This window comes from Cupressus sempervirens, chromosome 10 (assembly GCF_028749045.1).
Source record: "Cupressus sempervirens isolate cs-2001-9-10 chromosome 10, ASM2874904v1, whole genome shotgun sequence".
Taxonomy (NCBI): Eukaryota; Viridiplantae; Streptophyta; class Pinopsida; order Cupressales; family Cupressaceae; genus Cupressus; species Cupressus sempervirens.
This window is the reverse complement of record NC_143127.1, coordinates 260,039,875-260,111,963: the sequence shown is the minus strand read 5'-3', so window position 1 is coordinate 260,111,963 and position 72,089 is coordinate 260,039,875. Positions and strand designations below refer to the sequence as shown.

The window sequence follows — 72,089 nt, the reverse complement described above, 5'->3', positions numbered from 1 at the left end:
TTGGTGAGCCTCATTTTCTCTCTTCGTTGCCTTCTGTAGGGGGCATCACACAATCCATTCTCTCATCTTCTACTTGAGACTAGGGCAACCATCTAGCTTTAAAAATCTTCCTCGCATCATTTATATTCGAACTTCTTTGAAATAGTATTGTCCCAATACTATGTCAAAGCAGGGCAAAATATAGACACCTTAATCTGATTACATCACTAGATAATTCTATTTAGTCATCTCCTAGGATATTACTGATTAAATATTTATTATTTAATTAATTAATCATCATCCCCTAGTTAATTAATTAATTCAATTAGCTATAGTCTAATTGATAAAATCAAATGATAACCCAAAATCAATTTATCAATTAAATCCTCATTCCTCTATTAAATTAAATAAAAACAAAATTTTATTTAATTTAATCCCACACCCCCCTTTTATTAAATAAGTCATTTAGTAAATCATCCCAAACCCCTAAAAACATCCCCAAAACCCTATCATTACCCTAATCCAAATCATTCACCCATACTAACCTCACTTAGCCAACTAACTAACTCATCCCATCAAAGCTTAGCCACTTACCTCCTAACCCCCTCCTAAGTTGAGCTTAATCCCCATCCTAAACATGTGCACAACTTTAAGCAAGGTCTAATACTTTCTAACCCAAGCCAAGTCAGTAGTCTCCCCTGTCCTCTTCCATTCCTATCCAAGAGCATTAATGGCTCTTGCATGCCATAGATGCCCTTAAATACCTCTTATATTCCTCTTCCACACTTCTCCCACATAATTACCTTTGACCCTCCATTTTGACCACTCAATCCCCTTGTGACACTTGTCACAAGGCTAGAGCTTTGAAGAAGCACAATCCATGTGCTCCCCCTTCCTTGCATCCTAGCCCTTCCTCACCATTCTTCCATTTGTGCATCTTGACCCTCCATCTCTCCACCCCTTAGCCTATAAATGAAACCCTCTTCCTTCACAATCGATATCAACTTTCATGCAAACTTATAATGCCCCATTAACCACTACAACATAGTCATTTTACATCATCACCATGTCAAAATCCATAGACAACTCCATTGTTGGATTCTTCATCCACCTCCATGCTTGAATCCCAAACTCACGACTTGAAGCTTGAAACATGCTTGAGCACACATCCAGACACATCAAAGTCATCAAGTTTACACTTGAGGAGCTCACCATTCTTGATTTTCTTTCCTCCATAGTGTTCCCTTTTTCCTCTCATAAGCGTTAGTCTATTGGGTATTGTGAATGCTTTTTTAGTCCTAGTATTTTGTTTGCAATTTATAAAATAGGTGATACAATAGTTAGGTAAAAATTTGCACTCAATCATAGAATGGAAGGATTCCCAAAGAATCAAGAAAACACGTCTGGATTAATAGATCAACCAAATAAAATCTGACAAATAACAAAGAGAATAAAAATATCTTAATAATCAATTATATCTACAATGAAAGTAGATGGTTCAAATTTCAGGATTTGGGGGTATTTGCATATTGGAATGGATTGGAAGCAAAAAATCCAAACTTACCCATACAGTTGAAAAATCACTATGTTGAATAGGTAAGTATATCCTCCCTATCTAACAAATTAGTATAAATTCAATTTAAAGAAGACAATTTAGAGATTATCTCCTTTCAAGTTGTATTTGTTGTTATAAAATGTTATTTTGTGAAATTCATAAAATGGAGCCCAAACTTTAGTCATTACAATGCTAAAAAACTATGAATCCCCACTTGGATATCTATTAAAGCATACCGATAAAGCTTCTTCATATTCAAATTTTAAAATGCATTGGTTAAGCTTTAGGAGAATTGATAGGTTTTGAAGCAAATTATAATAATTCAAATGATATCAAAATCCTAATTAATATGGAAATAAACCTGAAATAATTCAAACCATTAAAAGTAATAACAAACAGATCAATGTATAATATCAACTATTCCAAATATGATGGCTACATTCATGACATTATTATTTTAGATCCTACCCAAAACCCCACAACAACTAATTTTAAGTTTTATGGAAGAAGTTCTAACTTAGAAGAAGTATTTCCCTTTTTTATCAAATGGAGTAAAAAAATTAAAGATCTAATCCTAGCAAATCATGAGAATCAATTGAAATAATCTATAGAGGAAGGAACTAAGAAGAGCTTAAATATATCAAGTGGTAAACTAGCCAGTAAGATATGCTAACACATAGAGGAAACAAAGGAAGGAGAAATAGAGGAGGAAGGAAAGAAATTAGGAAAAACTCTTAGTTTAACCAAAAAATAGTTAGATAAGGAGATAGGGGACCAAGAGAATGGAGAATAGTCTATGGATCTAGGAAGCTTATCTCCAAAGGACAATAAAGACATGATGGATTATGCAAATGAGGAAAATATTAGCAATTCATAACAATTTGAGATACATGTAAAGCAAAATATATTCATAGAAGATATTAGAGAGAACTTGATGGTGCATGAAAGATTGACCCAAGACTTGTTATGAATCCAAAGAGACTTAAGTGATCAACTAACCCTTTGGGAGGAAGTACATAGAGGTCATATATTTATCCAAGGTGGGGGTCAAGGTAAGAGTCACAAACAAAATAATGAAAAGAAAAGTGAGAGTCTAACACCCATACAAGTAGAACCTATTCAAGGAAATGAGAAAACATATAAAGAAAATAGATCATTAGTGGATTTACAGAACATACCAACCAAGGATTTAGAAAGAAGATGAGAAAGATTAGAAATTAAAAAATCCAACAAAGGATGTTAATAGAAACTCAAAAGAAGGAAAAGAGATTGAACAGACCAACAATTAGGAAGAGATAGTCACTGGAGACAAAGATGGGGAAAAAACAAAAATATCAATATAGATATTGATACAAAAAGTAATCTCGCAAAAGATACTGAACTTCAAGTAAACAAGACAAAAATAATAGAAGAAGAAAAAATAGACTATAATGATATAAGAAATAGAGCTATGTAATCCAAGCAAAAGTTATACGCATTTTGGCAAACACCTGTCAATGGCAAAAAATCTTTTGTAGATTTGGATAGGGTAACTCCAAATATGACCCTTAAATCTATCCTAGATAGAGTTGGCTTAGATAAAGAAGACAAACTTGAGGAAATTGAGTCTAATTTAGAAAATGAAGAAGCATTAAAGGAAAAAAGATGGTTAATTGAAAGAATTATGGAAATGGATAAGGAAGATTCTGGAAATGAAGATCTAGAGACTAATACAAAAACTCTCAATCCTATTAAGGGTATGAGTGAGTCAAAGTTAGATACAATTGTAAGGATAGGAGAAGATATTCATCTAATCCCCTTAAAAGAACAATATAAACTCAAGAAAAAGGATTCATACTCAATTTCAAATTATAGAGGAAATGCAAAAGTGGGAACTAATACTTGTAAATTTATTCCTATAGAGGTTGAGATGTTTTTAAGAGAATCTGAATTATTAAATCAAGAAGTAGACTTAGATAATGGGACTTTAGATAAATTACAAAAGGATAAATTTAGAAGTCAAAATTGGGAAGAGTTTGGGATTATGGAAGTATTTCAACAAGAGAAGGATAGTATAAACCAAGTAAATTGTCAAAGTTCAAAATCAATAACTAAAGAACTGGTAGAAAAAGAAAAAGAAATAAGTAACAAAATTATAAAAGAATTAGAAAAAGATTATTTAGATAAAGGTAAGGATGTTTTTATTGCTAACAGTGTGTAGAATGCAAGTAATAATCTAGATAAACTTGGTATTAAAGCTAACATACAAGGATTAGTTCAACCAAAATGTGGTAAGAAAAGTAGGAAAATAGGTCAAAAATCCTTAGTTGAACTTAGAATAGCTACAGGTGTGGCTGGCAACCAGAAAAAGATTAACAACCTGTTGAATGTAGAAAAGGGGAAGCTCTCTTCTACTTAATCATGAAGTTAACAACTTGGAACATAAGGGGTATTAATGCCCCTAATAAAAAGTGTTTACTAAAGTGTAACTTGTCATTATTTAAATTTGATATAATTTTAATTCAAGAAACAAAACTTAATAAATAATATGGAGTGAAACTTAGAAGAAATTCGGGGTTTTGGAAAACATAATTTGTTGAATCAGCTAGGGCCTCTAGGGGGGTAGGTATTTTATGAGATCCTAGGAGGGCAGATTTTAATCCACTCATTTCAAGGAGTAATTAGATGGGGAGGGAAATCAAAAGCTTTAAAACTGAAAATTTATTCTAATAAATGTATATGGACCAACTCCAACACCGAATAGGAAAGAACTATGAAATGAAATAAGTAATTATCTAGAAACTAATGCCTTAGAAAATATTTATATTGGGGGAGATTTTAATGCTATCCTAGACTTTGGAGAAAAAGAAGGTGGAGCTTGGATCATTTCCCAAGTTATATTAAACTTCGAAGATTGGTTTGCAAAAGAATTTCTTATAGATATCCCTACAACTAGTGGAACTTTCACTTGGAACAATAGATGAGCAGGTTTTTGTAATATAGTAGAAATATCAAATGGATTTATATTCAAAGGAAACTTAATTTATTTTAATCAACCTTTTGGTATTGTCATTCTTCCTAATGTAGGATCTTATCATTACCCAATTAGGCTACAAATAGGTGAACCACATAAATCATTAACAAATCATTTTAAATGTGAAAATTTATGGTTTTTAGACAAATATTTTCTCAGTAACACTAGGTAATGGTGGAATGAAGAGGATTTTGAAGGATCATGCATGTTCTAATTTATATCAAAACTAAAATCTTTAAAATAATTTTTTTTAGAAAATGGAATAAAGACCACTTTAATGACATTTTTAAAGATAAATTAGAGAATGAAGAGGAATTAAGAAATTTAAATGAAGAAGTTATCAAGGAAGGAATGAACAATGATAAATTTATCAAAGAAAAAGAACTTTTGGCTACAGAAGAAATTATTCTAACAAAAGAATAAATATTTTGAAAACAAAAATCAAGAGAAAATTGGTTGTTAGAAGGAGATAGGAATACAATTTTTGTTCATAATAGCACTATCAATAGAAGGAATATAAATAGAATAGTAAAAATCAAGGATCATTTAGGTAGAGTAACATAAACCCCTAATGAGATAAAAAAACACTTTTGTTAAATTTTTTACTAAGATTCTTAATAACTATGAATCCTCAAATTGAATAGCTCTGAATAAGATGTTAGGATCGAATCCTAAAATAATAACTTTAGAAGATAATAATACCTTGAATCATAAATTTATTAAAGAAGAAATTAAAGAGGCCCTTTTTCAACTTAAATCTTTGGGACCATATGGTTTTCAAGCATTTTTCTTTCAAATATGTTGGGATATCCTAAGAGATGATCTTTAGAAAGCAATTGAGGCAAGTAAGAATTTTGGATCTCCTTTGACATAAATTAACAATACCTTCTTAGCTTTAATTTTAAAGAAGTCAAAATATGAGAATCTACGAGATTTTAGGCCTGTACCTTTATGTAACACAATTTACAAGATTATCTCAAAAGTGTTAGCCAATAGGCTTAAAGAAGTTCTTCCAAAGCTCATTTCAAAGGAACAAATAGGTTTTGTTCCCAATAAGTCAATCTTTGATGGTATTGTTATTATTAAGGAATTAATTCACTCTCTACAATCAAATAAGGAATCTTGTATGCTAATGAAATTAGATATTCAAAAGGTTTATGATAAAGTAGATTGGAGATTTCTTTGTAAAACTTTTGAAGCTTTTGGATTCTCTCATCAATGGATCAATTTAATATATACTTATATTTCAACTCAAAAAATATCCCTTCTTATAAGTGGCACACTTGAAGGATATTTTAGTATTTCTAGAGGGATCAAATAAGGGGATCCTATTTCACCTTTCCTCTTCATTATTATGGCAAAAACTTTTGGCAGAGCAATAACAAAGGCTCGAGGTGAAAGAAAGATAAGAGGTATTACAATTAATAAAGATGTTCCTAAAATAACCTACCAATAATTTGCTGATGATACTATTTTACCAAGATAAAGTACTAAGGAAGAGGCTCAAAATTTTAAACAAATAATAGAAATTTACATGAAGGCTTTAGGACAAAAAGTAAATGAAAATAAGTCAGAAATTTTCTTTACTAATACAAGAGAGGAAGTGGAAAGAAACATCTGCAGAATTATGGGATAAAAAAGGAACATTCCCTTGTAAATATCTTGGGATTCAACTTGAAAAAGGTATTAGAGAAGGTAAAGCGTGGGACTCAATTATAGAAAAATTAAATTAAAAAATGAGATATTGGAAAGGTAAATGATTAACTAAAGTTGGAAGAATGATTATGATCAAAGTAACTCTTTGAGCTATTCCTATATATCGTATCATGTCTACCACTACCCAAAGGTGTTAAAAAGAAATTAGACTCTAAACTTAAAAAATTATTTTGGGAGGGAACTAAAGAAAAGAAACAACAAGCTTTGATAAAATGAGATAAAACATGTAGACCTAAAGAGTATGGAGGCTTGGGAATTAAAAACTTGAGTTGGCAAGATGAAGCATTAGGGGCTAAACTTGTCCGGAGAATGTTCAAAGAAGATAATAATAAATAGGCCAAAATTTTATATCATAAATATTTAGATAGTAGCAATCCTTTATCTCTATTTAGAACAATAAATCCACCAAAAGAATCTAGAATTTGGAACTTTATGTTAAGTTGTTATCCTTTAATAGCTAAAAATCTAACTTGTGATATTGTTTTAGGATGGGAAGATAGTGCAAATCTACCATTGAACATAAAACATATCTTGAAAAATTGATGGGGTTAGTATGTATGTGATTACAAAATTTATTAAAAAAAAAAGAAAAGAAAAAAAAGCCCTATACAGAGAATTGCAATGGAAATATTTAGATGAAACCCCTCTATCAAATCGAGATAAACATATATTTAGTCAATTTTTAAATAAAAGACACACAAATCTTAAAGGAAGGGAAACCAAACTAATTTGGGGAGCATCGAAAGGTGGAAATTACAAAGTTAAATAAGGGTATGAAAAGGTAATAAACTCGAAACAATGGAATAAGATTGATATTCCTCTAAATTCATGTTGGGATCTGATATGTTTTCCAAAAGTAGGCATCTTCCTTTGGGCAATTATTCAAAGGAGGATTCCAGTAGCAGATAGGTTTACTAAAATGGGTTTCAAAGGACCATTAAAATGTCCTCTCTATGAAAAACAATCTAAAACTGATGAATACTTTTTTTTGAATGTTCATTTTCTAAAGAATGTTGGTACTGGTTATGAAAAAAATTAATTTAGAATTCTGCATTTCCTAAAAATCTTTTAAACTTTTTAAGTAGTTGGCCAAAATATGGAAGTTCTTATGTATATAATAATCTGTGAAAAAGATACCCTTTTATTCTTCTATGGGAGATATGGAAAGAAAGAAACATAATAATTTTTTGCAATATGGAAATAGAGAAAAATTGGTTTAATCTGATAAATCTTCTAATGATTTTTACTAAAACAAATAAGAGTGCTAGGAAAGAATATAAATGGGAACCTCCTCCAACATGATTATCAAAATTAAATTTTGATGGGGCTTCTAGAGGTAATCTAGGATTAGTAGGCCTAGGATGAACAATTCATTTAGATAAGGGACATTGTCCAATTAAATGTGCTCAACCCTTAGGATTAATGTCTAACAATCTAGCATAATTAGAAGCCCTGATAGAAGACTTAAGACTCAGTCAAGATATTAGATTTAAGAAATTAATTATAAAAGGTGATTCATAAATTATTTTAAATGTGTTCAGAAAAAGGGAAACCCCTAATTCGATCCCAAATTCTATACTTGGGTATACCCTAGATATAGTCAATAATTTTGAAGAGAGAATCATCAACCATATTTATGGAGAAGGTAATAAAGAAGTAGATAACCTTGCTAACAAAGGAGTGGATGGAGAAGACATACTAATACGATAAAATTGATAAGTTAACCATTACAAAGATAATTATGCATGGACAGTAACAATAGTAGAGGGATAAAAATTCATTTGGGATACAATCTAATAAAGATTAAATATAGATGTTCTAAAACAATCAAAAGAAAAATAAAATATTAATATTAACATGTATAATCAAATTATTTTTCTAAAGCTTATTTTGATTGTATAATAGATTAGAAAATGTTGACTTGTATTAATCACGTTTCTAACAACTTGATCTTATTTTATTTTATTTTGACAGCTACTTCAATTAGGATATCAAAAAAGTTGAAATATAAATATGGAAGATGAAAAGTTGGCGTCAAATGATTAAATTAGTTAAGCTTTAATAAATAATAATAATTCATCCCTAATCTTGGAAATTTCACAAAAATGGATAACAAATTTATTTTTAACTATTGAGCCTTATGGCCTTTTAACCTATAAAAAAAATAAAACCTTGTAACATAATAGGTTTATTTCTCTTGAGTTCTCAAGCAGAGAGTTACACATACACTCCTTTATACAATTCCAATTCATTTTTCAGGTTTATTCCTAAACATGGCTTTATCTAAGGAAAACCCATTTTTATTCAACCTTTTCCCCACAATGTGTAGGAATAGGTGGTAAAATTGTCTAAAATCTTGCAAATAGATCAAGGTCCAATGGAGCAACTTGGAATTTTCAACTAAAAACATAGGGAACAAAGCCTAAATTGTTATGTTCTCACGAATATAATGTTTCAAATGTTTTGTTCCTATATTTCACAATTCATATTTATACCATAGATTATTTATGTTGTTTGGATACCATTTAAAGTCATTTTTATTTTGGACAATTGTTAATCACTATATAATTTTTTGATTCATCTATATTTGCATATTTAGCCTTCTACATTATATTATCATCCTCTCCCCCTTTTTTCACAATTTACATATTTAGTGAAGGATCATTGTGTCATTAAGAATATAGGACCTTCTTCAACATATTGGGAGATCTTCCTTTTGAATGTACAAGTTTGGAAATGAGTAATATACCTCTTTGTATTGCTTCCCTTCTTACCATGTCTATTTTTTAGGTGAACATGACACTTGACATTTCTATTATGATTTTGGTTCTCTTTGTGCTTTGGATCCTTATGTTTGATTCCAGTTTGATATGCTTTTAATCAGTTCCATGCAAGACTATGCTTAGTTTGTTTCATTTAACATAAAATTAATTAATGTGTGTATATTTCCTTTCAAAGTTATTATTTATATTTATTAGATCTATCTCCCTTTCATTTTATTATAAATGACTATTATCACATGGAGTCATACTTAGAATAATACAATTAGGAGAATTCATAAACTTATGGGTTCCTTCAATCCAAACTCCTCTTTGTTTCCTAAGAATCTTGATGAGAAAAAATATGCCTACTAATGAGATTCATATTATCATTGAGAGAAATTATTCTCACTCTTCTCATGATAAAAATAATACCTTAAGAGATCCTCATATGCTAGTGTCAAAGATTTCCCATGATTTTGATAAAAGTGGACAATAGTTAGGAAAATAAGCTTCTAATCTTGAGGCCATCCCTTAGTATAAGGTCTGAAAAAATTAATTCCCAATAATAAACATGGTGCTATTATCTAAAATCCTATATCTCATATTATTAATAATAATGCCAAACATATTAGAGATTGTTCCCAAGAACTTGGTTTCACTCCACCTTCCACTAGTTTTGAGACTTCATTTCTTATTCATACCTAAATACCTAGTGTGCCTACTTGTGTTCTACCTGTTATGACCACATTTTTTAAAATACCAATCCTACACATGTTAGCATTCCTAATCCTATTGTTCCTTCTCCTTTAAGTGTTATATGTGTTTAATAACCTTCATCCATACCTACCTGCTACAATTTTCCATTTACATATTCCTCCATTTGTTTCATTTCCCACAATGGTCCAAACCTTACATACCCATATCTCCTCCCACACTTTCCAATGAATCTACTATTAACAACTTAGCTCAAATTGTGTCATCATTGCAACAAACAATTGCATCCAGGACTCAATCCAAGTTTAACATTCCAACTAGTGACATTTCTAGTCCTTCGTCCTTAGACATCATCTGTGTCATTATCCTTTAATACATAATAATACCTTATTTGCTTACAATGGTAAAGGTGGTCACTTGACTCATGTTAAAACCTTTCAAACATTGCGTAGTGATTTTTTTCATGATCAAAGGTTCATGGGTAAATTGTTTACTAGAACCTTTTGAGATGAAACTCTACAATAGTATTTCTCTTTGCCTCCTTACTGCATCATTTCCTTTAAAAAATATTGCTAATGCTTTTATTTAATAGTTTCAAAACAATATTGATCTAAGATTCCCTTGACTAATTTGATGCATATATTGCAAACAAGGCATTAAAGAAAAAATGACCAATTGCATTGGTAGATTTAAGCATTTGCATGCTCAAATTTCTTATCTTATGCTTGATATTGATGTGCAACATATTTTCACTGTTAATTTACATAAATAAATTAGTGAAAAAATATTTATTTTTGAATTATCTTCCTTTACTCAAATGTGTATAGTGCTTCATAATTATCAACATTGAGTGAGTTAATTATAGAACATTCCTCTAATGGCTCTAGTTGATAGGAGTGATGTTTCATCCCAATCCTTTCAAAAGTTTTTAAAATATGCAAGCTTCGTTAAGATAAGTAATTCATCAAACAATATTGATGAGTAAGTGGAAGCAACATCTAAAGGTGTGACTTCTTTTTCATATGTTTTTAAACCTTCTTGTTGAAGATCCTCAATGTTGATGTTTAACACTGACTCTCGTCAAACCAATTGATAAATCCAAAACCTTTGCCTAAAACCTTTGATCATGAGGCTTTTCATCAACTTAGTCATCTACTTGGCCATGATTTTGAGAAGTGTTTCCATTTGATTTGTTATTGAAGATCTTGTTGATTCTAATGTTATATCTATTAAGAATGCCAACGATCAAGGAAACAAAATTGTTGCCCCTCCAACCAAAATTTGAAAATCTACATCAATCCTTTACCATCTCATTCAACCAATATTGTTGAGTCTACCCAACCTTTACCTTCTTCCTCCTCCCATGTTGTTGACTACAATGTTGAGTGTACTAAAACCAGCAATGTTATCAACTTTATTGAACAATATGAACCCTCTAAACTTTAGATTTGCATTACATCCAATCTTAAAGAGATGATTAAAGCACCTAATGTTGCTCTTTATGTTGTAGCCAAAGTTAATGGTATATATTTTTTGTGTTGTCCTTATAAATACTACTTGCACGGTGAATGTTATAATTAAAGAACATATTTACACTACAAAATTACAACAATATTTGTATGAAAAATTTGATGTGATGATTAAAAATTCCAATAATTTTAGTTAGCCTATCCATGATTCTCTCGCCTTTCCCATATAAGTTCAAGGTAAATCCTTAGATATCATGCTCATTATCATCCCAACTCCTTATAAATTTCAAGTTATCATTAACCTTCCTTCACTTACTTCTCTAAAATTCTAGTGTCTCATAACCACATGCGTTTGAAATTTCCCCTTGATTGCAAAATTGTCCACAATTAATCATAATATCTATCCTACTTTAATACATCAAGGAAATTTGACCTTGTCTTATTTTATCCTTCCATGCCTCAACTAATCAAACCTTGCAAAGATGCCTTATTTCTATCTTATCAAAAGTCAAAATTCCAAAAGATTTATGAGTTTAGCAATCCTAAGCTTGTTCCATCTCCCTTCCCTAGACCTGGACTTAGTCCACCTTCTGTAGAGGCCTATGTTCCACCTCCTATATCTTATAAATTTTTTTACGTGCTATCTCTCAACATAATGAGGTGTCTTTCATTATTCTCCCTAAAGAAGAAAATGAATCTACAATGATTCATTCTAAACCAAGCCAAATTTTAAACAAAACCAAAGGCAACCAATGTGCCCCTTATGGTCATTATGAATGTCATGCTAGAGCCCATGAGCATGCTTCCTAAATTCTTTCCTCCCATGAGATACCTATTGATTCTATGATTCCTTTGAACAACCCATGCATATCCCAAGGGAGCATGTTAACTTGAAAGAGATGAATTTGAGTAAAAAAAACATAGTTATGTTTACATCTTAGATTTTATTACAATTAATTTGGATAAAGTTGATACCATTTGTGATTATGTTCTGAATGAAAATGGTGTTCATGCTAGTGTTTCTAATGATATGTATGAGCTTATTGATGTTAATCATTATTTTCTATGTTTACAAAATAATTATCTCGTGCTTCTAGTGACAAACAAAGCAACCCATCCTTAGAGTAGAATCCTTGTTTGGATTAGACTATTGTTTCATTTTTCATGCTTGATGTTTCTCCTCTTGCATGTTTTCCACATTCCTTAAATAATACATTTCAATATGGTAAGGCAGGTGATATGCTTGATCAACTCCTCTTTGTTTATTATGTTGTGCTTCCTCCTGTTGGATAATGTTGTCCTTGATGTCACACAAATATCATATCAGTCATTAGTCTCAAATTCACCAAGCTCAGACAGTCTGCAATGCAATCTACAGTGTCAACCGAGCTCACTCGATCATCGAAAGAAATGTGGAAGACAGTGTCAATTGAGCTAACTCGGTCAAACAAAGGAAAGGTGAGAGACAATGATCACTGAGCTCACTCGGTCAACGAAGGAAATGAGGAAGTCAGTATTAACCGAGCTTCACTCAGTCTCCAAAGGGAAGTTTCCACCGAGCTCACTCGGTCATCAAAGGAATTATGGAGAAGTCAGTGTTAACCGAGCTTCACTCGGTCTCCAAAGGATAGTTTCCATCAAGCTCACTCGGTTATCTCAGGGAACTTAGTACTTACCGAGTTGTCCTGGTGATTGAAGGATTGTCACGAAATTCGCCGTATTCACCGAGCTCAGTCGGTCAAAATAGGAATTATTTTCTGACAAAGATTACTGTGCAGGGTCAGCCAGTATAGGGATTTGCAAATTAATTACTTCTAGCCGACTATTGTAATTGTTTGTTTAGTCAGTGATTCGAGCCGACTTAGATAATCTGAAAGGTATATATGGTCATTCCAGTTATGAATTAAGTGTGTGAGATTAAAAAAAAGGGGAAGTTATGAATGCGCATTATAGTATGAAATGATAAGGCAAATGTTGAGCAAAGTCTGATGAAGGATCAGATGTGTTGAAGGAGCTGTAAAGTTGTATTTGATCAAGTGAGGATCCAGCCAAGCATAACAGAGATCTGCAATCAGCAAAGATAAGTTGTACCTTATGTCAGGTCACTTCATTGTTGCTTTCTAAGCACTGTAACAGTGAATTCAAAATCTCTTAACAGAGTTGGTTTAACAGCCATTCAATAAATCCTCTAACCAGGTGACAGTTCAGTTGAATTGTTCTAAAGACCTTTAGCAAGGCCACTCCTAACAGGGTGATTAAATCCTTTAACAGGGTCACATCTAACAGTGTGTTTTTGTAACCTTTAACAGGATTGGCTCCTAACAGGGCTCACTTCAGAAGAGTGAAAAACAACATCTAGTTACATTGGTGGTTTTTCCCATATTGGGTTTCCACGTTAAATCTGGTGTCTCCTACATTCTTAATTGCTAAATTGCTTTGTGCATGATAACATATCAATTCTTAATATTTGTCATTTGCTGCATTATCAAGTTTTAGCACTTCATGTTAATCAGATCAAGGAGATATTCAGACATCTTAGGGACTATGAAAGTTTTTGGAGTAACTGATTCACCCCCTCCCCCTCTCAGTTACTCTATTCTCATTTCCAACAATTGGTATCAGAACATTTGGTGCTTGCAAGAAGAGATTTCAAGGATCTAAGCCAAAGATCAAGATGTCTTACAAAAGAGAAATTCCAAAACTCAATAGAGATAACTTCTCTGCATGGCAAGGATTGATGAGACTTCATCTGGCTACTGTTGGTGATACTGGACTAAAATACCTTGAAGAAAAATATGAAGAACCTCCTGGCACATTGTCTGTCAATGACATTGCTAAAAAGAAGACTCACAACAATATGATGATAGACATAGCATCCGCTCTCAGTTATGAATAATTTGATGACATTAAGGACTGCAAAATTGCCTTTGAGATGTGGAACAAGCTAAAAGAAATCTATGGAGGAGATGATAATGTGAGAAGAGCAAAAGCAGAAAGTCTATGAGGACAATTTGATCAAATTAGGATGAGAGAGAATGAAAACATTGCAAAGTATGTTGAAAGAGTTAAAGCATGTGTGAGTGCGATCAGAGCATCTGGAGGTGATATCAAAGGAGAAACAGTTATAATAAAAGTTCTCAGAACCTTGTTTCCCGTTTATGTAATCAGAGTTTCTGCAATTCAGGAAAGAAGGTGTCAAGCAAATCATCAGATAAATCTTGAGGCCATAGTTGGAAGACTAACTGCATTTGAACTAGATAACTTTGACAACTATGTTCCAGCTTCCAAGAACATTGAATCAGCATTTCAAGCCAAGCTCTCACTCAAAGAAAAAAACAAAAAGGAGAAGGAATCTCAGTCAGAAAGTGAAAATGAATCAAGCCAAAGTTCAGACAGTGACCTCGAAGTGATTGAAGCTCTACTAGCAAAGAAATATTCTAGAGGTAGAGGAAAATACAAAGGTAAAGTTCCCCTAATCTGTTTTTCTTGTGAAGAAATTGGTCATATTGCAGCAAGGTGTCCAAACAAGAAAAATCATGATGAAAAGAAATGGAATGGCAAGAAAGACTTCAAATCATCCAAGAACAAAGGTAAGAAGTCATGCTTCATGGCTGAAAATTCTAAAGATTCTGATAATAGTGAGGATGAAATTGTTTATATTGCCGTTAAAGATGATTCTGATAGTGATGAGGAAGATAAAATGGCACTTATTTCTCATATAAGTAAGAATGATACATGGATTATAGACAATGGTTGCTCACATCATATGACTGGTGATAAAACTAAGTTTGATCAGTTTGAAGACTATGATGGTGGCAGTGTAAGGTTTGGTAATAATGAACCTTGTTTCATAAAAGGAAGAGGAAGAATCTGTCTAACCAAAGGACTTGTATGTAATAATGCCTATTGGGTTGAAGGTCTTAAACATAATTTGCTAAGTGTGGCACAGTTACTCAATATTGGATTCAAGGTGGAATTCATGCATGGAAAGGCAAGACTGTTGAATGAGCAAGGAAAGCTGATAGGATCTGGCACCCAAACTAAAGGTAACTTGTTTTATCTAGAACTTGGTGAATGCTCATGTTTTATTGCTCAAATTGAAGAAAGTTGGTTATGGCATAAAAGGTTGTGTCATGTCAATTTTGATAATCTGGTAAAAATAAGCAAATTCAAGAAAGTGAGAGGCATTCCTAACATTAAGAAACCTGAGGTTGGTCTATGCAAGAATTGTCAGATTGGTAAAATGGAAAAGACTAGTTTTAAAAGTAAGAACTATCAGTCTGAAGATATATTAGAAATTGTGCATACTGATTTATGTGTACCCATTGGAATAGAAAGCTATACTGGAGAAAAGTTTTTCATTCTTTTTGTTGATGACTACTCAAGAATGATGACTGTCATGTATCTAAGGAATAAATCAGAAGCATTTAAGAAATTCAAATGGTATTTAGCAAGAGTTGAAAAAGAAATGGGAAAAAGACTAAAATGTTTAAGGTCAGGTAGAGGTGGTGAATTCATCTCACATGAATTCAACAACTTCTGCATTGAAAAAGGTATTAAAAGACAGGTTTCAGCACCAGGAACTCTTGAACAAAATGGAATAGCTGAAAGAAGAAACATATCCATCATGGATTGTGCAAGAACCCTGATGATAGAAAAGAACATTGCTATCAAATACTGGAAGGAAGCCATCAGCACTGCAGTTCATACCTTAAATCGAGTACAATTGAAAAAGGACTCATTCAAAACTCCCTATGAATTATGGTATGGCTACAAACCCAATGTAAGTTATCTGAAAGTATTTGGAAGCAAATGTTATATTTTGAAAGAATCTAGAAAAAGAAAATTTGATGTAAAAGGTGATGAAGGAATATTTTTAGGATATTCTTGCAAAAGCAAAGCATATAGATGTTTAAATCTATCCACTCACAAAGTCATAGAAAGTGCACATGTGAAAGTTGATGAGTTTGCAGACAAATTTGAGGAAGAAAGCAAAAAGGTACCTGAAGATTACAGAAGATTTGTTTACATTGAACCTGATACTATACCAAGTATACTGTTCACTCAAGAATCCTCAACTCCTGAGTCATCAGTAACCGAGTTATAAAAAGTTCAAACCGAGCCACAAAAACATTCAGACATTACCAAGCAAGTATCTACCGAGTCTGAAGCACTCAAGCCAATTCTTACCAAGCCAGAACAACCTGAACATGAAATTGAAGCACAAGGAGATAGCAATGAAACTCATTCAAGAGGCAAAGAACCTGTATTAGCTAAATATGTCAGAAGACATCATGCATTAGATCAAATCATTGGAGACAAGTATGAAGGAACCTTGACAAGAAGCAAGTTGAAAAATACTTGTTTACTTGCTGATTTTGAACCTAGAAGCATTAAAGATGAATTGGCAAATGATAGTTGGATTCAGGCAATGAACGAGGAAATAGAACAGATAGAGAAAAACAAGACATGGACTCTAGTACCCAGACCTAAAAATAAGAATGTAATTGGAACCAAGTGGGTATTCAGAAACAAGTTGACTAAAGATGGTAAAGTATCCAGAAACAAAGCTAGATTAGTATGCAAAGGATACTCTCAAGAAGAAGGCATAGATTATGGAGAAACCTTTGCTCCTGTTGCAAGATTGGAAGGAGTCAGAACCTTACTTGCATATGCTGCTCACAAAGGATTCAAAGTTTATCAGATGGATGTCAAGTCATCATTCCTCAATGGAATACTGGATGAAGAGGTTTACATTGAACAACCTGAAGGTTTTGTTGATCCAGATAAAAAGAACATGGTCTGCAAATTACACAAGGCACTGTATGGTCTGAAACAAGCCCCTAGAGCATGGTATGAAAGATTGCATAACTATCTTATTCAGATTGGTTTTCAAAGAACTAATGATAACAATAGCTTGTATATAAAGGAAGGATCAAATAATAAGATTGTCCTGGTAGAAATATTTGTAGATGATACTGTCTTCACAGGGCATGATGATCTTTGCAAAGAATTTTCAGAACAAATGAACAAGGAATTTGAAATGTCTATGTTTGGTGAAATAAAATTCTTTGTTGGTCTCCAAATTCAACAAAATAAGAATGGAATCTACATCACTCAATCAAAATACATTAGAGAGATATTGAAAAAGTTTGGTATGGAGGACTGTAAACCTATTGGAACTCCTATGTGTACTGGATTGAAACTTACCAAAGATGATGAATCCAAAGAGGTAGATCAAACATTGTATAGATCTATGATTGGAAAATTGCAATACGTAGTTCATACCAGGCCAGATATTGCCCTTGCAGTTGGTATTGTTGCAAGATTTTCAGCAAAACCAAGAGAAACTCATCTGATGACAATCAAAAGAATAATGTGATATTTAAAAGAAACTGAAGATTATGGTTTATGGTACAAATTTGGAGGTAATTTAGATTTGAAAGTGTTTACTGATGCTGATTGGGCAGGAAACCTTGATGACAGAAAAAGCACAAGTGGAGGAGCATTCTTTCTTGGAAAAAGATTGGTTTCTTGGACAAGCAAAAAGCAGAATTGTACATCCCAATCTACAGCAGAGGCAGAGTATGTTTCTATAGCAGTAAACTGTTCAAATATTGTTTGGTTTAAGCAGTTATTGCAAGGAATGAAGATGGACATCAAAGAACCAGTTGTCATGTTCTGTGACAATACTAGTGCAATCAACATATCTAAGAATCCAGTGATGCATTCAAAGACCAAGCATATTGCAATAAAATATCATTTTGTCAGAGAATTGGTGCAAGACAAGGAGATCAGATTGGAATATGTCCATACAAAGGAATAAATTGCTGACATATTCATAAAGCCTTTACCTAAGGATGCATTTTTGTATCTCCGAGGTAAGTTAAGGGTCATTCCCCTATCTGAAGTTCACTAAAAATGAGCTCTAGTGATGCATCAATGCATGAAAGATTGAAGATCTATCTGTTGATGCAGTTTAATAAAAAATCATTGCATATGAATCAGTACTAAAGGTACATTACAATTCACTTAACTTCTATCGTCTTTGGCATGTGTTGTCAAAGAGGGAGAGATTTACTGTCATATCCTTATGAAATTTGTGAAATTTGAAAAGTTTGTTAAGTCTGTCATGTAGTCCCTTAACAGAGGGAGATTATTGAAAGAGGGAGAAGTCTGTTATCTTGTTGGACTTGTTTTCAAAAATTTCATTCTGTTATGACATGTTGTGTTGCCATCAATGCCAAAGAGGGAGATTGTTGGATAATGTTGTCCTTGATGTCACACAAGTGTCATATCAATCATTAGTCTCAAATTCACCAAGCTCAGACAGTCTGCAATGCAATCTACAGTGTCAACCAAGCTCACTCAGTCATCGAAAAAAATGTGGAAGATAGTGTCAACCGAGCTAACTCGATCAAACAAAGGAAAGGTGAGAGACAGTGATCACTGAGCTCACTTGGTCAACAAAGGAAATGAGGAAGTCAGTATTAACCGAGCTTCACTCGGTCTCCAAAGGGAAGTTTCCACCGAGCTCACTCGGTCATCAAAGGAATTATGGAGAAGTCAGTGTTAATCGAGCTTCACTCGGTCTCCAAAGGATAGTTTCCACCGAGCTCACTCGATTATCTCAGGAAACTTAGTACTTACCGAGTTCTCCCGACGATTGAAGGATTGTCACGAAATTCGCCGTATTCACCGAGCTCAGTCGGTCAAAACAAGAATTATTTTCTGACAAAGATTACTGTGCAGGGTTAGCCAGTATAGGGATTTGCAAATTAATTACTTCTAGCCGACTATTGTAATTGTTTGTTTAGTCAGTGATTCGAGCTGACTTAGATAATCTGAAAGGTATATATGGTCATTCCAGTTATGAATTAAGTGTGTGAGATTAAAAAAAAGGGGAAGTTATGAATGCAAATTATAGTATGAAATGATAAGGCGAATGTTGAGCAAAGTTTGATGAAGGATCAGATGTGCCGAAGGAGCTGTAAAGTTGTATTTGATCAAGTGAGGATCCAACCAAGCATAACAGAGATCTACAATCAGCAAAGATAAGTTGTACCTTATGTCAGGTCACTTCATTGTTGCTTTCTAAGCACTGTAACAGTGAATTCAAAATCTCTTAACAGAGTTGGTTTAATAGCCATTCAATAAATCCTCTAACAAGGTGACAGTTCAATTGAATTGTTCTAAAGACCTTTAGCAAGGCCACTCCTAACAGGGTGATTAAATCCTTTAATAGGGTCACATCTAACAGTGTGTTTTTGTAACCTTTAACAGGGTTGGCTCCTAACAGGGCTCACTTCAGAAGAGTGAAAAACAGTATCTAGTTACATTGGTGGTTTTTCCCATATTGGGTTTCCTCGTTAAATCTGGTGTCTCCTGCATTCTTAATTGCTAAATTTCTTTGTGCACGATAACATATCAGTTCTTAACATTTGTCATTTGCTGCATTATCAAGTTTTAGCACTTCATGTTAATCAGATCAAGGAGATATTCAGACATCTTAGGGACTGTGAAAGTTTTTGGAGTAACTGATTCACCCCTTCCCCCTCTCAGTTACTCTATTCTCATTTCCAACACCTCCATGATCTACTACTTATTATATTTCATGTTTATATTTATGTAAAAGACACTTGTTTTTCTATTGGTGTAAGATGACAAAGGAATCAACCTGTCATGACATTCCTCCATTTGTATCTAATTTCTTATACATGTTGCATAGAACTAATGTTGTACGTGTTATATTTTTTGGAAATGTGCCTTTTTGTTGTTTGACTAGGGATGATGCAAAATAGCAGCTACCTATTCTTCTTGTTCTTTGTAACAACAACCCAAAAAACTCTTTTTTTTGTATCTCTTACTTGTCATTCTTCCATTGTGCTTGTAGTTCTACCACCTCTAGGAATGATGAATTTATTTTATATATAATTATGTTATACATGAGTTATCATATGATCCCTTTTGTGTCTCTTTGTTGTGTATTTCATCTCCCTTAGTTTGTCCTTGTTTGAAGGCATCTCATAGTGGAAACACCTCTCATGGTTGCATGTATGTTTTGGGAAAGCCATTGCTCACATTAAGGTGTTTGCAATCACTTTAATGTGGGGGCATTCACTCCACTCCTTGATTTATATTCACACACACACACACACACACACACACACACACACACACACACACACACACACACACACACACACACACACACACACACACACACACACACACACACACACACACACAACAATTAAGTGCAATCTCTTATTTGAATGGATACAAATATAATATTTTCCTTGTGTTCATATTTTACATTGCCATGCCTATGTACGTTATTCAATAAATTCTTTGAGTTATCCTCCATGTTTTAGATCCCTTTAGAGACAATTCTCTTCTCAAGACTTGGATTTACACCTCTTCCTATGGTGTTAAACATAAACCAAGTCAGGAATGAGATTGGATTATTGCAAAAACAATCTAATCATTAAGTTGTTTGAATTTGGTGCCAAACATTGAGGAGTGGGGTGCCCAAGTGAACTCACTTCTTGGAGTGGGGTTTCCAAGGCATCTTGCTTCCTCTAATGTATTGGGACCTAGGGTCCTAAATTGAAAGGAAAAGAAAAAATTAAATCAAAATTAAGAAGTAATGAACAAGGTTGGTCATAGGACATCTATAATAACGTAGGGCCTAGGTAAGCGAGAAATTTCATACGAATGCAATTTACAATGCTTTAATTTACATGCAATAACATCCAAGCACTAATGACAAGTAAAAAAGTGTGTGGGAGAAATTAAGGACAATCATGTGGATAAGATAATTTGGATAGAGAAAAGATGTCTTGATCAAAGAGTTTAAATCCACATGAGACTATACTCAAAATACATACTTGATGATCTAGTTAAGGACTAGCTGACATTAGCTTAGATACAAGATCAATATAGTGGACAATGCCTAAGAGGAGTGAAAAATGAGAACATGTTCCTTTGCTGTCTTGCACCCCAATGATGGATCATGTAGCATGATCTGAAACATTGGTGATAAAATTATCTACAAAATCTATGCCAAAAAGAATATATGCAACAATATGGATTATGGAAATTTGATAGACTTAATAAGAACATTACTATTTTGTAGCACGAGAACAATGCAAACAAAATGACACCTCACCATAAAATATGTTGTAGCCTATGATGATGTCCATATCTAGAATGAAGATAAGTTGACAAAAAATAAGTTAACTACCTTATTTAAGGAGGTGATATTAGCTAAAATAACACACTTCTTAAATATGATGCACAATAAAATATTTAACATTTGAAAAAAGTTGATCAATTTCATTAAATAATCTTATCTCAAATAAAAAATATCAAATGCATTTTTGTAATTTCTCTAATTCTCACAAACCACTTAATCTTTTGAACATTGTTAAAATCTCACATTTATTTATTCGTGATAAAACTCAATTTCTTAAAACCATTCCAAATAAGAGCTCTAGGAGAGCTTGAGTCCCTGCCTTGTGCTATTGGTAATTTATATCTAGAAATGAGACTGCGTTGTTGAATAGCCATGTACCAATCATTTTGACTACTATGAGATTTTAGTTGCAAAAAGGCAAAAAATTATATGATTATCTCAACTTTAAGTTTGTAGATTACAAGAACAACTTCTTTGTTTAACTTAAGATAAAAAGTAGGAAGAAAATTTACACAAAATCTATTATTTCTTGACAAAAAGACAATGTTGCTAGTTTGATTTTGTGTGTATTATTTGTGTCAATGTTTATGTCATCTATCGTCGAAATCTCAAAGAGTGCAAGGAGTAGAAACATTGGATCAAAACTTTCTGATCTAGCCTAACTAGTCTCTTCATTTTATTCCACTTAGAGGTGTCATTTGCTATGGATTTTATAGAGGAATAATTTTCTAAATTTGAAATATATATATTTAATCATTATATTACTAATAAATAATAAATAAACTTTTTCACTATATTTCTGTACTATATTTTTTCAAGAATCTTTATCACTTATTGTACCAGGATGTTTTATTTATTAGACAATGCAAAACTTATATCATTTCTTTGATGTGAGAATAATTAGATAATATAATAATTAATCTCATTTGTCAATTCTTAAATTGAAGTTAACATACTTATTGCATAAACATATATATTGGAAAACTTTCATCACTAAAAAAAATGTGACTTTATAAAAATGTGACTCTATAAGATATCCTTTGTCAATATAACATGCTTCTTGCACAGACATATTTTATTAATTTATTAGATAATAAAACAAATAATAATATATTTTAAAGAACTTCTTTCTTCTTTTAAAAAATATTACAATATATTAAAAAAAAAATCTTAAAGGATTTAATTACTTAAATTATTATTTTGTAACAAGTAATATCCCTTTTGTACATAAAGATTTTACCCAGACTTATTAACTAGGAAATGCAACTTTGTACTATCTTAAAATAACATAGGAAAAGGCCCTTATGCCTTTTGATATCTAGACCCCTTAGTTTCTTTGTTGCCCTAAGTATTAAATTTATAAAAAAGTGGACCTTATATTTATTTCTCCTTATGATGTACTGTTTTAAAATAATAATTAAATAAGTCTATAATATTTTTGCCCTGAGACAACACATTAATGTATTAGGACCAGGCGATTTTGATTACAAGGACTGTTAGTGCATAATCACAGTTCTTTATTTATTTTGTCATTTGTTTTCTATTTGATATTTCTACGAATGCAAAGCAACATTGTGTGTACAGGGATTTTCCTACTCCTTTGAGAATATTTGATCACCCAATTCTTGCTGCAGTAGCAGAGCGAGAAATAGAATAAGAAAGGTTTATGTTTTGTGTATTTTAAATTTAATGTTTTCAATAAACGTCCTACATGTGGTGGCATACCCAGAGTAGCAGTTCGATGAGCTCTCTAGATATAGCCACCTAGGACCGGGTGTAGATTCTTTAAATTAGAATAGTTTTAATGATTGTCAGATTCCAATAATAGGTAGTAGGCAGTTTTGGATTCTTATCCTTTTCTTGGATAGAAGACGGAAAAAAACATGTGGCCTACTGCATGATTGTCAGATTCCAATAATAGGTAGTAGGCAGTTTTCAAATTCTTATCCTTTTCTTGGGGTAGAAGACGAAAAAATGTTTCTCATCCTTTATTAGAAAAGGAGAGTTAGTTTTAAATAAGTCGGTTGGCTATGTAAGAGATTTTTCGAATTTGGGTAATAGAAAAAAAGTTTCAGTTTTTGCTTTAGAAAGGATATAGATAATCGACTATGGAGTTTGGCAATAATTCGATCTTGGTCTCTCTTGTAAAAGTGCAAATATATTTTCTTTGAGGACATTCTGGGTTAAAGATCTTGGTGTGCGGGTGAAGATAAACTATGGAGATTTATATATTCTGATTAATCCAATCTTGAGTTTGGTTCGAGTTCGATCCCGACTGATTGATGTTTTGCCCCTTGAAGTAACTCAGTTGAGTGAGTATTCCTCCTGAGCTTTCCAAGGTATGGCTCTGCATCATTTTTGGTATCAGAGCCTTTGTGAAGGTTTTCGGATTGATGAGTTTGAGCCTTTGAAGCAACCCTTCGAGTTGAGTATATCCACGACAGGTTTCCAAAGTGTAGCTCTGCATCATAGTGGAAGAAGAAGAAGCAAAAAGACAAAGCTATAGCCAAAGACATTCTATATTCTGAACAAAGTGCAAGTGCGAGAATAAGGTATGCAAAGTTATAGTTGACAGTGGTTCCTTTGAAAATATAATCTCAGTAGAAATGGTTGAGAAACTGAATCTTCCAAGAGTACCTCATGATTTACCTTACAAAGCTTATGGGTTAGGAGATGAACAGTGGATTGATGTCTTCGAAAAGTCATATGTTTCTTTTAACATTGGACCATATTTTGATACCATTGAATGTGATACTATGCCTTTAAAAGATTGTCACTTGATTTTGGGAAGAGCATGGCAATATGACAGGTCAACCATATATGATTGTAGAAAGAACACATATACCATCAACAAGAATGGGAAGAAGATGGTTTTGCTTCCATTGAAGGATGATACAACATGGAAGGAATCAAGAAGTATAGGTCTTATTGATAGGATAGCATTTCCAATGCATGATGAAGTGAAAGAAGTTTTGGTAGAGGCAAATGAAACTACAGAGAAGGCAGCCATAAAGAGTGTAGATGTATGTGAAGTTGGTACAAAAATCTCAACAATGATAGATGTAAGTTGTCCTTTGGAAGGGAAAGAACCTAAAGAGCAGAAAGAAGATAAATTGCAGCAAGTAAATGTTGATGAGAAGAATAAAGAGGAAAGTCCTATGGGATTTGAGTGTGAAAAATTTGTGGTTGGAACAATAACATGTCCTTTGAAAATAGAGAAGAGTACAATGTTGGAAGGTACTCCTATGGAAAAGATTTTGGAGGCAACTGATGAAGCCTTAAACATGTATAATGAAGAAAAATGTCAAGAGGAATGGCATGAAGATGAAGCTAAGGAATGTGTAACAGCAAGTTCTAAAGAAGAATCTGATTTATGGAAAAAATTTGCAGCCATTGTGGGAGAATGGAAAAGGCATGGCGGTAGTATGGAAACTCAGCTTGGAGAAGAAAGGAAAGAGTGCAATATTGTTATTGTTCTTGAGCAAAGTTGTAATAAGAAAGAGATATTTGAAAGTGAGATTACTATAGAAGATCAAGATGATGATAAATGTTTAATAAAGGAAGAAGAGATAAATACGATTCTTAAGATTCAAGATGTGAAACTGGTTGATAGTCAAGAAGCAGATAAGTTTATGGTTACTATTGATGAAGATAGATATGATGCACATTACATGGTGTATAAGGAAGCTCATATTCAAAAAGAGAACTCAAATAATCTTAATGATGATGATATGTTTTCTTCTAATAATTTTTATGTAGGGATGCAGATTTCATGTATAGTGAATCATGTTGAAGAATTTTCTGTGACATTTACAGCATTAAAGAATCAAAGCTACAATGTGGAGAAGTTGGATATTATCTTTGTTTTTCTTGTAGTTATGCTCATCCTAGTTCAAAGAAATTGGAAAGTTTGAAAGAAGAATGAGATTCATTTCTACAACACATCATCTCAAGAGGACTTGATATTCATTCTACAGGGGAGTATGCTGCAGTAGCAGAGCGGGAAATAGAATAAGAAAGGTTTATGTTTTGTGTATTTTAAATTTAATGTTTTCAATAAACGTCCTACATGTGGTGGCATACCCAGAATAGCAGTTCGATGAGCTCTCCAGATATAGCCACCTAGGACCGGGTGTAGATTCTTTAAATTAGAATAGTTTTAATGATTGTCAGATACCAATAATAGGTAGTAGGCAGTTTCGGATTCTTATCCTTTTCTTGGATAGAAGACGGAAAAAAAACATGTGGCCTACTGCATGATTGTCAGATTCCAATAATAGGTAGTAGGCGGTTTTCGGATTCTTATCCTTTTCTTGGGGTAGAAGACGAAAAAATGTTTCTCATCCTTTTATTAGAAAAGGAGAGTCAGTTTTAAATAAGCCAGTTGGCTATGTAAGAGATTTTTCGAATTTGGGTAATAGAAAAAAAATTTCAGTTTTTGCTTTAGAAAGGATATAGATAATCGACTATGGAGTTTGGCAATAATTCGATCTTGGTCTCTCTTGTAAACGTGCAAATATATTTTCTTTAAGGACATTCCGGGTTAAAGATCTTGGTGTGCAGGTGAAGATAAACTATGGAGATTTATATATTCTGATTAATCCAATCTTGAGTTTGGTTCGAGTTCGATCCCGGCTGATTGATGTCGTGCCCCTTGAAGTAACTCAGTTGAGTGAGTATTCCTCCTGAGCTTTCCAAGGTGTGGCTCTGCATCAATTCTAAGTTCAACTCTAGAAATTTTGAGCCATGGATCAATGGAAAAATTCCCCTCAATAAATACAACAAGTTTCACTTGGTGTTCAATTATATTTATTTAAAAATGATGGGGGCTCACTCTCCTAATGATTTCAAATATTAACTTTTTGAATAAACTTAATGTAATGTTCAACATAATTTTTTTTTATAAAATTAATGATATATGACATTAATTTTATGGAAATCCATGATAGGGGGCAATGCAATCTCATAAACATAATACTTGCAGCACTACAAAGAGAAGCCTTGAAGACAAGGGACATACACAGTAACTGATTTACATGGTGTTTTTTTATGCATTCTCCATTGTTGATGGATTTTTTAGTAGGAGCACCAAATATGGTCTTGCAAGGCAACAAAAGGTAGCTTGAGTGAATAGGTGACTAAAGGGGTGTCATTGTTGTCGATTATCCTAAGCAAAAGGGCAGTGTGACATAAAATGTGGCATCCGAGAAGTTGCAAGAGAGAAGAGAGGCAGATATTGATATAGGCATAACAGACTTGGGTATACTGCAGACAATAAAAATTGACAACTAAAATAAAAATTAAAAACCAAAACCCGAGCTTTCATCTACAGAAACGAATCAAGCATTTCAATGTGTTCAACTATAAATGCAAAAGATAAAGTTTATGTGATAAATCAATTATTTGTCTGATAAAGAAATCAATGTCCTAAAAAAGTCCAATCGCTGGGTCAAAAAAACCTACCATATATGTAAGGAAGAAAATGCCACTGTTGTGATTATTCATGTTTTCTCCAAGTTTTGAGCTTTCTTTGGGATTTCCAAGCGCGCGCGCGTGTGTGTGTGTATATTTGGGTTCAATGTTTTTTTACTATCAAATTGTTTAATTATCGTGTGAGCTATATTACAATTTCTCTCTCCAGTAATCCTCGCCTACCATTGAACATTTTTGAGAAAACCCTAGAAAATCAACTCCAACTTTAGAAGAATGAAACGATAAGGAAAAGGCAAGAAATTCCTCCTTTAAAAAACTACAACTTTTGCACAATGACAAAAGAGGAAAACAAAACCTGCACTCAGGCAATATCTTTCACCTTACTATTACAGATCTCTGCTGTGCCTCCTACCAAAGATTAATAAAATTTTCAATCTGTGTGAACATGCAAAACAATGTGTATGGCCTGCATTCCTCCTCGCAACCCTCGGCTAAGACCACCTCCAAATGGATAAGCTAGGACCTGGTAGAGAATTCTCTAGAATTTGTTTCCTCTAAAAATAATGTGGAAGAAGTTTATAGATTTTCAATTTTTTTTTTTTTTTTTTTTGTATTATAAAATCATTTTTACACCTAGAAAAATTGACACTAGCCAATCCAAAAATAGGAGTTATTGATCTAGAAGTAGTAATTTTTTTTTTCCAACTTTAGAAACTAACACATTTTGATTGTAAAAAATAATTATGACCACTAGAAACATTAATTCCCTATCTATGTATAAACATGCACTAAATATTATTCTTACAATTTTACATACTTGCAATTAAATAGGCAATAACTTAAAGTATACTTGCAACTAAAGTACTCCCAAATATGATTATCCCCTTATTAAAACCAAAACCTTTCTAAGAATTGCATACCTTAAGAATGTAGCAATAAAGGCAAATGCGGCTATTTTCTCTCTAAAGCATGGTGTAATAAAACCTAGAGCATCTTCTTATACCCCTCCTAAATTACTATGTGCCAAACCAGGGGCCCATTTTCCACAAGACCGACCTAACCATCCATTTCACCCCATGACAAAATTCACCGACCCCCAAACCCCAAAAACTAAGGAAAGAAGAAACCTAAGAATCCTAATCGGCTATTAGTATCTAAACGAAATTCCCAGGGAGGAAATGCTAAAATAATTCCCAAAAAGCGAAAAAAAGTTGAAGAGACAGGAGTTCACTTACAAATAAAATAATGATCATAATTGACCATGATTAATACTAATCAGAATTAACGCCTCTTGCTCGATTTCATAATCCTCGCATCCCATCTCATTTCTAGTTCCCCTCGAGAGATCCCTTTTCTCTCTTCTCGTCTTCTCTTTGGGTGGAGACATCTCCTTCCATTGCATTGAGAAAATATCATTCATTTGGTTTATTTGAAGGAGGCTGAAAGGAGGCCTCTGAAAACTGTTTTGCAGTTTACTAGTCTGCGTGCTATTATTTATCAGAGGAAGAGAGAAGTTATTATGCAGGCAGATCAGTCCATCAATTTACGGCCAGGAGGAGGAGTTAAAGGGCGTTCCTTTGGAACTCGTCTTGACTCCGGTGCTTTTTCTGCTTCAGCGGGCGCAGCTGCTGCTTCCGGGGATTCGAACTATGGATCTCAGGGTTTCCGACCTCAGGCCTTTAAGGTATGTTATAGTCTCCTTTGGGCTTTTTTTATGGATCTGGGTATTCAAAATGAAAATTTATCTTGATTGCCAATCTACCCATCAATAGTAGTGGGGATAAAAGGCCTATATTGGGAGCAAACAGGGTTTTAGGTGATCTGGGTTTTTATCCTATACGTTTTGTTTTTAGGTTTGTGTGGATCGCGATATTGGGTTCGTTTTCTCTGTTTTGTGCTATTGAATACTTGTTAGGTTTGGGTTGTGTAATCTATTTTATCCCATCAGAGCACTGTGGTCTATCGAACTTGACTCTCTGAAAACTTTAAAATTGTGTGTTTTTGGGATATCTGAAAACTTTGGTATCTTATGCATGGGATGTGAATCTTTTACGTCTGTGCCCGACTGAAGGGAGTTTGTTGGAATCGTGATTCCTTTCTGCGGCAATTTGTTTTTCTAGTTTTTGGTTTCTTATACGTTCTTTTGCTTATTTGTTATTCTTTTTGGCATTAGATCTAATTGCAATTGATTGAGTCCTGCTCTTGTATGTTTAGGTATTTTAAAAGGTTTTTGAATCACTCTCCGATAGATTGAACTGCTGGAGAGTCGCCCTTCGTTCTTAAAGCATTTTTTTAGCCTACGCCAATATGTGGCGTAGATTTCAACCCTCCGCTTGCTACGTGTATCTAATTGTTTTATAGTATGTTGTTTATGCGGCGAGTCAAAGTTCTGGTAACTATCGTTGAAGGGTTTTTAACTTTCTCAGAGTCTTTGCAAGCATTGCATGCCTTCATGTCAAGAATTCACTGAGAGCCAACTGCGCTGCTGTAAACATGGCCGGATTCCTTTAACAAGATCCATTGATTCCTTGAAGTTCTCAATTTTGAATCCAATTCCTTAACCAGTTTCAATCAATTTCCTAAAGTGCTTAATTTTGAACATCATTCCTTCAACAAACATCACTTTCAAGCAGCCATAATGTAGCACAGTGTTTGGGTTGTGTCTGCAAAGTATATATGTTGGATAGCATTGGATGGTGTATTGTTCATAGTCTGTTTATGCTTTATAGAGTAGCTAATTTAAGTGGCTTTGGTGCGTTGACAATCCCTTTTTGTGCCAATTTATTCAATAAGCATTGCAATGTTTCGTGGGAACTATTGCTCATATTTTAATATCCTCAAATAGGATATCTCAGGATGAATGTTTCGATAAGATTCTGCATTCAATATGATTGTGCCCTTGTCATGTCCAGTTTATTGATGGGTTGGTTGGGGTAAATGCAATTGAGTCACTTTTAATTGTTTGAACTGCTCAAGTCACATCTCACATTTGAAGCATTTTGTTCTGAGATCCTTGTTTATCATATAGACTGAATGGACTTCTTCCATGTATATTTAAGGTTTTTATTATTGTATCCTTTTTGGGATAGGATACTTCTGAAATACCACAAAATAAGGGACTAAAGAACCTTGAAAAAGATTTTAGAATTCTTATTTATTTGATATATTATGCACTAAGTCTTGTTTCTATAAAGTATAACTACAGTAAATATACTTCGCTCATTATGCGAGAGCACGCAGTGTCCCAATATTCAGTAGCCTTTGTTTCTGTATTAGTGGCACTTGAAAAGCAGAAAAACCATCATTTCCTCTGTTGATTTGCTTGATGTTCGTAACTACAGTAAATATATTTCGTTCATTATGCGAGAGCGTGCAGTGTCCCAATATTCAGTAGTCTTTGTTTCTGTATAAGTGGCACTTGAAAAGCAGAAAAAACATCATGTTCTCTTTTGATTTGCTTGATGTTCATAATAGAGATCAAATGCTTGTTAATAATTATTGAGGATTGATTCCTTTGTCACACGCCTTATAATTAGTTAAATATTATCTTTTCAATGGTCCATTGAAATGCAGAACTATTCCATTGAAATCATGTCTTCATTTCTATAAGCAGGAGTCATAGATGCATTGAAGTGCTCTAGTTTGAAACCTATTTTTTCAAAAGTGGCAAGGATGCATCAGAGTTCTCTATTTTGAACCCTATTTGTTCAACCTATGCCACATCATGCTACTATACATCAACTCAATATAATTTATTAAGCTGTATGAGATGTGTTACAAATTACAATGTGTAATATATATTTAAATTTGGTCTTATGCAAAAAATACAATGAATATTAGATTCTATTGTGTTTATCAACTTATTAAACTTGTTATTGTTGTTTGCAGTCTATATTGTAACGTGATTTAAGTGTCAAATGCTAAAAAATACTGCTGTAAACTGATTATTGTATTATCCTAGTGTAAATTATATGTTACTGGTTTTACCTAGGCTTGAATTGAAATATGAATGCCATTGCAGAAATTGCATTGCTAGAGCTTCAGTCTTTTATGACATTAATAATGAATTAATTAGAATGTATGATTAGCTTAACATTCTTAAATGCTAGGGTATTGCATCTTATTGAGGATTTACTCTTATGAATTGCCTTTGTTAGCATAGGTTACCAAAAGGTGTACATGGCAAGGTTTTGTTTGTTACTTTACAGGACTTACTAAGAAACCTGCTAGTATTATATCATTTTTTTATCCCTGAACTCGTTTAGTCCAATAATTTACTCTTAAAAAATCCACATATCAAGCTGTTAGACCTCATAGAGCATTATCATTTTCATTTTATGATCTGGTCAATGATAGAGCTGTAGGTCATTATCATTTTCATTATCTGATCTTGCCAATGATAGACCTGTAGGGCATTATCATTTTCATTGTCTGATCTGGCCAATGATAGACCTGTATTTACTTTTTGCATAAATATGCAAGGTTTAAACAGAAGTGAATGTCTATGGCAAGTTGTGTTTTGATTGTCCAATAATGACCACTTCTTCAGCCATAGATTTGGGGAACATCTCTATTCGCTTAGTGTGTTTGAAACCCTTTATTTGTGAATTGCAGCATTACACAAGTTCAGTATTTGTACTCTCTATCAATATAAAAATAGCAATTATGAAGTTCTGAGTTTCTAGCATAATTTTAATTATTGCCTTTGTTATTTTTTTCAAGACTGAAAGAAATATATATCAGGTGGATTTGTTACTAAGCATGGTTACTTGTGGATGTGTCCCCTGTGTAACCTTTGTTCCTGCCCTTCTTGACATCCCCATTACAATTGGATGGCAGGGGGTGTCTTGTTTCTCCCTGTCACAAGGAAAATTGGTGTCACAATGTGGGTGAAAAACATTTGTGGCCATCTGAGAAACTTGTGATGTTTAGTGTACAAAAATCAAATTTATAATTGCAGTCATAAAAAGTGTCAAATCTTTGAATAACTGTATTTGGCCATAGAAATCAGTGTTCAACTGTTAGTAATTATGTACAGATGTAAAATGAAAGTGTAATGACATCATATATTTCTTACTCATTTCATCAATGGGAGATTGTGTGAATGAATGCAACTATGGAAAGAAAATTAATTGTTGTTGAAATACTGCATATGATAGGGAACAAAAATGTACTCATTCAGAATGGTAACATATACATGCTATCATTTTAATAAATTTTCATTTGTATCATTGCATATGGTCAAAGTTACTGAATTGGTTAAAACCCTTGAAAATTCTGGGTTCAATATGTTCTAGAATAGGAATTGGAACAAATTTACATGTTGAATTTTATAGGGCATGCATATCTAAGTTTGATTGTGTTTGATGTCAATCTTCAAAAGGGTGATTCGGTGCTGTACAACTGATTTTTCACATTGTTGAACTGATTATGTTTGACTTTTTACTCGTAAAAGGGTGCCCTAACTGCTTGCAGTGGCGTGCATAATTGTTTGTGAGGTGGCCACTGCTGTGCCGTACTGATATGTGCACTTTTATCCCCATCAGTTCCGTGTTCATGAGTTAGTTGTTGCATGTATCAAACAAAACCCAGTGTGGGCTGTGGCAGTTGGCTTTCAGTGGGAGATTAATCTTTGGGCTGTAGGAGGACAGAAAATGTTTGAAGGCGAGAGGTTGTGATGTTTTAAAAAACTAAAAGACAACATGGTATTTTGATTGAGCAAATCCATCACATGTTATGTTTGATAATTTTCATAGATTGTAGAGGACAGCAGGCAAAGGTATCTGAAATGAAGACATGGCAGCTCCTCACCATTTAACATTTAATACTATTTCCTGTACCAAGCAATAATTTTACTTTATTATAAATTAAAAAATATATTGATACTGAGTGTTAAATTATTAGCTGATAGGCTATTTTATGTGGCAACTATCCTCTGGAATCCAAAGTTTGATCCTGTGAATAAAAAGGATGTTGGACTTTTTTTAGCTGCTGATTGGAAAACTGGTTGATAGGTAACAGAAAATGACTGCTTTCACTCGATTGTCTCTGAGATCTCTTTAAGAGAAAAATTGAAATATATCACATCCCAGCTATGCCAAAGTTTGGACAGATTGCTCCCTTGTGGTGGCAAGCACTTGGATTGGATAACAAAGGTGTTTCTATGATATGTTCCACACCGTTCTACAAATCCATTGCATTTGGCAATGCACAAATAGAATTAGGATTTTGTGTCCAATCTCCCCATTAACTGAGGAGTCCTTTGATATTCTCCACTACAAATTTTCCCACAGCCAAAGCCATGACTCTAAAGAACATAGCTAAAACCATTGCAGCTGTGCTGCAGGATTTCCTCTCAATCTTTATTTTACTACTGCTAATTAGGTTTTGGCTCAAAAATGAAAAGATATTTACCATACCATTGAAGAAGTAGAACTCTAATTCAGATCAGGGTTTCAGGGTCTCCTTATATTTTACAGATTTGTAATCATAGAATACAATGCCCTTTGTCATAACCAAATGGTTGTTAGTCACACATTACAGAGAGATTGTTTTCTCTGGTTTAGGTAACATAACAGTCACACAACTCTGGCCACACGGTGAGGTGGATTGACTCAACAACTGGAATTTTATCTTTTCTTTTTCTCACCATCAACCAATTTTTTTATAACTTCAGTGCCTGTAAAAATTTAACCAAAAAAAATCAGATCTGATGATAAATTCTGAATAAATATTTTGCTCTCCTCGATGTACTGATAATGTTAAGGTGGGGAAATATAGACCAAACGATTTTCTTTGGCTTTGTTATAAGCCAAAAATTTAGCGGCAAATCTCACATGTGGGTCAATCTAAGTTGCTGGTTCAGATTCTGCTACAGATGCAGGTTCAAGATTTGGGTTCAAAGTTCATCCTATTTTTTTTTGGTTAGGTTTGGATTCAGTTTGGTTCGTCCATACAAATATGTACTCTGCAGCAAATAAGTTCATACACTACTATGCTATTATCAAAGTAACTTAGCAAAATATATCACTATGCTAATATTAGAGCAACTTAGCAAAATATGCCACCACATATATTAACATTTTAGTCCAGCGGACATAACAAAATGCCAAAATACGCCTTCATCTCAATGTTTTGTTTCAAAAACAATAATGTTGACATTAATAATCCTTTAGTGATCAAATATCATCAAAAACCATCAAACAAATCATCATCATTCTGCTGTTGCAAATTAGAAGCACACATGCCACTAGCATCTGTACTAGCAGCCTTAGGATAGGCCTTGATATCGCTATGTAGCTCGTGATTACCATCATTATTTGCAAGTGCATCAAGGTGGGCTTCGAACTCCGCAGGCTTTGGTTCGACATCTGAATGCTTTGGCCCCCTTTTTTTGTGTTGTGAGCCTTAGGTTTGAATGTGCAAAGACCAAGTTAGCTGCCTTATTGGAATTTAGTTTATTACATCTTATTGAGTTGATGGAGTATGTGCTCTAGTTCCTCTTAGATGATGATGAATTACCAACCTACTAAGATTTACAATTTTGAAATTAGAGAGTTAAGAGCTTTAAATAATATTTAAAAAATATAAATTCAATATTCATCAACAAGAATTTAGGAAGTAGAATTTTAAGAGTTAAGAACTTATGATAAATTTTTTATGGCATTGGGTTGCATGTGTTGGTACATTTGTCCATGGAAGTACCATTATTTATGAGGATCAACATTGTTCTTGTCTTCAAGAGCATCAAGACCACAATCATCGGTACTTGCCTAGCTCATGAATTCAAACCTCATTGTAGGTCATATGTGCTTGGGAAAGAGTCTTTCTAGGGCTGCTTTATACCTTTGAGCGACTTCAAGATCTTTGTATGGGGAAACTCTAGCGGTACTCCCCCTGAGGATTGATTGACTACAAAACCTGGGGCTCAATGCAAAGGCAAGTTGATGCAAAGGGAGAGTGTGCATCTCTATACCATGATTGTTTTTAGTTCCTTGAAGAACGTTTCTTCAGGATATTGCTCCCTTTCATTAATGATATTACTAATATCCTTAATCATGGAGTCTATGTGCCATTACATACCTCACTCAAGGAAGGCCTATCAATGTCAGTGTATTGGATTATGCTCAATATAGGCTTAGTGAACCTTAAGATGTATTCAACACGATCCCTCGAGGAGTCTAGTATTTTGCCTTAATGGCAGCTGTCCTGGCACTATTAGATTGTATCCATATGCTCCAATTAACATTGATTACCATTCTAGACAATGCCTCTTTAACATTGGCAAGGCATCTCAAAACAATAGTGTTGGAGGTAAATCTGGTCTTGACAACCTATTTTTAAAATCAAAACAATAATAAATCAAAAGCAAGATTACACATAGAAAGTTTACTAAATCGAAGTGACTAAATTTCTAAAAAATATTTAAATTTATATATAGTTTTACTTGCCTTTAAGAGCTCCAATTTCAAGAAATGTCTAAATATGGCTTGCGTCGTATGGTGGTTTGTGATCAACATTTAGATCTCCTGAGCATCTTCATACTTTTTTTAATCCACTCAATCGTAGTGCAATATTATTGTAGCATTAGGTTGAGTGAGTGCACAACACAAGGTGTCAAAAATTGTGTTCAAAGCGCTCCTGGACCAATAGCTCGACAACCCTACGATTCTTGGCATTGTGAGTTATCAACTAAACAACTTTTTGAGGGCCAACTTGCTCAATGGCTTGGATGAGAATGTTTGCAATGAAAGGATGTCCTTCACCTCCCCTTCGCAATCCACAACTTTCAGAAACATTGTACCTCTTGTGGATACTGCAATAATTTGACCAAAGGAGGACTTCTTGTATCTTTCCATCCATCGTATACTATGGTCACACTTGTTTCGATCCATGAATCCTTGATGGGCTGCATGGCAGCCTCTACATTGATCACCTCTCTATCCAATAAAGTGGTGTGCACCTTCTCATAGCTTGTGCCCTTGAACTCCTTTGGAGCCTCATTAATTGATCTCGCCATTTTTTGTCAATACGATGATAAAACATCATTAAATTACAATCCATTTGCATAGATGCATTTTGCTATGTCTTTCTCGGCAATATTTCAGCATTATTCCAAAATGGTATTTCCAATGGCCCTATTGCCCTCTTATTTGCAACCTTTTCTTGAGGAACACACAAGAATAGATGGCCCTTTGCAGTTGGTTCGTTGGGAGTGAAAACTAAAGCCATAGATGATGTTTTGTTTTATTTCTAGCATTTTGCAAACGATGAGAATTAGCATGCTCAAGTGCTTTATCTTCTTGTTTTTGCTTTTGAATATATTTGTTCACAATGTGGTTTGGAAGAAGTGTTTTAGGTAGTACTTCATTAACTCTTGGCTTTTCTCTACAAAATTTAATGCCCAAAGCACAAATGTCCTCACTCTACCATAGGGGATTCTCTCTTTGCAATGGTTACAAATCCACACATAACCTCCTCAACTTGGCATTAGTTGAACCACTTCTACTTATTTCCATAGTGGAGAGCTTATCTATTTAGAAGTAGGATTTTCTGGTGCTAGAAACACTTGCAGCCATTGTTTGAATCTACAAACAACAAACGAAGCAAAAAAAAAAAAAAAAAAAAACTGAGGAAATCACTTCATTTTGTTAAAAAATGCAAAAATAAACAAATTTCTGAGTCACAGACAGAAGGTTAATATGCATCTTCATCATTTCATTTTATGAAAAAAAATGTAATTAAAAAACAAACAAACAAAAATTAGATAAGCAAGTTAGAAAACCTACTTGTAGCTATCCACTGGCTCTGCAAAACACCAGAAGACCACACAGTTGCTGCTAGATGACCACATAGTCGCTGGTACTAGACCTGTTGCTGCTATGATGAAACTTGTGCCATCTGAGGAGAGAAAACGACCTGTGCCATGTGAGGAGGGAAAACTTTAGCGTTTATTTGCTTTTGTGTTGTTAACTCATGTATTTGGCGTGATATATGTTTATTTTTTCCATGTATTTGGCCGAATGAAAATGCTTGTGTATTTGGCGTCACTTTTAGGTTTAACTTGCCAATAAATAATGTTAAAAAACTTCAACAGAGTCAAAAAATTATTGTCACCCCAAATTTGCCCAAATTCTTTCTAGGATAGTTTGGGCATTTACAAAGTCGATCAAATTTGTTTTAAAATTGACCAGGGTCCTGATGAGAAAATTTGCAGCGAATGTTTAAGTCAAAAGTCGACTTTGCAGCAAATGTGAAACGTTTACGAATCCCGAGTGAATTGAGTTTTGACTTTGGGGTGTTCCTGTGAATGTGATAATGTAGGGGTCGATGAAATCAGCAGCAACCCTGAATTATTTGCTCTAATTAAAAATTTGTTAAGGCACACGGTGAGTTTAATGTGATCATAATTTGTGGAGGGAAAGACATCTTTACCTGAATAGGGTAGATCTGTGTCTGGATCAAAGTAACAAGACTTAGACCTGGCCCAGACTCGGCAAGGGTAACTCGACTTGTGACTCGGCAAAGTGACAAAACTCTTGAAATTCAGAGATTTCTAAGGATTTAAATAAATTCCATACCCCCATTATTGAATAAAAAGCTTGAAGAAACAATAAAATCATGAAATAGAAGGTAATTTGATCGCATACATAACATACATCAATTACATAAATACAAAGGTAAATTTTAAATGTATCAAGAAAATTTTGAAAACAAAAATTAAAAATCAGACGAGTCAGCTGAGTCAGCCAGCCGAGTCAGGTGAGTCAGCCCAGCTGACCCACCGAGTCAGGGTCACAGGTCATTTTGACCCAGCTGAGGTAACTAGACTCGCCGACTCAATGTGAGTCAGCTGAGTCAACCGAGTCGGGTGAGTCAGCTCATCAGCTCGGTTGATCTGCCAAGTTAGGGTCACAGGTCATTTTTACCTCGCTGAGGTAACTCGACTCGCTGATTCAGACGACTCGCCTGACTCACGGCGAGTCTTGTTACTCTGGTCTGGATGATATCCTCCTGTGTAATCCGCAGAATTTTTCCAACAATCAATTGGTCATCCACAATGAAATCGATAAGCGCAGAGTAGATAGCAGTGTTGCTTCTGAAGGTGACAGTTCAAGAATGGAATAATACCTGCCCGTGGAAGTGGAGATTGTTGTGATGGGTTGAAATTATGGTGCCACATGGAGTAAAAAGCTGCTCTGCATTTATCTCATAGGCCTTTACATTTTGATTGCCTGATTCTGCCCTCCTGTATCTCACTCATGTTTCTGCAATTCTTTAGCTGCTAGACAATCGTTGTCAATGCGTCCATCACAAGCTTCATTAATATGTGCTGTGCAGAGTGCATGTGAGATGATGAGCTTGCGGCTTCCACATACCAACTATTACAGGACAAATGGACAGGAAGGGGACAGCAATGGAAGAGAAGGGGGCTTTGTGTGGTGGGGTTGAGGGAGAAAAGAGGCAGTGTGGAGGAGATTTGAGATCATGAGTCAACTTCCTTGTTGGTTGCTTCTGTCTTCTCTTTTATGTTTTTCATGGGTTTTTCTTCTTTTCCGTAAAACTTCAATTTATTATTCAATTTTGTGAATTGCATGATCTCAGCATTTAACTTTGATGTTCTTGTTTTTCTGAAGATTTTAGTTTATTATGCAATTTAATGAATCGCATGGTCTGAATGATGAACATTATTCCCTTGGTGTTCTTTCTGATTTGTTTACCCTGCAACATTTCTCTGAACTGCATTATGTGAATGATGTTTTTCTCCCTTCGTCTTCGTGTTCCTGTTAAATTTTTGGATTTTTGTATAATGTAAAATAGCATGATTCTGTATAAATAATATTCTTTCTTTTAAAATGAAGAATCCTATGTTATAAACCTCACAGATAGGCTAGAATATATTATGAATACCATTTTTTAAATTGTAGATCTATATTACACAAACCACAACAAATGAGCCAGAGAATGTTATGATTAACCGAAAGTTTGAATACATTTTAATTTCATAGATGATTTTTAGCATTTTCTACTTCAATTATCTTGTGATGAATTTGAACTCCCTCTAGTTATTAAGCAGCACTTTATTCAGTAATTATTACAAATTCTTTAAATAAGGTTTCAGTAAATCATTGTGCTACACTTTTTTCCAGCAAGTATTATGAATCCTTACATAGTTTTTAGTTTTTATCTTTTTGGGTTTTTTAAAGAATTTATGTAGGTTAAATGGCATGTTGTGGATATTAATATACTTGAAATATTGAGGGATACTTCAAAAAAAAATATTTTTTGGGGTTTTGATTGCAGGAATCCATTGTCATATAATGTTAGAATTGAACATTCAATATGGTCAAATTGGAATTTCCTATCTGTTAATTTAAATTAAGATTGTTGCCGTTACACGAATTAGAATTCTATTAATTTGAAAGACTGGACTTTTAAGGCTTTTTTTTCCTCAGGGGAAGCAGTGTAGCCATTTCCAATCATTCATAAATTTCACAACGAATAGAATAATTACTCCTATCTCATTGCAATGATTAAGCGTAGAGAAGAGCTGAAAGATCTATTAATTTGAAAGACTGGACTTTTAAGCCTTTTTTTCCTCGGTTAGTAGTGTAGCTATTTCCAATCATTCATAAATTTCACAACGAATAGAATAATTACTCCTATCTCATTGCAATAATTACATACTTAATCGTAGAGAGGAGCTGAAAGATCTATTACTAGAGATGCTACCATTGGCTTCACTTGATTACAGAAAGGTTTTAGTAGATTGTCAGGAAATGATGTCGTGGTTGCTTGGATCATTTCTGGACTTGAAATTGTTTGCATTGTGTTTGTGGATTTGTTATTTGTTTAATTCAAGGTGTTTGCTTGGATTTTTTTTCTATATTTTCTTGCCTGATTAGTAAGTGGTTGCAACTATATATTAGTAATTACATGGAGTAGTATTTGCATAATTGATGTACTGAGGTAAATAGTTTTTGCCTAGGTAAATAGACTTGTCTACTGAAAGAGGAAAGTGCTATAGCTTTTGCTGGTAAATCGGATAAATGGGATGGCCCCTTCTATTTTTTAATTCCAACTTCTCGTTAGATTCATAAATTATATGAAGGGATGACAAAGTTTATATAGTTTATGTATTTGACTTGAGAAAATACAACTTTATGCAATTGCTCGAAATTTGTGCCAGATTCATAAATTATATAAAGGGATGCCTAAAAGTTAAGGGCCATTTAGCCTAAATTAAGATTTATTTTACCCAAGTTATTTTAATTAGACTTTTCTTAAATTGTTGAGCAACACTTTTTTTTCCTAATTTTTTTGGGGTTTTTATTGCGGGTATGCGCCAACTTATACTGAAGGAATGAACATTCAATGTGTTTATATTGAGAGTCCCTATCTGTAAATTCAAGCTTAGATTGCTGTAGATATTACGTAAATTAGAGTTCTATTAATTCTGAAAGCTGGACTTTAGGCCTTCGTTTTCCCACAGGCAAACAGTGCTTTCATTTATGAAATTTACACAATGAATACAATCAATCGGTTACTGAATGTTCCCATTTTTTACAGCAAATTAAATGAATTAGTTTTAACTCATTGCTATAATTGTCTCAAACTGCCAGTAACTTGACATAGCCCTCAAGAAGGTTAAGTTGTTCTTGGAATCAGGTTAACATTTGATTTACTCAATACCTAAGTTCAAATTGCTTTAGAATTCGATGCTGGGAATCTATCTGCGAGGCTTGGAATCTGCTGATTTCATACCTCTATGTTACATTTACCCTTGATATTTTTACTTCAAAATGGACATATTAAAGATTCCCTACTGAAATTTAGGTTTAACATTCCTTATCTTTCTTGTACAACATATAATAATATGTATATTGCTATCGCCATAACCATTGTACCTCCTTTTGGTTCAAGTGCTAGTTACTCTGATAGGTTAATATGGCCTAGGGTCTGCTCCCATGCAGTAGCATATTAATAAAAAGCTAGCTAACTCCATATTGGTGTATGGTGAAATAGCTGTTTGATATAGTTGCAGGTATGAATAGCAAATACCCTTGAATATATTAGCTGCCATCACATACAGTTAGGCTTTTACTGTCTATCTAGAAGATATATAGGCTTACAGATTATTATGATCAGACAACTTATGGGCAGAGTTTTCAGAATAGTAGGCTATATAGTCTGCCACAGGGTTGGCCTTTCTATAGACATGATTTATAATGTAGGTGTTTTATGAGTCAAAGAACAGCCAAGCTTGTAGTAGTATATTATATATTAATAAAAAGCTAGCTAACTCCATATTGGTGTATGGTGAAATAGCTGTTTGATATAGTTGCAGGTATGAATAGCAAATACCCTTGAATATATTAGCTGCCATCACATACAGTTAGGCTTTTACTGTCTATCTAGAAGATATATAGGCTTACAGATTATTATGATCAGACAACTTATGGGCAGAGTTTTCAGAAGAGTAGGCTATATAGTCTGCCACAGGGTTGGCCTTTCTATAGACATGATTTATAATGTAGGTGTTTTATGAGTCAAAGAACAGCCAAGCTTGTAGTAGTATATTATTTAATTTCCAGCTTATTGCGCTTCATTTGCAAACTGAATCGATAATTTTCATTGAGTCTCCTTCTGTCTCAGTGTATTTAACCGGTTCTAGAAAACACATTTGCAATCCGAATACCTAAGCTTGTTTTTCATATCATCCTTTTTTTGACATGTTAACGACCCTTTGAATCCCTTATTGTACACTAGTGGTCGATTATCAGGCGTTTCCTCGTGCAGCCCCGTCAAAGTTCAATTTTTCTTATCCACTTGATGGTGGTAACATTTTGCCTCATTTCTCTGATTCAAGGTGGCATTTGCACTACAGTCACCGGTAACAGGGAATAATAGTAATTATTGATAACCTAATTAAGTTTATTAAATTAAATAGAACCTATAAACTATAAATACTATTTAACATTTATTTAATACAGGTTTAAAATAAAATAATAAAGATTTTGAATTTTATGACTTCTTTGTAAAATTCTTTTTCCTTGCCAAAATTGAATGTGAACATAAACAATGTAACATAGCTGCTGAAATATACACCTTGGATGTACATCTACTTTGAAATAGACTTGCTGCTTCTGTACTTTGATCTTCCTGCTTGATGGTATATTTCATTCTTGCTGTTTCTATGACATTGTAAGCCTATATTTTCAATTAGATTTCAAAATAAACAATTCATGTACATAGCCTGCTAACTGCATTTGACAAATTTTTTTATCTTAGTGGTATCCTTTATTTTAATATTTCTGGTACTTTTCTGGCATATTCATGGCATTTTATTCTGCATTCAAGTCCTGTTTATTAGTTAACAAATATTAATATAATAATTTTTTTATGATGTTTATATATGTTTTTTGCATGGACACACCTGGTTTGTGTCCATATGTAGCCCCCCCACACCCACACCCATCTGGCCCAGCCCACACACACACACCCTAAAAAATTTGGCAACATGGCATACAGCCATGGGAGAGCAGGTAGATGAAAAATGAGAGATCACAGGTGCAGAATGAGCAAAACTGTTTCATACAGTTGTCAGTGAGCTGATGCCCACATCAAATGTGGGCTTACTGTTGTAAAAAATGCATTTTATAATGCCCTCCTTGATTGTTGTCCTTATCCTTGAAATACTCCTTATCCTTGAAATGCTGTGGTACATGGTTTTTAAAATATTACAATGCTTGTCTGAGTTGGTATGAATTGGTATATTTGTTTGTGTAAAATATATAAATATGTTAAGTTCTGTGTCTATTGCAGATGTCAGATTCAAGGTTTGAGAGTCGCGAGCGAATACAATATACACGAGAGCAGCTACTGCAGTTACAAGAGGTATGGTGTATATGTTGTCTATTTTGAATAATCCTTTAGTTTTGTCTTAACCACTGTTTACCATACAAAGTTTCTGGTAAAATTGAGTTATTTATGATATCTATCCAATTTTGTTTTTGAATTGCGAAAGTATTTGTTTATTGGAGCATTGACACTTCTTAAGTTTGTTTTATAATGATAAAAGGGGTGAATATTGATTTTGGTTGTTGCTTTCTTTCTGATATAATGTAAAGATTCCACAGCAATTTGGGTTGTTACATGCTTTTGCTTCAATCTTTATATACTTTTATGGTTTGATGATCTCTTTGGTGGGTAACAGGTAATCGCAAGCATACCTGATGATATTCTCAAAGCCAGACAGGACATAGAATCAGAGTTACTTGTCACTGATGAGCCTCTCTGGGGCCGCAGCGATGTTAATGTAAGCCTTGTGTATGATGGTTAATGCTTACCCTAGTAATTGTGGCTATTTTTTGTTAAGGGTTTGTTTGAATTCTGTTTTCACGTGATTAAATTTAAAGCATAATAATTATACATTGGTTTCCTTCTGCATATCTCTGATGTTATGTTGCTATCCATTGCAGAAATGGTCAAAATTAGTTATCTAAGTTGAGGTAGACATAATTTTGTACATTGTTTTAGGATTGAGTGTTCTTCCTGTGTGTTTCTTAATATGGCTTTTGAAGGGCCATGTTTAATTGTTTTGATATCTGTGTAAAAGCATTTCAGTACTCTACATTGCTGATTGCCTCTTTAGGTACCGGCGCAATCCAACATACGATATGCAGAGCCTGATAACCGTGATTGGCGAGGTCGGGCGCCACCACTAACTCCTGGTCCAGAGGAAAGGCCATGGGAAACCCTTCGTGAAAGCAAAGAATATTCTGCTCGTAGATCTGAGGATTCTTATGGATTAAGTTCAAGGCAACAGGAGTCTGGTTACCAGCCTAGTCGACAGGAGCAAATGAACACTCAGTTTTCGAAAGTCACATCAACTACAGGGGTATTCATTCATTTGATTCCGTCAACATTCAAAATATATTTTGCTTTTACTTGTATTAAATAAAACTGAGTTACTGTATTGTTCTATATTTTCTGTCATCTTACATTGTTTCAAATTAGCTAGCTTAGGTGCACTTTGGAATTAGTTCTGATAAATTAGGATGCTATGTTATTTTGGAAAGAAGTATTGAGAGGCTATTTTTCATCCCTAGATGTTCAATTCCTCCTTAGACAGTTGAGATAGTCATTGCAATGCTGTCTCTTTTGGTTGCAGAATTGTAATTTTTAATTTTAGAAATTATGATGATTTGGTAGCATGTCAAAACTTAAGATACACAAGACATTTTGGTAGCTTGTGCCTTAAGATGTAGATACTAGATTATTTTAGTGTTAAATTTTGCATTGTCTGATATAGTTGTAGGTGCAGTATGCATTGCAAATGAGTGCGATATGAGAAATTGACGACTATTCAAGTTGAGTGAGTTATGTTAGCATTCTGTATATGGAAGGCATTGCTAACGAGGCAGGTTTCAGGGTGAAATTTAGGTTGTCATGTTAGCAAATCCCTTTCACTTGTAAAGATATTGTTTAGCATTGCTGTTGTGCTGGGTTACCTTCTCTTGGTTGTTATCACCTTTGCTTCTTGGTTTCAACTTTTGAGCTGTTGATCAATATGTGATCCCTGTGGTTAAATCTTTCTTTGACATGCATCCTCACCTCTTAATTATGTGCGTAAGGCTTAATTGTGTTTATAGACCTAGAAGTATAGGAAATTGCATTAGGGTTATTCTAAGTGATGCAAACTTACATGTGTAGCCTGAGGCTCTAAATTGATATTCCATTTTTGATGCTTATTTAAAAATCCCATCTTTACAGGGGACACCAGATCCTCCCCTAATTAAGGCTGCTGTTCCATGGTCTGCTAGGAGGGCGACTGTATCAGAGAAAGAGAAAGTTCTGAAAAATGTGAAGGGGTAAGCCTGTAATCATATATTTTTAAGTTTAAACATCTTATATAACTCTTTTTGCCCTAGGCCTTTTCTTGAAATGATGTTTTTTGGCATGAGTGTTGGGTACTCTTGTAAGTGAATTTCTAATGAAATTTAAAGGATTATCCTTCTAATTGTATTTCAAAAATATCTTACATTTGGCTCTATGATTTGTAAATTTGAAATCACTGATCTATAATTTTAGCTTCTAGGCTCCCTTTGAAGTGAATGTCTAATGAGTATTTGATACACAGGATACTCAATAAGTTGACTCCAGAAAAGTTTGAACGTCTTAAAGACCAACTCATAAATGCAGGGATTACCTCAGCAGATATTCTGCAGGTTTTTTGTCTTTTTATTCTGATATTTTTTATATGTACTCTAGGTTCCAAATTAATTACCTTAAATTCCAAAAAGATTGTACCATTTCAAGCTATTAGTTGAACAGGTTTTGACCAACGATGGTAGGCTCCAAAGTAATTACCTTAAATACCTTAAATTCCAAAAAGATGGTATGATTTCACACTATTAGTTGAACAGGTTTTGACTAAAAATAGTATACTGCATTGACAGGGTGTCATATCACTTATATTTGACAAGGCAGTGCTGGAACCAACCTTCTGCTCCATGTATTCCATGCTGTGTCAGGATCTGAGTACTGCCTTACCTCAATTCCCTTCTGATGATCCAGATGGGAAACCTATAGCTTTCAGGCGGATTTTGCTTAATATTTGTCAAGAGGCATTTGAAGGTGCAGATGCTCTTCGGGATGAAATCAAACAGATGACAGCTCCGGAGCAAGAGGCAGAACGCCGAGACAAGGAGAAAAATGTTAAGCTTCGCACTCTGGGAAACATAAGGTTTATTGGAGAGCTTTTCAAACAAAAGATGATTCCCGAAAAAATTGTTCATCACTGTGTTCAGGTTTGTAGAGGATCCTCAATATCCTAGAACGGCTTTTTAGAATTATATATGCTTATTCATTTGAGCTAACATGATAAATCCCATGATTTACCCTAATTTTTTGTTCATTTCACAAGAAAAGCAAATTTATCCAAGCAGTAGTTTACAGGTTTATTTTAAACATTTTCTCATTTTTAACCATGGTGAGCAGATGATGTCTGTGCAACAAATTCCTTTCTAAGTAACATGTTTAGCTTTCATCAGGGATGTGTCTCTAAAGAGTATTACTCAAACAGCCATGGTAAATTAGAAAAAAATAAGAGCAAAAATGACATTGTTGCATTATGAAACAGGAATTATTGGGTCAGGATTCAAAAGCTCCTCCAGCCGAGGAGAATGTGGAGGCCCTTTGCCATCTGTTCAACACAGTTGGAAAACAGCTTGAGGAAAACCCTAAGTCACGGATTATTAATGATTCTTATTTTGCTCGGATGAAGGAGCTGAGCCATAATCCTCACTTAGCAGCTAGAATGAAGTTTATGGTTCGTGATGTTTTAGAGTTACGTGCCAACAAATGGATACCTCGTCGAGAAGAGGTTGTTAACAATAGTCTTTTATGTTTGCATTCTTGTTGCTTTAGTATATTAAAGACAGCAATCATTATGATTATTTGTTGGATCTACCATACCAATTTAGTTTCGACTTTCTATCATTGATAATTTCAGGTTAAAGCAAAAACTATCAATGAGATCCATTCTGAAGCTGAGCAAAAACTAGGTTTAAGACCCGGAACGATGAATATGCGTAATGGTCGTGGTGCACCTGGTATGGGTTTGAATTCAGGGAGCAGTTTTGGAGTTGGGCGGCCTGGGGGAATGATGCCTGGAATGCCTGGAATGCCTGGAATGCCTGGAACTCGAAAGATGCCTGGTATGCCTGTAACAGACCCTGAGGGATGGGAGTATTTTTCCCGCAGTCGAGTGGGCAGCAAAAATGAAGCTTTGATGTCATCCCCTGTGGGAAATCCTGGTCAAGGGCGTACGCAAGCACCAGTTTTAAAGCCTTCAGTAGGTAATGCTAAATTGTTGCCACAAGGTACTGGAGGGCTTTTTACTGGTAAATCAAGTGCATTACTGCAGAATTCGACTGCTAGGCCGCCCTTAATGTCCAATGTAGGAACACCTGAGCCACTTGTTCAAGGACCATTTGGAGGAGCCAAACCTCCAGGAATTTCTAGAGTTGAAGTAGAGAAAGATACATTTTCAGCACCCCTACCTGTTCCTGAAAGACCCATATCAGCTGGAAAACCGTCAAATGAGTTTCTTCAGAAAAAGACAAAATCTTTATTGGAGGAGTATTTTAATATTCGTGATACTAGAGAAGCAAAGCTTTGTCTTGAGGAGCTGAAGTGGCCTAGTTATTATCCTGAATTTGTCCGACAGGCAGTTTTGTTGGCAATAGAAATGGGCGAACGTCATGTGGAATCAATTATAATTCTTCTAGAGTATCTGTATGCTCAAAAGCCACTTTCAGAGAGAGACATAAAAGAAGGAATAATTCATATCGCCGAGGAGTGTGATGATATAACCATTGACATACCATTAGCACCAAGGCATCTTGGGGAGATAGTCGGAAAACTCAGCTTCACAGGAGCCACAGATCTGAGGGTGCTAGAAGAGGCCATGTTAAAGGTGGAGGATGTACAGATCAGGAGAACAATTTTTGATGCAACCCTGCGAACTATTAGATCAAATCCATCTGCAGAAAAAGTATTGGGGCCTCAGAGTGATGTGCTTGCAGAGTGTGAGAAGCTTATTGAATAAAAGAAACCCTCCTTGTTAACTGTTCGGTTGTGTAGGGGTTCTTATGGAAATGTGTCATAACTTTATTTGGCCTATGTTTTCCTGGTACATTCAGGTAATAGTTTACTGGAATTTTATCTATTAAAATCTAAGGAAGGGATGGCAAATCTGGCTAGTTAGGGTGCAGAATACTGTTAAGGTGCTCTGGAAAACTCTTTATGAACATGTTATTATGAGTTGTATATTTTTCGAGGTCATCTGAGTTATTTTTCTGAAAGAAAGCATGTCATTTGTTTGCTAGATATTTGCAGTTGGAGGAACTTATTTAATCATGAAATGTATTATTTTTGAACTAAAAGAGCTTTTTACTGTGCTGATAGGGTTTTTCTTCTTGGTGAATTCTCCCAATATGGAGAAACAACAAACAATGATTTTGAATTAGTAACAATCTATTCAATATCGTGTTAAAAGTTTATTTTATGTAGTTTGCATTTATTTATGATGCAATAGAGTTTTATAGTGAGACATACATGAGTGTCTTACAACTGGACAATTCTTCCTGTTCCGGCTTCAATTCATGATGAATGTTTGGTGGTCAAAAACATCTCTTATCCATGTTTGAATTTTGTATCCTTTTAGCGTGGAAAACTTGTAATCAGAAACGTTCATGACTGCATAGAGATGTCTTTCGATATAAAAATCTACTTTTGATATTGTTTTCTCTTATTCTGTGAGAAAGGGTTCATTAGTAGAAATTACTCCTAGATATTTATATCAGTGACATTTAATGAAATTCTTCTCCCTGTATGGCAGTGATGTTCTGTACAATTTGGCACGAGCATTGGAGTTCCACATTTTTAAATCATTTTACTATTTTGTTGTTTCTGTAATTACAACTCCTTGATATGGTATACTTCCATGTTGTTTGTATGATATATAATACTGCATTTATAAAATATTAATAGTACAGTCCAAAACTGGCCTTAGTATGACCGTTTTATGCATTTGTGGCAATTGAGATTGCTGGTTCATAATTTGCCTGGAGATGAACTTTCTCTTCTTGAAAGAACTAAGAATGTGAGGCTAAAATTTACCAAAATGTGCCAAGTTATTTCAGCTTTGATCTCTAGCATATTAGGAATGTTGCGCTAGGTACAGGTGGTTGGAAGACAACTGCAATCTGAGATTTAATAATGATTTAGCAGAAATAAGAGTTGAAAGACAACTGCAATCAAATGTCCAAGGAATGCCTAAGAAATTACTATTGGTCGGATTCACAAATTTAGTTCCGTTGAAAAGTAAACCACTTTGAAAGTATGGCCTAAGTCCTTATAAACAACAGCTCTGTTGGAGCTACAGTCCCTTGCGAAAAGTGGAGGATAGATTTTATTCTATTGTTGGAACATAGTCCTTAAATAAGGAAAAAGGTGAGGGCAGCAATACAATTCTAAGCATCCTAGGCTTGAGTTTTTGCTAATGTTGTCAAACCAAAGGTTTTGGTACTCAACTGAAAATGACGGGAAAGTAAATTAGTTCAGGTAAAGCTTGTTCTATCCAACTTCATTGCTTAAGAGTGGTTAAATGTTTCTCGGAGGAGAAGATAGATTGAAGAATAGTGTTATGGTCATGTTTTGTTTGGCGTAGCTCTTTGAATAACCAGCATTATTTATTTGTTTATGATTAATTATTAGTGTGAGGGTTGAGATTGAGTTAGTGGTGGATGGTCTATTGAAAGCAAAAAAGCATGTTACAATTAGTAGCTAGTTTTATATTTTCTAATCATATTAATATACTTATTTTTGTTGGTATATATCTTGTGCAGATGAACATCATTTGTTTCTCTATCTGTATTAGTATTATTTAAATAAGATCTCTAGTTAACGCTTGCACTAGTATTATTTAAATAAGATCTTTAGTTAACCCTTGAGGTAGTTTCAATTTAAAGTCTCCATAATTCTGGGAGGTCTATTGATTGGATAATTGTTTAGTTGCATATTTTAGATTTTGAAGACATCATTAAGGGCATTCATTTCCTTTCTGCGATAGTGGAATAAATTTTGCATGCATTAAAACACCAATTCAATGACAATTTAGTGATAGTGGAATAAGTTGCATGCATTAAAACACCAATTCATCTCAAGTTAGAATCACTAAGTTCAAATCAAAATGATGTACAATCTTACAATCTTAGCTATAAAAAAGTAGGATAAAAATTGTAGGTGCAATCACAATGTTGTGTATTTGTTTAGAAAATAATTTTATAGTTCATCAATATACATTTAATCAACCTAATTTAAATAAATCTAATTTAAATATATTTTAAGATGTCTAAATTATGATCAACACATTTTTGTAGCTATTTATTTATCAATAATTAAAATCAACAATTTCAGTCATAATTTTCTAATTAAAAAAAAAATATACACATACAACTCAACTCTTTTACTTCAATTATATCATATATTAATTGTTTTCATTAAACTTCATTTTTAAAGATCATTTGTCTTTATTATTCATTTAAAGTGTACCATAAATAATAATATATTCTCTATTCATCCCAATACTGTCCTCCCAACCAAAAAATTATTGAAAACATAAAAAAACAGAAAACATTAGACTGAAAAAACAGGCCTTTGTTTTATAATACCCAAATCACAAAAATACCTATAACCACTACTGAACTCTTCTCCATTGTACCAAGCTTGTGTTGTATGGTGGCTAAGCGGAGAATTACTAATTAAGGAAAGAATAACCTTTATCTACACGCACTTTTCATAGCAAGTGTTCATCAAGCATAACAACATTGAAGATCTAGAAGTGTTGTTCATAGATCCATGTATTTGTAGGACATCCTTGATTCCTTTCAACACTCCAAGGTTAACAAATTCAATTCAAGTAAAATTCAATTTTCTTCATGAATACAAGTGATTACTACATTTTTTTATGAAGGCATATTCATTTACAAGGTAGATCCAACATTTACCTTTACATTTATGTATGCTCCATACAATTCCAATTCATCTTCAAGGTTTATTCCTAAACATGGCTTTATCTAAGGAAAACCCCTTTTTATCCAACCTTTTCCCCACTGTGTAGGAATAGGTGGCATAAGTGTCTAAAATCTTGCAAATGGATCAAGGTTCTAGAGTAACCCTGAAATTTTCAACTAAAAACATCCAGTAGTAAATTTTGACCCATTTTTTGACGAAACTTGGTTGAAATTTCAACCCATGTTGGTTGAAGTTGCAACCAAGTGGTACGTTGCAAATTTTCTTGTTGAAGATTAGAGGAAATCTTGAATTGGTCAAAATCTTGACCAAATACTTGGTCGAAATGGACCACGTTTGGTATGCAAGATATTGGCGGCCATTGGTCACATTTCAACCAATCATTGGTTGACATGGACACCACAACGACAAGGACGCCATACTCAATACCAATATTGGTCGAAATGCCAGTCGAGTGGATGAAATTTTCACAAATATTTGGTTTAAATGGACACCAAAATGACAAGGATGCCATACTCACGACCAAAGAATTGGTCAAAATTTTGACCTACCTTGGTCGAAATGCCAGCCAAGATGGGTTGAAATTTCGATCGATCTTTGGTTGAAATGGACACCACAATGACAAGGATGCCCTACTCATGACCAAAGAATTGGTCGAAATGCTAGCCAAAGAATGGTTGAAATTTCGTTCAATCTGATTTTTTTTTTTTCTAAATACATCAAACAATGCATGCAGATGGATGGAAATAAATTGGTCCACCTTTATTTAGAATAGTAGGGGCCCCTGTCCTACCATTTTATAGGCGGACGCACCACCCGCCTATGGAGTGGTAGGCCCCCCCACCCTATCATGGATCTGTCCTCTACATGCATGCACCATTCCATCGAATGACTATCCACCCACATGAACTGCAGGGGGGCAATAGGAGGGGTTCACCCCTACAATTCTATGGTGACCAAGGCTAGACCCCCTATAGAGTTATGGATAGAACCTCAACGAATCATAGGGCCCAACCGAACCCCTACTATTCTAAAGGGGGTGGGATCCAATGGAACCTCCCATTGATGATTCAAAATGAGTGATGATTGGTTATCTGTTTAAAAAAAAATATAACAAAGGTCCCAGGATAGAAACAAATTGAGGTATGAGAGAACAAAATCCTGACAAATAAAGCACGTGTGAAAACCTCCAAAAATAGCACAGAATAATTTAAAACATACCATTGCTTTCATCTTCAAAGTGAATGTCCTGGCATAATATGGATTCGCCTTGATATCAGTAATAAGATCGAAGAACAATTCGGGGATTGTTAATCCTTCTAGAAGTGCTTCATTGTTTGCCTACAAGAGAAGTTGGTATATGTCTCTTCTCGTTCTCTGCAAAATGCCACATGCTCCACGTTTAGATTCCACTAAGTGTAGAAGTCCCACGGTAGAAACAAATTGATCATTCCTCATTACAATTATGCAAATAGGGTTGGTATTTTAATTTTTATCTTGATTTTCTATATCAATGGAGCTTCTTAGCACATCTTAAGCAACAAGGGAACTCAGAAAAGAATTACCTATTCCAATGAACAAGAAGATTGTCAAAAGCTAGTTAAGTATCAGTGGAGCTTCTTAGCACGTCTTAAGCTGCAACAAGGGAGCACAAATAGTCAAATGACCTATTGACTAAAATATTTAATATCATGAGCATTTGCATCTTAATCTATTATTACTAAACCTAATGAAAAGAAGCCATAAAGCACCTAGATCATGCAAATATACATTTTATTAGTAATCTATTTAAAGACCACACATTATAATTGTTTTTTGTTGATTTGCAAAGTGTATAATAAAACAATGTTAAGGTTGTTATCGTTGCACTTTATGTTTATCATTTAAGTGATAAACTTAATTGTTGTGTACCTCGTACAAAAGGAGCTTTGCTTCTGACGAGACTCCCACTATTAAAAATCTCTTCAGAGAATCGCCTTTGAATTGATTGGAGACATGTTCTCTTAGTTTAACTTCTCATAACTTGTAGAAAGAATTTGGCCATTTGTGCAAAGTTCAGATTGTTATAGAGTCTATGTGCAACATTTGAAGTTCAATCTTTTAATGCTTGAAAAACATACTATTAATCATTAATATTGAATGAATATGGGTTGATCATAAATGAGACTCAAAATTTAGATCAAAGTTTTAAAAAACATTAGGTTCATCAAAGATGACTCTACAATAGGGATTTGCTTCTTTGGAGCCTATTTTTCACAAAGAAGAATGGAGATGTTTTGTAAATTTTGTAGCAGGATTGGGTATGATGGTTGTGTTAGTTCATTTTACTTTAGTTTTTACCAAATCTGTATATGTAATTTAATGAAGTATAGCGGTTGTACATAGAATTTAGGAAGAGTTGTCTTGTGATAAAGGGGGTTTCGTTTCATATTTCATAACAGAGTTCAATATTTTATCACATCCTTTCACACTCCTTCCCAAGGTCTCCAACTGGGGTTTGGGTAATTTATGCCTATGTTTATAGGGTTATTATTACATATAGGGGTTTACAGGATCCCATCAGTTGCCCCTAGTTTCATGTTTCTATGTTTCACATGCATGCAGGAGAACCCTGTGTTTAGAATAGAGAATATTTTGATTGTATTCTTTGACGGGGCTGAAGCTCAGAAGCGTAATGGAGTTGGACTAGTTTTTGGTAGTCCCACTCTGCATGCAAAGGAACAACTACTTTTGCATCTAGCAACAACTCACTTAAATCTCATGTTGATCTCCCCTTGACATTTCACCATTTACAACCCACATCTATGACTCATTTAGCTTAGCAACAAGAAGTTATCAGGGGAGATACCTGTTAGTTTGGAGGGATGTCAGAAGTTGGAGCTCCTTGACTTCAACCCTAATGAAAAACAAATGCATTTTGAGTTAGCAATGTTGTGGATATGGATATAAATGTAATATTGAAAGAAAAATATTTATAAAGAGTGACTAGAATTTTGTAATGTTGTGTGTGTTTCATGATCATGTTTGGTCATTTCTTCTAATGCCAAACATTTCATTTTTTTCCATATTAGGGAACTACCAAACCATCATATTGACTATTTGGGGTAATTTTTACATCAAGTAAACTTACCCACAAGTTATTCTGATTACAATGTCCACCATCTGATCATGGAAGTAGGATTTTAGACCATATTCATATTGCATCAATCATAACAAATAAATGTAAGTTAGTTGATCAGATAAGAAAAAAATACAAATCAAAGCTTTAAAATCAACCGAAAGTAGATATACGAGGATATTTAGATAATGAATTTTATTTCTTACGCATGCCCAAAAGAAGAAAGCTAACTAAAATGCACTTGCAAAATGAATATTCAATGATTGCAATTTGTAAAGAGTGAAAGATAAACCAAACGAATCTTAAGAAGAAAAACAAAGCTTGTTTAACCTGAAATAGGGTAAAATGAATGAGATAGAGAATCAACTTGGGTCAACCAAACCAATATAATCCATCATTGGGCTTCACCACTAGAGCTCCTTGCACAACAAGATTTCTATCTTGAATATCTAATGCCATTCTAATTATTATAACTTGTAGCATTGTTCTCACTATCAAAAGAATCTACCAAAAAAAGTATTTTTAGTCTTTCTGAATTACTATTTAGAAATTAAACAACTAATACTTTCACATTGCGTGGCATTAAAAAAGAATGTGATATCTTTTATAATGAGGCATGCTAAACAGTTTGAATGTTCTTATGAGATAACAAGATAATGCTATGGATATCTTGACTTATTTCCATCAAGCCGATTATTTTGTATAGCTAAAGATCTCACAACTCTTTTGTGACATTGGCTATATGGTCTATAAATGGATATTTCTAGTGGCATTCCTCTTGCTAATGAAAAAAACAACACTTTACTCCCCAATGCACACATTCATAAAGTACTATTTATCATGGCCCCTAGCATGACACCTAGACCAACTTCTAGATTTGTGATTTTTCAAATAACCCACACTTGATATGCACAAAGTCCCACAATGCTCCAAGCATGGAGACACAGACGAAAGGCCAAGTTTGAATGCAACACCGAGAACAAATTGGCATTGAATTTGTCTCCAAGGAGTGGAATTACAGTATCCCTCATATCACTAGCTTTTTATAAATGTGTTGGTAATTAGATTGTTCTTTTTGATTTAACTCTTAGGTGCCCAAATTGATGAACAATATCTGGTTATAACAGTTAGAAAGTTGCTTCTAAAAAGGGCTAACCTTCCTCTGAATTCTTAGGTACAACTCCCTATTGCAGTATGATTTGCAATGAATTATGTTTTATTTCTAAATCTAAAATGGGGTATGTTCTTAACCTGAGAACATGAGAGGTAAATTGAGCTAGGCCTAAACAGGAACTAACTCAAGCAAGAGATGATATTTGAAGATTGATTAAGTTTATGAATTCACACATCTTATGAATCCTCAAAGCTTAACGATTCAAAAGTGCATACTAACTAACTAAACTGATTCAATAGGAAACTAACTACAGAAGAAGAAAGACTAACTTAAAGGAAAGCACAAAAGGAATTTCTCTTGAACCTAAGATGACAATACTATCATATTTAGTTCACTGCCTCAAAACAAGGGAATGAAGCTCTGTTCGTTCCTTGTTTTAATCCAAATGAAAGAGAAAACATACAATAATCATAAAACCGAATGGAACATAAAATAATTGACACAAAATAGCATTCAATTGGCTCTGCAACATCAAGTATTTCAATTGGTTGGTCTTGCTACGTACGTGGATGTTGTTGCTTTTGAGGCGGATCTTCATAGGTCTGTCCCTTCTGTTGGTTATTCTTCAAGATCTTCAAAGCAATGTGAGGCTACTCCTGCGAGTGTGACTAAACCCATTCTGGTTTTGTTAGATTTTGATACAGTAGATGAGATTTTCAAAATTGCAGAGGTTTTCTCCTCCCATGCTACTATTTTCCAATTTAGGGGTTTTTGGCCCTCCCTTCCTGCCCTTCATGATTGGATTGCGAAGTTTTGGAGGCCGATTTTATCTGCAGATCTTCATATTTACCTTGTTACTAATGGTTTTTTTATTGTCAAGTTTGAAAATGCTAAAGATAGGAGGACTATCTTGTGTGATTACAACTTCTCTTGGGAGGAACGTTTCCCCTTGATGGCCAAACCTTGGCATAAGGATTTTGACCCACTTACAGAATCTTTCAATAAGATCCATGTTTGGGTTAGGCTTCTAAATTTTCCCATGCAACTTTGGTTGGATTCTATTTTGGAATCTATTGGGGAGGCTCTTGGGGAGTTTTAGATTGTGGATACGGTGACCTCTAATGTTCTTCATTCAATATTTGTGCGCATCCTAGTTGAGATGGATGTCTTTAAGGGTCTTCTTGAGAAGATTTTCCTAGGTTCTTTGTGGGATATATGGACTTAGATCCTGGATTATGAAGGTCTTCCCTTTTGATGCAAGAAATGTCACATGACTGGCCATGTGGTGGCTCGATTTTCTTCTGACAAGGCAAGATCAAAGTGAATACCTTCCTAGTGGGCGGGTGTTTCTGATAAGCATTATATTGTTACTAAATCTTCATCTGTTCGAGAGCAAGTTGGTGAAGGGTCTCTCGCTTCTGATGGTTTAGGGTATACTACTCCTGAATGCTGACCCTTTTCAGTCTGCTGTCTCTGGACTTCCTGTTGTCTCTGGACTTGTAGTACAAAATGTTTTAGATTTGGGTTCACCCAAACTGGCCTCTCCTAGGGAGAGTGTTTTGTTGGATGATACTTCTTCTCTGGTCTGCCATGTGGACTCCTTTGTTTCTTTAGGGGATTGGCAGAATGATATGGCTAAGCTAGAGGATGGATGGACAACGACAAAAGGAAAGAAATCTAAGTACTCCATCCCTCCTCTATATAAGAATTTTCAATCCTACAAGGGATGTTCTAAATCTAAATCTAAATCTTAAGCTCCCTTGTTTAGGATTGATGTCCGTTGTGGTGGGAATTTGTTGGTTATTCCATATCTTTGTTTGGTGACTCACACTACTGTATTTGGGCCTTATATTGTTATATCTTTTGATTTGATGTACAAGATTTTGGGTCCTTTCAAAACTTGTTTTTACCTAATCAGAACATCAAGTATTTCACACCAAAAATTAGTTGACCTTTTATTAATATTTCATTCCAATACATATAGTATTCCGAGATGACCGTTATAAAGGAAGTTTAATTAGTTCATCTCTTCAAAAATGAAAAATGGAAAGAAGCCAATTTGTCCATTACAATCATTACATCAAAATAAAAAAGAAGTGAAATATGAATCACTTCACTTTCTTTCCCTTTTCTGATTTTGTCTTATAGGCCTTAGCGACGACAATGATTGGAATCAATTCTTCATGCCTATGAATGCATACATTGGTATATCTTAAGAGCCATTTAGAATGCTCTCTGACCAAATCTTTGACAACACTCAACTCGTCTTGTATTTCCTCCATCACCACGTCTACACACTTGCCAAGTCTCTGGAGCTCAAAAACTTTGTTCTGGTGACCAGAGGATATTCTCGTCAAACTATCTATGAAGTTGGAGAAGTTTTTCTACATGAAAATTATTCCAATGATTCCTTTCCCTTGCACACTATTTTTCAAATCTGTATGTAGGCCTCTTAGGAGTTCATAGTCTCTATCCTGATCCTTCTTCACTTTAGCTTCTATTTCCTTAAGCCCTTCCTCTATTGCCATGATCATCTCAGATTTGATTTGCATGCTTTGAAGCCACTCAAATAAAGGCTCATCTCCTTTAGGTAAGATCTTCTCTTCAATAGCCTCCTTAGCCTTCATTTGGATGATCATCTTCAGTAAAGAGACACAATCTTCACTTTTAACTTTGTTTGTTGCTAGGGTAGCTCTATTAGTTGAAATGTTGTCCTTTTATGTCTCCAACCTTAGTACAAAATTTCCAATCTGCTCTATAATTACGAGTCCCTTTGACTTGAGTTTCTTTCACTCCACTCTTTACCGATTTGTCCGAAGTGTTTATCTTCTTGGAGCTGGGAGATGAGTGCTTAGACATCGACAACAATGGGATCAATAGTAACAGGCATTCCAAAAATGCTTGCCAATGGGGTGACCAATTTTTTGATGAAGCCATTTAGTTCTTGAATTTCTGCCTTCATTCTGACCTTTGATAATTTGAGGCTTTCAAGCTATCCCTCTATTACCTCATTTGTTGACTTCCACAAGCCAACCTTAGTGTCATGTCTGGCCTCCCCAAGATCTACAGAGTGTAAGGAAAAGTCATCTACAGAAAAATCTTTGATTCTTCCTTCTTTGGTAGGGTTTACAATCTCCATGGTTAGATGCTCTGTTTCAGGATCTTGTCTGAGGATGGACAAGGTCTTCTGCTTCTTGACCTTGCTCAATGCTGATCTAGAGCATATAGTAAGAGATCAGGTATCTTTATTGGGGGCTCCTTCATCTTTACTCTTTCTCTTTCTATCTAGAGTGTCCTTTAGCCATGAATCTGTGCCTATCACTTTGGAGGCAGTCTCGAGATAGTCTATGCTGAACATCTTTCTCTTGATTGGGGTGATTGCTGTCAAGGCTGAAGAGAAAGGATTCTTTGGGGCTTGCAAAATGAGCTTTGAAGAATCTTGGCCCTTATCTGCCTCTGAAGTCTTCTTCATTGCCTCATCAGATTTAGTAGACTCACTATTACTATTTCCTCCATCTCCTAAATCCACTACTTGCACTTGGGGACTATTCAGTAGGAGAAGTGCAACACTTACATATGGGACTTGGCTACTATGAGACAAGAGGGCAAGAGTAACTGCACCATCTTTTGGTTCCTCTGCCTTCTACTTCTTAGCTTCTAGTTGGGTTCTGATCACCAGGAGGGAGCCATCCTGGCAAGTCGTAGCCAAAGGAACACTCTTGTCGGGAAGTTGATCACCTCCACCTGATGGTTGAGTAGGACCTTGGGTAATGGCCAATGTTGCTCCTGATGTGCCACCTTGGGAGGAGGAAGCTGCTGCAACTGTTGGAGAAGCTTGAGTGGATGTACTTTTACTTTGACTCCTTCTGGCTATGGTCCATTTGACCCATTTCTCGGTCCTTTTGATAATCTGAGCCATCATTATATCTAGCTCCTCTCTTGCATCTTCATAAGGTTTTGAGCTTATCGGACTACCTCTTAGCTTGGTCAAATAAGTATTACTTTACATATTCTGACCAACATCTTCTATTCCTTCTACATTAATATTAATTTTATACATTTTTACTTGATCAACTACTAGCCTGGTAAAAGCACAATCACGACTCTTGAACTCGTCCTTGCAATCAACCCAATAATTTTCAATGGTGGCGATGTGTTTGATCATACTTTTGATCTACAAAACCTCCTTTGCATACCCATTTGGATCAAACATGGGCCTCAATAATTCATACATCTCCAACTTATACTTCATTTCAAACACCTTTAGCATGTTCTTGGCATCATAATGGGTTTCACAATTGAAAGCTCCCACCTTCATAGGGAATTTGTACCCTTTCTTCTTTAGACTCCCACTCAGCACATTCACTTTAGTAGCTTGTCACACAATCTTGATCAACACTATCATATCACTGGGATATCTTGACAGCTTCAAGGGGAAACCATCAAAAGCTGCAAGATGCAAATATGAAAAGGATAAGAACTGGATGAAATAACTCCCAAATTGGCTAATGGCTGCCGTGGCTTCAAGACTGAATCTCCTCTGTAGAAATTGCTAAAGCTCCTTGCAAATTATCATGGTGAAAGCATCATTAACTCTTACATACTCTGCATAACTATTTTCCAAATGTAAGCATGGGTAGAACTCATAAGACTTCACATCATCAGGAAAATTTTCCAGCCTTGGGAGGCCTGGCCATAATTGTAAAGAAGCTAACATATAGATGAGGAAAGAGGACATATAGAATGTGTTGTAGAACTTTGCAGCAGAAAGAGCATTGGACAGAATCTCGCTTACCTCATGAACCCAATCAATATATTGGGTGTCAGAGCAGATGACTTGCACCAAAAAGAAATATTGCTCAACAAAATTTAAAGCTTCTACCCCACCTTTCAATCTGTGTAAGAGGACCAAGGTATCAGCAATATCAAGTTTGAGATTAGTTCCAAATAGAGTCTTAAGAACCTTACTCTTGGCACTTTGTGGTTTTTGGAATCATGACTACATGAGTTCCTTCCTCCAGACCATCTTCTTGGTGGAGAACTCGAAAATGGCTCCTTCCAATGTCAAATATGAGAATTCCTCTCATTCCAAAACTTGAAGGCTATTCACCACAATTTTCCTATTGATGGAAATCAACACTGTGTCATCTGGTAGCACGATTTTTCTGGTGTTCAAATTGTAATGATTTATACAGTCATGGATTAACTTCGCGTCCTAGACTGGAACTAAAAAACTAGTTGCCTCGACCAACCCACATCCTTGGAGCTTCTCAGTAATGGGATGGATTGGCTTCAACTTCACCCTCCTTTGGAAATCCTTCATTTCATAAAATGAAGGGATGTATCTGTGAAGTTCTACAATGAAGACTTAATTTTGTTCAACTTGTTGAAACCCAGAAATTTGGTTGCCATTCTTTTTGAAAATGAATTTTGAATCAAGAGAATGAGGGGAATAGATAATGCATAGATACTAACTTTTTGAAAAAGTTATGCACATTAACAGAATACCAAATCAAGAAAGAGCGGTAGTTTTTTCAACTGCTCATGTTTTCATATATATGGGAGTCTCAATTCATCTGTTGATCTTCAAAATTTGCGCCACACGAATGAATTGAAGGAGAGATACAGTGAAACAGTAAATGTGTGGTTTTAATGGATATCTCAGGGTCTTTTCACTATTCCATTGGCCCAACGATAACTTTCTATCTTCCTATACTTTCTCATTTTCCTTTAAGTTTCGAGAAGTTACCAATAGGGTACTCCATGGGAAAATATTTGCTAAGTTGAATTCTGCTCATTAACTCTTTCATGCAATGGCTAGATTATTTCTATTATCATCTTGAGAAGTATTATGCACAAATTTTGGTTCCACTCTACTTATTAGATTGATTTTCTTTAAAATCTAGGAAATTATCTTCATGGGTTAAAAACCCGTTGAGGAGAAGACAATTTGTGTTTTTTTGCCAATGCTTCCCTTTTAATTAACCCTTAGACCATTGTCCTTTTTGGATTTGGAAATGTATAAGGGAGGTGAAATTTTTTATAGGGCCCACTTATTGTTTCTTTTCCTTTAGAATCACCTTTTGTGGAAAACCAACTTCATGGGTTGAAACCCCACCGAGCAGAAGTTGGTTTTGAGTTTTCCACCTGGAATGATTATGAGAGCTGTGACGAATCTTGAACATTTTATGAGGAAAATAATCATAAAGGGAGCATGGATTCACCTTAGGGAACCTTGCTATTTTCTTGTTTTGATCCATATGCATCATTTGGTGACCTTCATGGAAAATCATTTTCATGGGTTAGAAACTCGTCAAGGAGAAGATGAATTTCAGATTTCCACAAGCTTCTGTCTCCATTGAGAAAGTGATAGGCCGAAAGTGGATATAACTTGTATATGATCATTGTATGAGCAACATGAATCTCCATCAAACTAGGCACTAACCTACCTGAATGATCACTTTGAGAAAAAAGGGGAACACCCGACTATGAAATGTGGAGAAGGGGAAAATGAGAAATCCGATGGAGACTCGTTCCACCTAAGAAAGCATAGACCTAAACTCAAACACAAATAGGAACTCACTATAGCACAAGTTTTCACTTTTACTAATCGGTTAGAGGATGAAAAGTGGGGCAAAAAAATGCTGCCTAAACATGGAGTTCAAATCAAGTGATTAGTTTGCACTTTTTCTATTGACAATCCTTAGGAATGTGTAGGCTAATTGTTACCAATAATAGTCATCCGCTATGTCCATTTCATATTGATTTTGTTGACTGTGCCACTTAAAAGGTCCAATCCTTAAAGAAAAACTTTCTTAAATACAATGATATATAGGGAGAAAAGGAAAATGCATAACCAATTGTTCATGGCAAGAGCTTCCAATATGTTATATGTGGCATAGGTCAGTTGGGACGTCTATAATATTATCCTGGGCCATACTATCTACATCTAGTCCAACAAAAGTGGTTGAAGCGAAGAAATCCATCCTTCTTAGCTTAGTGATATACATTGCATGTTTCATTATCAAATATCTTATGCTTTGAGTTACTGCTTGACATGTGTATTCAATGGTTAGAGTGCTTTAACTTTAATGTGATCTTCTATTTCTGAGCATTTCTACTAATAAACCCTTTGGTAACTTTTTGAAATCAGGGTTTATCTTTATATAGTCATTGAGAATCTTCACGATATTTTTATTCCTTGTATTTTATTTTAGAATGAGAACAAATTAAATTAAATGGTAATATGATTCGCTTAAAGAGATGAGCACATTCTTAAATTTCAAAACTGCAAGAAAATTCAAAATTGGGAGAAGAAGAAAATTTTGTTTCATTGTTATTGTTGCAATTTAGATCTAATGCAAGTTGCAGGAACTTCAGTTGCTTTAGATAAACATACAAGAGATACTTTACTCAATCCTTTTTGGGACCAAAAAATTGAACTCTACCAGATGTAGAAAATGAGACCTTCACAAATCACTTATTCTCATTAGGTACAAAGGAATACAACATCATGCATTATGATTACTGTCTGATGATTGTGCTCAACAGATTAATGGTGATAATTTTAGATGCTTATTTTTTAGTGCTATATTTGATAAATTAAATACATGACGTAATAATAAAGATGATAGCACACACTAGATACAAGAGTAAACTATGTCTTTACTCTATTAGGAAATTATTATAGAGAAGAACATAGATGGTTGCTCAAGGAGTATAATTCATCCCACTACACCATGCTACCTTCCTTGGTGATACACAATATATTAAAAGACTTGGCAATTGACAAGAGGAACCCAATCTCCAACTAGCTGACACTTATAACTACCTGGTAATGAAAAACAACTTAACACAAACAATTAATATGTTGTTGGATAACCAATATTACCAATATTTTTGAATATGACAATAAACAATGTGTGCTGACTAGACTTATCTTTTGAATCTTAGTAGTGTATTTATGGTGTTTTCTGATGTACCTGAGATGAAACCTGCTGTTGTAATAGTTTTAGGCTACGTTATGAGTGCTATCACTCTAATTTAGTCTGAGCCTACAACTGCAATAATTTAAGCCTATCTTATGGTTGATATAACTCCCCTAATTTAACTCTATCTTAATGGCTCCTCACACTATCCTTGTTGTTGACTAATATTGTTAGCCAATGAAATCCATCTCTTGAAACCAAGGAGATTTAACAAATCTGTAAAGCTATGTGGTTGTTGTTGATTTTATCTAGTCAATTCCTATTTTTTCTTGGCCAAAATCTTCGACTACAATTAAGAAAGAAAATATATGTCAATGATGGTTCTATTATACAATATTTTTAACAATAATTTCATTTTTCATTGCAGATTTGTCAGAGGAAATATTGGTTAACATTAACAAGTTTAGGCAAGACATGGAGCTTCCTGTTATGACCGAAAATGAAAATGCCACTTGTTTGGCAAAGCAGTTAGTAGATCAATTCAAAGGCCAAGTATTTAGTAATTCTACAAGAGAAGATATTATGCTTGGCACAAAACCTCAAATTTCAAACCATCCACAAATTTTGGAAAATTGCCACCTGAATATATCTACTACTAAAGATGGAGTAGTTATTCTAGATTATGTTCTTGGTTTAGATCCAAAGATAGCATTTCAAAATTATACACATTCACAATATCTTCAGTATGTGAATGACACAAAATTTGTGTTAGCTAGGGTTACTTCTAAGGATAATTGGTTTGTGCTGGTTCTGGCTGCTAATACAACTGGTGGCAATTTCCAAACTTATAGTAGAGGCATGATACATTATGTTAATAAGTTGCTATCCTTATTGCCAATCTTGGGGGCTTTACTTCTAGTAGTTTGAAACTCCAATTGGTTGATTTCAATTATTTAAAATCCATTTAGTTTGGTATGGTCTAAACATCACATTCCATGTCTTAAGAACAATCTCAATGCCCAAATCCAATGAGCCCAAAACCCACATTTTAGTTACTTTTGGCATTGTGGTCTGTTGCACTTGTCCCAAATTTTATTGGGATGACATCGTTCACATAAAACTAACTCATGTTCAGTTTCCAAAAAGATTTTCTATCAAATTATGCTGTTTAATTTTAACATTCTAGAAGTTGAGTTTTATTTTCTTTCTATTTACTATTTTAATTGTGTCCTTGAGCATCAAAATTTTCAAATTCAATCTAAAATTTCTATTTTTAGTATACACTAGTTTTCACCTAAAAAATAATGAAATCTACATTACAAGACATTGACAATCTTCACTGGTTTTGTAGGTAAATTAGAAGACAAGAAAACCACCAAAGTACAATTTAGAAAGTTGGGTATCTAATAATTGATTTTAAAATATTGAGTCTTACAAACTTATTTTTCGTTGTATGAAAAAAAATAGCTTATAAAACAAGTGAAATATTTTCTATGGGCATTTATCTTAGCAACAACAAGTTATCAGGGGAGATACTTGTTAGTTTGAAGGGATGTCAGAAGTTGGAGCTCCTCGACTTAGCTCACAATAATCTAGAGGGGACGATACCTCTTGAAGTCGTTGTTAGCTTTGGAAACCTGCAACTCTACCTTAATATTTCCTGGAGTTCCCTGGAAGGGTCATTGCCACGGGAGGTGAGTAAAATTGTAATGTCTCGAGCCATTGATAAATAAAATATGTTTCTTTCTATCTCAATGCATACATGTGTAACAAGAGCATAGAGAAGGGAGAGTTACATAGCTACAAAGTATTTGAACTGCAACCCTAATGAAAAGAAAATGCATTTTGAGTTAGCAATGTTGTGGATATGGATATAAATGTAACATTGAAAGGAAAAATCTTTATAAAGAGTGACTAGAATTTTGTAACGTTGTGTGTGTTTCATGATCATGTTTGGTCATTTCTTCTAATGCCAAACATTTCAATTTTTTTTCCATATTAGGGCACTACCAAACCATCACATTGACTATTTGGGGAAATTTAACACATCAAGTAAACTTACCCACAAGTTATTCTGATTATAATGTCCATCGTTCGATCATGGAAGTATGATTTTATACCATATTCATACTGTAACAATCATAACAAATAAATGTAAGTTTATTGATTAGATAGGAAACATTATACAAATCCAAGCTTTAAAATCAACTGAAAGTAGATATACGCGCATATTTAGATAATGATTTTTATTTCTTACCCATGCTCAAAAGAAGAAAACTAATTGAAATGCACTCTACAAAATGAATATTCAATGATTAAATTTGTCAAGAAGTGAAAGATAGTAATACTAAAGTTGATAGCAATGAACCTAGGAACACTCAAACCCTACAAAACAAAGAGAACATTTCATTGCATATATCAAATTACATTATTGTAAAGAAGAGAAAAAATTAACTTGACTAGTTACTAATTTACTATTCATAGTTGATGGTAACTTTGGAAACTTCAGGACAAACAATATTAATGATGACATCTTTAGATAAATTGCTGGTGCAACAACATCTAACATAGCAATGATCAATGGATAGATTAAAAGATCCACACCTTTTACTACAGAAATGAAACATATATAGTCCTATAGTTGCAGCTGATTTCACCAAATCATGTTATTATCTTTCTACAAAGACAATTAAAAATAGATACAAGGATAAAATCTAATGGTGTGACAATAAATACACAACATCAGATCTCACACTTCATAGCCCAAGGGATCTTGAAGCCCAAATTCCTCCCTCTCAAAGTAGTCACCAAGATCAAATCCACAACACAATACTTCATTCTTATAGACAAAAAACACTAGATTACCAGCAATATTGGGAGAAGAAGGGACATGACAATGACCATAGATGGGCACAAGAAGAGGCACCTTTTGAGATTGGCCCTAGAAAGTGCAAGGGTATTCTCCATATCAAGGGGCCTCTGCCCCCATTGCTTGCACCAGAAGCTTCCCTTGGCCACCTCATATGATAACCCTATAATGGGAAAGTTAAGAAGGGACTAAAAGTTTAATTAGCTATTACAATTTTTGATATATTTGGAAGTATATAATTTCTATTATTATAAGGTCTATCATGATGTTGTTCCTATGTAGAAACTCTCATTTTTAGCTTTGATGCATAAATATCATTATACCAAGAAATGCCTAACACCAGATTAGACATGTTGATACAATTAGCATTGTAAAGTTTATTTTCCAACCAAATCAATACAGGAGCTCTTTGTGTAAAGCACAACAATACCAAAGTCCTTGACATGACAATTTTTTTTTGTGGGAAAGATGAAGTTTAAGGTGAAGATTTTCATATAGAATCTAGACACATGGAAAGTCTACTACATTAGTGATGATTGTTGAAATTGACCAAAGGAGGTTGGAAAGTCTACTATAACAATGATTCACTTGTCTTTTATTGCTTTTAGCTTACAATCTTAATACTTATCCCAACTTGTGAGTCATGACTATTGTTATGAATGCCTAGAAAATAATATTACACTCAACTACTAAATCAAAAGGTCAACATGCTCCAAGCTACTTACAAGTAGCCTTGAGATGTTTGTGCTTTAGATGATGGGAAATATGCAACAAAAGTAGGACATATAGAGAAACTATTGGACATATAGAGAAACTACTATTAAGTGATACACATACATGACACAATTGAAAATATAGTCAAACCAAATCAATAGGTTTGATGCGGTGGCATACCAATTCTTGTTGTGCAAGTTGTTGTTGGTAATACTGAGCACTTTGAGAATACTAGAAAACAACAAAGAGAGATCCACACATGATTCTTGTCCCTAGATTAAATGCTACTCAATAGAGTTGACAACTTCTTAACTCTTAATAATGATCAAACATAAACCTTCCCCTACTCTTGCTACTATTGTGTTTGCTCTAATGGAATATAACCTTATGTTGCTTGTGAATAATATTGTGTATATTACTATTGAGTGTTTAGTCCAAGCTGATATGAGAAAGAATCAAGAATAAATCACCAATAGATTACAACATTCAAGAGATAATTATCTGATGCAATATATAACATATTTTATGCCTAACAAACCATTTTAAAAACAAAAGGCTATTTGAGATTGAAAAAAAAAAATATATGGCCATATACTTATAAAAAGAGGAACAAAGATACTCCAGAATCTTTGTATGCATGTGATGGTAGATCATAGAAAATGATTGCTATAGGAGGAGTTGGAGCACCTAGACAGACTAGTTTGGGTCTGGGGTTTATTTTAGGAATTTTTGGCTTGTAGTGATGCTAGTAACATCACTAGATGAATAATAATACCTATTAGGACCTTGGGTGAGGATAGATAGGTTTTCAAGTTAAATCTTGCTCCTAAGTTGCTATTATGGCTTTAAGTTGCAAAACAAGGGTTTGGTTGACCAAAATGGGTAGAATTATTGACTAAGGATCAATTTTTTTTTGGAATGTATCAATAAACCTATTCATTCCCCTAACCAAGTTTGGTGAGCCCATCTTATTAGAATTGTAAGATTTTGTAAAAATTGCTAAAAAGTCGCAAAGTTGCAATTTTGGAAATTTCGCAACTTTTCTTGCTCAATGAGAAATATTTCTATGGGAGTTAGTTAATAGATTTTGAATGAAAAAAAAAAGGCTGGTAATACCTATATAAGTCCATTCTTGATTAGTTTCAAGGGTTGGAAGAGTTTTGGCCGTACAGTGTACATATTTGGCATTGAAATGTAAGTGCAACCAGTTAAAAATAGAGTAATTTCACTGTGTAAACGGATTGAGTTGGAGTTTTTATTTATTAGAATATTTAGTTACATTTATTTCAGTTCTTCCTAGGTATTCAAGTCATCAATTTTGAGTTTTATTACTGCTGTACATTGATTTTTAGTTCTTTACTAGTTTTCTTGTTCATAACTATCGATTTTGTAAAAATGGATTGAAACTCTCTTTCTCACAATTTAAAATTCATGAAACTAAGGTTAACGAGATTTAATTAAATTTACTATAACATACCAAAAGAAGAGATCTTGATAATGGTGGCAAACAATTGTTTGTGCAAGCCCTAGTCAAGAAATCTAGTCTTGACTGGTGGTTTTTTACTGGTAAACAACATCAAGAGGGGGTTTGAGTGATTGGCTTCCTCAAAAAAATTATGGAAAGCATTAGGGAATGGTCTACTATTTCTCCTTATGTAATTTCAAGTGTTGGAGTGACCTTGGAAACAAGTTATGCTTGTTTTATTTCAAACCGAGCTAAATTGCTTAGAAACCCTCATTAAATTGGGCCTAATTGACTTGGGCTATGTGAAGGGATTGAAATCTTGAAAAAAATGAAATCCTTATTGTATTGGTGAATAGTATCCATATCAAATTTGGGTTTATGGGATTCTTAAGAGTTTAATAGTGAAAATGCTCAAAATTCTCTTTTGTAACCCTCATTTTTTTTGGTATCATAGCAACATTATTCATCTTGGTTGATTTTTCTTACAAGATCTCTTCATGGTGGCTGGTAGTTGAGTTGGACCTGTCAAATTACATCTTATAAAGATGGTAATATTCTTCAAAGACCAAGAAATATCTTGGAAAGAAAGATGGCCCTGTTCTAGCCCTGTTTGAGAAGGAATAACAACAACAATATGTAAGATTGGCCATAAAGTTGGAAGAAAATTTGTGCAAGGTTTAAGTGATGGTTTAAACATGTTTATTTGGTCCTAATGATGCATTTTTAAGCCTAAAAGACCTCAATAAAATCCTAGGCTTCATTAGTGCCTAGTGAACTGAGAGCTAGTAAACAACTTCATAGTGGGAAGCATGCATATGAGTAGCAAATTTTTGTGTTTTTCTTGATCCTATTGGTGTAGCAAGGTGAAAGAAAAGGATATTAGATTGATCCTAAGTTGGTGAGCCAAAAATCACCATCAAGGTCATAGAAGTGATCTAGTAAGCACCTAGAAAGAACTAGGAAGTAAGGAAGCAAGCCTTGTTGTTACATCAGTGATGCAAAATTTTGATACTTAAATCATTCAAACAATTAAATCCATAAAGTTATTGACATATATTATCAGACCTCAAGGATTTTAGTATGTGTAGTCTAAGTAATGTGAATTTGATGAGGACATTTTTATAGTAGTTAGTCTTTGTTAACTCACACTATAAGTTTTGGGCGTGACCACTTATTCTAAACCAGCTAATGTTTATAGCCTGTGCATGGAGTGAGACATTTTGAATCAAGGTGTAGCAACATTACATTATTTTCCTTAATAGTGACTTAGAACCATAAGCTATGTCACACTTTTTATGTGATGAGTAGATTTGTATTATAGGTGGTGAATTCAATGCTATAATGAATCCTAGAGAGAAATAGTGAAGAATCACCAAATAATCTCAATGAAAATTGATTTCAATATACTATCTCAGCCAATATCATCCCTCATTCTTGTTCAAACCAATTTGCAATTCAGTTGAATATCATTGAGGATTCGTTCCCAAAACAATGTCCTTTCAAGTTTGAAAAAATGTGGGTGACGAATGAAAACCTATTCAATACAATAAAATAGTAGTTGAAGGAAGCAAAGGTATCGGGATCAAAATATATTATATTGCTTGGTACTAAGCTAAAGATGATCAAGAATAAATTGCTACTTTGGTAATAGTTTTGAAGAAAAAGAAAGAATAGATTAGGAAATTGAGGAGCCTAAAATGGTTGTAATTGATCAAGGAATGGACACGAAACTCTATCTCAAAGAAAAGAAACTATTAGTTGTTTAGGAAGATATCCTTGGTATGCTAGTTTGAGATTCACTTGGTTTCAAGAATACTTTAATATTCTCTACTTAACAAGGCAAACCATTTGAAGGTGGAAGCTCATTTGGCCTCACCCCCTCTCCCCCTAGCATCAATCTAAATTACCCATTCTCATCTAATTACATACTTCATTCATTCAGTTATCCATTTATGAACTATAACATTCAATCAATACAATCACATAACATCATTAATATGATATAATATTCATTAGTACACAATACTAATCAAGACTTCATTAATGCATAACAATATTCATTAACATGAAATAAAAATCAATATTAATATGCAACATTCACAGATAATTACGTAAACAATGTTCTTTCATTATCCAATGAAGTTTATCAAACAAGGTTTATCAAAGAGGATTTAAAAAAAAATAAAATCTTCTTTTTGTTTTTGTTAGCTCTCTTAAGGTAAAGGCTAATAGCAGCATCAATATCTGCCTCATTCTCCTCCTCTTGTGGCACATGTAATGTCAAATTATGATTCTCGCTCTTGTTTTGAGTAGGAGGCTGCTGCACTAAAGGGAGCTCTATTGCAAGAACAAGCAAATGGGTTAAATTGGCATGCTTTTAGTTTTTTTTTTTTTTTTACAAGTATTGAATTAACCAGTACAACATAACATGCATTTTTCTTACTAACAATGTCACCTCATGTACATTAACATTTTGATCCGCCTCCACATCAACATGCTGAACACTTGGAACATGCTCCACTCCTTTTCTATGATGTTCAACATGCTCTAAAATATCAAAAAAAGGTTACACGTCAAATTGCAATTGAAGATGTTAAATTGTAATCATAATTGTGTAATTAATTTCCAATAGCATATTAATACCTCCACCACTATGATGCACATCCTGGCCTTCATCACACGCAAGTTTTGTGATAGGATATGAAGGCTGTAGTGAAATGTTATGGACATTGTTATGCAGTCAATTTACGTTCAAAACTAACACCAAAAAGGAAATTTCACAACTATTCAATTTGATTTACTTTTCACCTAACCAATTTACCTGTTGCTCATTTGGTGCACCAGATTCTTGGGTATGGCTTTCAGATTCTTAGTGTAGGAATGCAACCATGACTTTATAGCCTTCCTTCAAGGCAAATTTTTTAATCTTTATTTGTGAGCTCTACATTGAGTTTTGTGCCCTGTATTTTTCTTAATATCGTCAGTTTTGCATGTATGGTTTGATTAAACAAAATTGTTTGTAACATTATATAATTTTTTAAATATGAAATTCTATTGCTGCTACTTACAAGTTGAGACTAAAGATTCATGTAGTCACTGGAGTGAAGTTTGTGTTGGCCAACCTTTTCTAGTCTCGCTTTTGTAGCCACTGATGTGTCCTACAGTCTATGAACAGTTTGAAACATGTTAGATTATATATTTACAAAGATCACTGATTAGTGCATGATTACATTCTACTTAATACTATCATGACATACCTTCTTTTTCTCTATTTTGGTTCATTTCCTTTATTATCACGTAGCCTTTTCTTTTTTGCATCTTCTATTATTTCATTCCACTCCATCAGTGGAATCATAGGAGGATGGTCATACTTTGGGTTCTCCTTTAGACCCCTTCTATATTGGTCCCTCATAATCTTTATATGTCTTGATGCTCTTTTGAGAAGTAGGGCAGTGTTAAAAATGTTTTTTCCAAAAGGTCCTCAAAAGATGTAATGAGCTGATTTTTTAATTGAGGACCTTGGTAATTCCATTTTAAAAATAAAATAAAATTGTTAGATCAATAAATTTATTATAATACAATAAATGGAAGAAAAGAAAAATATTTTAGCAATGATAGGAAACTATGTACCTTTTACATATGGTGGGTCCAAATAGCCTCAATGTCATATCAAAAAGATGATCAAAGAAAATATTATTTCCTACAAAAACATCATGGGATTATTAGTCCAAAATGAGTTATGTATAAGTAAACTACAATTACACTATAAGCAATAACAATTTTAAAGAACCTCAAAGATTTTGTAATTTTAACAAAAACATAATTTTTTTTTTCAACAATAATGTCCCCGCAAATGAACCAGTATTAGTCACATAGGCTATTCCAAGAAATGGATCAACTTCAATAGTACTAGTCTGTATTGCTCTATCAACTAAAGGTCTATCTATTAGTGCACAAAATAGGTACATGAGTATAAAATCCACCCAAGAAAAAAAAAATGCATGATTAGTACATTACAAGATATAGCAAAACAAGGTTTTACTAGTTGTACTTCACATAGACAAGGATGTTTGCATGCTCCTTGTTGCCGACAATGCACTTGGCAATACCAGAGTGACGATCAAAGGAGGCATCTACACTTCATCATGAGCTGAAGAATACAATATTTCTAGCTAAGACATTTTCAATGGATAAAGATCAAATGGGATACTAGCTAGAAGCATCCAAAAATAAAAGTTAAGTGTTATAGTGTTGATGAAAACAAACAATGTTGCACTGGTTTCATTTTCAACATTAGATGTCCTATTTCAACACTTAGTAATTTACTTAAATAAACTCAAAAATGTATTAATACTGTAATTTTTAGTAAGTTTGTAAAGAGAAAGTGTTACTTACATGAAGGTTGTGTGCTACAACGCTCACCATATTCACCACACGGTGT

The 72,089-nt window shown here is 34.1% G+C and overlaps 1 protein-coding gene and 1 pseudogene across 1 annotated transcript; both read left to right on the top strand.

The window, feature by feature from the left end:
• Positions 1 to 28,172: 28,172 nt before the first annotated feature.
• LOC149533630 (eukaryotic translation initiation factor-like) lies at positions 28,173 to 47,807 on the top strand. Its single transcript, XM_089807122.1, has 9 exons — positions 28,173 to 28,523; positions 42,665 to 42,736; positions 43,056 to 43,157; positions 43,494 to 43,739; positions 44,615 to 44,712; positions 44,982 to 45,069; positions 45,301 to 45,651; positions 45,984 to 46,226; positions 46,356 to 47,807. The coding sequence occupies exons 1-9, from the start codon at positions 28,359 to 28,361 to the stop codon at positions 47,451 to 47,453; spliced, it is 2,463 nt and encodes an 820-aa protein (XP_089663248.1). The 5' UTR covers positions 28,173 to 28,358; the 3' UTR covers positions 47,454 to 47,807.
• A 14,828-nt stretch (positions 47,808 to 62,635) lies between these two features.
• LOC149533629 (putative GPI-anchored protein At3g06035 pseudogene) lies at positions 62,636 to 63,527 on the top strand (annotated as a pseudogene).
• Positions 63,528 to 72,089: the final 8,562 nt, after the last annotated feature.

Excerpts from the sequence above, each read along its gene's own strand:
- LOC149533630 (XM_089807122.1), top strand. The coding sequence starts at position 28,359 with ATGCAGGCAGATCAGTCCATCAATTTACGGCCAGGAGGAGGAGTTAAA. Across the intron at positions 44,713-44,981 it reads GTTCTGAAAAATGTGAAGGG|GATACTCAATAAGTTGACTC; the intron begins GTAAGCCTGTAA and ends TTTGATACACAG. Across the intron at positions 45,070-45,300 it reads CCTCAGCAGATATTCTGCAG|GGTGTCATATCACTTATATT; the intron begins GTTTTTTGTCTT and ends CTGCATTGACAG.